Genomic DNA, 60,208 nt, shown 5'->3' with positions numbered 1-60,208 from the left:
AATTATACTCCTTCATGAATTAGCCACTAAAATAGCTAGAATTGCAGGCCACAAGTGCTCACCAAGAATGGTATTTAAAGGTAGTCTGGTTCTCACTGTAATTGGAGGATTTCTATTTTTCAGTTTATATTCTCTTTCAGTGATCTTAGCCTGTAATCCTAGCCATTCAGGAGGCTGAGATCAGAGGATGTGTTCTCTCATTGTTTATTTGGTTTTGTAAAATCTATATTGAAAAGGTAATGAGTGTCGGGGTCTCTAGCACCCCCCCCCGCCCCCTCATGCTTCTTTGTTCATTTTCCTGTCATCAAAAGCTTAGTGTGAAATTGCTCCATCTTTTCGGGGATACCCTTACCTCGGGTCATCTAAAGCTTAAACCTACGCTTCCTTGTGCCCCACATTGGGCGCCATTGTCAGAGTCTCTAACAGCCCCTCCCCCTCCCCCCCCCCCCCCCCGTGCTCCCCGACCCACGGGAGAGACGGGGAAGGCATGCCCCGACTGGACGAGCCAAGAAAGGAAAGGGTCGGCAGACTGCCTGCACCCAGCCCTCCCTCACCGCAGGACAATCAGACGGCCTGGGAGTCAAGTCAGCGCAAGATCTCATTTACTGGAGAAGTACATGCCACTAATATAAGGCACAGGAGCCAATCAGGTCTAAGAACCGCAGGAAGGGGAGGGATGAGCTGTCCATCAAGGGTGGAAGAGCCGGGGGTGTAAAACCCCCAGAACCGCCTCTGGGTTATAACCAAAGACACTTGTAGCAGCTGTGCGTTCGTTGTTGTTAGGTGCTGCCATCTTAGCTACTCGTGGCCCCAAGACTGAGAAACAGGCAGGGCCAGCTAGTTGACTTCCAGGTGTGCCCCACAATGAGCAGGGAGGTTATAGTTACATAACTAAGGTAATGAGTACATTTGTTTTTAAACACTGTTACCTCATCCCTCATTTTCTCCCACTTACCCCTCTCTGCCTCATCCCTCCAAGTTGAAAGGTTCATTTCCAACCTAGTGTCAAGTGAATATCAATGTTACATTAGTAACATCATCCTTCATCCAGCTGTTTCTGTGATTTCCTTTCCCTTCCACAGAGTTGAATAAACTTATATACAAGATACAAGGTATAGAAAACTAAGATAAATGAATGAAAAAAAAACTACATAGAGGACATTTCTTAGCAATATATGTGACTATCAAGGATTGGCCATGAACAATGAACACAGTTCCCACTCTTATGAAAGCAATTATCTCTTTAGAAAACAAGGCATTGAACATATAGGATCAGAAATAACACATTGCTTCAGTAAGGTTTAGCATTTTGAAGGAAAAAGCACGATGAGTGGGTAATAAATGCCGAAGTGTCTCTTTGATCATGAACTTGAGGTAAAAATGGAAACTAGAGTATGATATAGGTAAGTAACTTAAAGGGATGAAATTCAAATAATGGAATAAATCCATTTGATCTGGAGTGAACCTAATGAAAACATGGAAGAAAACTGGGATATTGATTCAGATTGAGGCCAGAATATTCATGGCCAAGGAAGTCCTAGCAAGTCTTTTAATTAATTATTTTTGGAGATGTCACTTGTCTCCAGGTTGACCTTGAAGTTAAATTTCTGCTTCAGTTTCCCAAGTGCTGAGGGATTGCAGGCAAGCGTCACTGCATCACTACTACATCCAGATAAATATTTTTCTTTTTGGCCAGTCCTGGCTCTTGGACTCAGTGCCTGAGCACTATCCCTAGCTTCTTTTTGCTCAAGGCCAGCATTCTACCACTTGAGCCACAGTGCCACTTCTGGCTTTTTCTGTTTATGTGGTGCTGAGGAATCCATCCCAGGGTTTCATGCATGCAAGGCAAGCACTCTTACCACTAAGCCATATTACCAGCCCCAGATAAATCCTTTATTTCATTTTTCCCTGAATTTGAAACTTATTTCTCTAGGGTATAGGATAAAGCTCAGTGGTAGGTACTTGACTAGCATGCTGAAAGCACTTGGGTTGCATCAATAGCACATAATCTCCAAACACCGTTGGCCTTATTTCTTTCCTACAAGCTAACCTTATCTCCTAGAGATATTATTGGTTTCATTTTCTTCTTTTTTTAATAAAGTAATTGCTATTGTTATTATAATGGTGATGTGCAAAAAGGTTACAGTTACATAAGTCAGGTAAAGAATACTTTTTTTTTGCTGGTCTTGGAATTTGAACCCTAGGCCTGGGCACTGTCCCGAAGCTCCTTTTACTCAAGGCTAGTACTTTACCACTAGAACTACCACACCATTTCTCACTTTTTCTGTGATTAATTGGAGATAAAAATCTAATGAACATTCCTGCTAGGGCTGGCTTTGAACCATGATCCTCAGATCTCTCAGTCTCCTGAGTAGCCCTCACCTAGCTAAGAGTACATTTCTTTTTAAATGGTGTCATCCCTTCCTTTGCTCTCTCCCAGCTTTTTCCTACCACCCATTCATTTTCTTATTTTTAATGCTGAAGTTATGTTTTCTTTCCATCAGCATGCCTCTCACACATTGTTTTATACCTAGGACAACACAACAAAAATTGTAAAGCAGGTAACAGTGCATTCATTTTTTTGCTTGTATGGACATTCTTCTAATAATTTCTTCCTCCATTGTCCTTAGCTGTAACTTTTAGGGGTATGGCCATAGCCACCAGTGTCAGCCACTTCTAGATTTTGGGTTGTTAATTGAGATCTGACAAGGCTCAAAGCCAGCTTAGGCAGGAAAGCAGGTGAGGCTTTTTCTCTAATTAGCTCTCCAAAGCAGGTTGGAAGTGGATCTGTGGCTCAAGTGGTAGAACACTTTAAGTTTCAGTATCAACACAAAAAATAGGGAAGGGAAAGCAGAAAGGGAAGGGAAGACTGTGTCAAAATTTAGGAGCAGTGACATACACCAAGAGCACCCCAGGGGGGAAAGAGAGAAATTGGTTTATTCCTCAGAAATATGAAATGCCTTTGATGAGGTTTGTATGTAAGCTTTGTACTCTAATATATTGTTATGTGTTTGAAAGTAAGTCTGCTCCTTAGTTTGTATTTTTCTCTGGAAATTATAAAGAATTTATCTTTTTCCCCACTTTTTTATTAGCATCAATTAGTTATCCAAATGGATTTCATTTTGACATGTTCACATATGCATACAATGCTTTAATCAGTCATCCTCATCATCATTTTCCCTCATCTCCCTTCTTCTCAAACAAATCTCACCATGGTTCATTGTTCTACTTTCACATGTATACATAAAGTATACCATAACCACATTCACTTTCTCCACCCTCTCCATAGGGAGTCTTTTTTTATTTGTTTGTGCTGGTCCTGGCACTTGAACTCAGAGCTTGGGCACTGTCCCTGAGCTTTTTGGATCAAAGCTAGCACTCTACCACTTGAGCTACAGCACCAATTCCAGTTATTTACTAGATAATTGGAGATTACTGCCTTGTGGCTCTGTCTACCTGAGCAGCCATGATTGTAGGAATGAGCCACTAGCTCCCAGTGAACACTTCATTCTATATCCTACTCTTCTTGAATCGATGCTTTGGCCATTAAAGGACACAGGCTGTTGGCTCTGTGATACCTTTATTCTCATACTATAGTTGGCCTGAAGACCTGTATATAATATTGTTCCTCCCTCTAGAGGCAGCATGGTCCAGCACTAAAAAGATGCTGTTCACTTTGCTTCAAAGTGAACTCTACACTATATAAGGAACACCTGAGTGGTCTGAGTGGTAGTCAAAAAAAAGATGGGAAGTGGAAGGGAGCTTTAGCAAAGGGAGGGAGAAAGAGAGAGAGAGGAAACAGACATACAGATCTGAATATATATATACACATATATATTCACATGGCTATACACACATAAATGTATATATATATAGTGTGGATATGCATACATATGCATATGTGCTTATATGTATATATATATATGTATGTGTCCATGTAAATTCTTATATTTGTTGCAATGTTTGATTCAAGAAATCTAATTTCTCATTGAAATTACCTTTCATTTGACTATCTCCTTTGCTTACGTTGAGCTAATAGCATGTAAAGTCTAAGCCTCTTTTTCCACTATCACAAAAATGAGTTCATGTACAGAAAAATTATATCCCTGCTAGTTCAAATCCTAATGACAGGGACTTCAGTTATTCCTGTCTCTCTATTGCCAGCACAGTGCTGGTGTAAGGGTCATATTGACCTTTCAATGCACTCTCAAATTTCCTACTTGTAAACTTGGACAAGATGAAATCTGTGAGTTTCAGTTATGCAATGAAATTATTACCCTGCTCAACCTGTGAGACTAAAAATAGCCACCATAATGGGGCACCTCTGATTCATGTTTTTAATGCCAGCTACTCAAAAGTCTGAGATCTGAAGATAGAAGTTCAAAGACAGCCTGGAATATCTCTTGAGGCTCTGTCTTGAAACTCCTATCTACAATTAAACACCAAAGGTCCAGAAGTAGAAGTGTGGCTCATGTGGTAGGGTGCTATCCTTGAGCAAAAAAGCAGCTGAGTTCAAGCTCCAGAACTGACACATACAGAAAAATGCCATTGTGTGAGCATTCAAAACAATAAGGGAACACTAAATGCTAGCTGTTAATACTTAAAGTAACATAAAAATTGAGAATGAATTAAATAAACAAATGATACAATTACTTTTATTATAATGATAATTGTTCATTAAATTATGAAAATTAGCACATTAAGTGTAAATGTACTACTTAAGTTTTTTAACTATTTTTATTTTGGCCAGTCCTAGGGTTTGAACTCAGGGCCTTGGCACTGTCCCTGAGCTTCTTTTGCTTAAGACTAGCACTCTTCCTCTTGAGCCACAGTACATTTCTGGCTTTTTCTGTGTATGTGGTATTGAGGAATCGAACCCAGGGCCTCAAGCATGCTAAACTAGGCAAACACAGTACCACTAAGCCACCTTCCTAGCCCTAATTTCAATAGTTTCTAAAAAATGAAGTAGACACTATTTCTTGTGATCGTAATAGGCTTATATCTAATAATAAGAGAGTTAGTTAGCTGGGCACAAGTGCCTCCAATCTGTATGTAATACTAGTTATGAGAGAGGTTGAGATCCACAAAAGAATGGCTTAAGGTCAGCTAGGGCACACATGCAAGAAATTTTCTCTCTCAATTAATAACTAGTTATGGCAGCCCGTGTGTATCATACTGGCTACATCAGAAAGTATAAGTCCACGCAGAAGCCCAGGCAAAAAGAGGGACTTCAAAATAAACAGAGGGAAAAACAATAGGAGTAGTGTGGCTCAGTGCAAGGTGCTGAGTTCAAAAGTCAGTAACAGCCTGGAGCCAGTAGCTCACTCCTATAATCCTGGCTACTCAAGAGGCTGAGATCTGAGGATGGCAGTTCTAAGCCAGCAAAGACAGAAAGTCTTATCTTCAATTAACCACCAGAAAGCTAGAAGTGTTACTGTGTGGCTCAGGTGGTAGAGTGTTAGCCTTGAACACAAAAGCTCAGGAATTGTCTCTAGTCCCTTATTTCAAGCCCCTGACCTGGCTGTCAGACCTGGCTCAAAGAAGTCCAATACCAACAAGAAAAAAAATATATTGTTTGTTCTTACCTGGTAACTGTTTATAATTTACCAGGCACCCTACTTACATTAATAAATTATATCACTTCAATATTAATAATAATTTTGTTTTGTTCTTTTTTTTGCCAGTCCTAGGACTTGAACTCGGGGCCTGAGCAATGTCCCTGGCTTCTTTTTGCTCAAGGCTAGCACTCTACCACTTGAGCCATAGCGCCACTTCTGGCTTTTTCTATATATGTGGTGCTGAGGAATCGAACCCAGGGCTTCTGTATACAAGGCAAGCACTTTACCACTAGGCCATATTCCTAGCCCAATATTGATAATAATTTTGTAAGCACATTGTTACAACCCCTGAACTGAAAACTAATTGCAATTATATACCTCAATTTTTCAACTGTTTTAATGAACATAAAGATTATTACCATTTTTCCATTGGAACTAGTCACCTGAAATGGAGTTTGATGAGCATTAACAGAATAATATTATAGGATTTAACAAATGTGACAATTATGTATGTTATTATTTCCTGATTTGCATATGATTTAACAATAGCAGTGAGTTTCATTTAAAAATTATATGTACTAGGGGATGCACATATTTTCATGATAATATAACTGTCAATTTTGTAGGGTTGTTTCAAGAATAAAAATTGTAAGTAATTCTTTTTTATAAGCATGTTGTATTCCAGGTAATCAGTTATTGTTGTTGTTGACTCATCTCTGAATCATTTTGAATTATCCATTTAAAGTAAAAATGTGGCCAAGCTCCATTGGCTCATGTCTATAATTCTAGCAGCAACTCAGAAGACTGAGATCTGAGAATTTCAGGAAAAATCCATGAGGCTCTTATTTCCAGCTAGCCACAAAAATGCCAGAAGTGGGGCTGGGGATATAGCCTAGTGGCAAGAGTGCCTGCCTCGGATACACGAGGCCCTAGGTTCGATTCCCCAGCACCACATATACCACATATACAGAAAACGGCCAGAAGCGGCGCTGTGGCTCAAGTGGCAGAGTGCTAGCCTTGAGTGGGAAGAAGCCAGGGACAGTGCTCAGGCCCTGAGTCCAAGGCCCAGGACTGGCCAAAAAAAAAAAAAAAATGCCAGAAGTGGAACTGTTGTCCAAGTGTTAGTACAGTGCCAGCCAAAGTGAAAGAGCTAAGGAACAGCAGCCAGGCCCCAAGTCTAAGCCCCAACACTACCTCCCACCCCAAATAAAGTGAAAACGTGTATGTCCACAAGTATTTCATATTCCAATCTTTGACAGTTATTGAGTTTGGAAAGTCAGTTGACAAGTGCCCTGTTCAAATAACCAAATTAGGTCTGTACAGCCCAGCATTATAGAGTGGTTTTTTTCCTCTTGCATATTACTTGTGCATCTAAAATGGAGCAAATTATTTTATCAACAGGCACTTTATCTATGCTCTGAGTAGCCACAACAAGTATGCAGAAGAGTCATTCTCAGAAATTATGATGCACTGTTTGATATTAAAAGCCAAGCAGGTCCTTCCATGGCCTCAAGAGAAGTGAAGAGGCAGATCACAGCCTTCATGGTGCAGACAGCAGGGACTCGGAGACAAGTAGCTTGAGAGGATTTTTAGAGAATCCCCTATAGTGACTTAGGATGGCATAATAAATGGATGTGATGATAAACTAAAAATGAAAGCTGGAACTTAAGTGTATATATATATATGTATTTATGTACATGTATGTTTATGTTTTATATACATATATATATATATATATGTCCTTCTCGATGGTTTCTAAAAGAAAAATGGAAAATTTGTATTCCATAATTGTAGGATATTATTCCAACCTTGACATTTTGAATTCAGCATTAATACTAAGGACAATAGTTTGATATACTAAAACTTACTTGGTATTGCCATGGAACTCAGTGGAGAGAATGTACACAGCTGTTCCTCCCAGAGGCCTGTGGCCTTCCTGGACAAACTAGGCTAAGAGGGCCACTTCTTGCCATACTTGTTTGGAAATTCTGATCTCATCATGGCAATTGTAAAATCTTAGTCTCCTGAGTTGTTAGGATTACAGACATGTTTCTAACAGATGTCATGGCTCCAAGGTTGTTATGCCTTTATTATGTGTGTGATGGTACTGGAACTTGAATATGGAGCCTCATGCTCTTTCTTGGCTTTGCTTTCCAGGCTGGAGCTCTGCCAATTGAGGCCCACGTGTACTTAGGGATTTTTGCTGGTTCATTGCAGATAAGAGTCTGGAATTTCTGCCCAGGCTGACTTCAAACTACTATTCTTAGTTCTCAGCCTCCTCAGTAGCTAGAATTACATTTATGAGCCACTAGTCCTCAGTGGATAGCTACTCTTTTAAGCTAAGAAACATCTCATGTATGTATGTATGTGTGCATATATATGTATATGTAAATGAAATTATATGATATTTATATATCTGTATGTGTGTATATGTATATGTATATATATAATTAGACTATTATAAGCCTGATAACCACATTAAAGAAGGACCATTTCCATTAGTTTGCACCCCACTTATGAAGAATAGACAATGAAGACTAAGTTTAGAGCAGAGATTCAAAGACTGGGAAATTACACACACAACAAAATTCACATCATTTTTTACTGGAGTCCATTGAGAGGTTATATATTGTCGAGGTCCCCCTCTAGAGGGGGCTTGGACTCAGGGCCTGAGCACTGTCTCTGGCTTGTTTTTGCTCAAGGCTAGCACTCTGCCACTTGAGCCACAGTGCCACTTCTGACCTTTTCTATGTATGTGGTGATGGGAAATCGAACCCAGGGCTTCATGTATATGAGGCAAGCACTCTTACCACTAGGCCATATTCCCAGCCCCAAGTCTTCTGTCTTAACTACAGCAGTGTCATGGACACTGATTCTCAGAAATCGTAAGTCCCCCTCCACCTATCATAGATGTTAGCTTATGTCTTTTCTCTCCTTGAAAGGTAAATTAATGGTTTCAGAAGAACCTGTCTATAAATGTATATTGCTGAAATGCATATTGAACCCTCCATCCTTTAAAACCAGGCTACAGTAAAGCAACCAACACAATTGTGTTCATAGCAGTGCTATTTACTATAGCCAAGGTATGAAATCAGCCCAGATGCCCCTCGGTGGATGACTAGATCAAGACAATGTGGTATATATACACAATGGAATTTTACTTATCAGTTAGAAAGAATATTGTATCATTAGTATAGAAGTGGAAAGACAGGCCCCGAATGACAAAGATTGTATGTTCTTTCACATATATGGAAGCTAAAGTCAGCTTATAAACTTATAAATACACTTAGCATATTTATATACTTATAAACCTAATGTATTTATAAGTTTATACAAGTGTATACAAATATATTAACTGAATATGGTAGATTCAAGGGAAAACTTCAACTAGTGTTATCCCTTAGAAAGGCAAAGACAGTCTCTGATCATGTAATATTTATTGAAATAAACTCCAAGAGGTAAACAAGATGTTTTTTATTTGTTGCTATTTTTGTTTACTTTTTCATTTTGTCTTGTTTGTTCATTTATCTTTCTTTAAGTGGGTAAAGGGGCAGAGCTGGGAATGTGGCTTAGCAGTAGAGTACTTGTGTTGCATGCATGGAGCCCTGGATTTGATTCCTCAGCACCACAAAAACAGAAAAAGCTGGAAGTGGCACTGTGGCTCAAGTGATCGAGTACCAGCCTTGAGCACAGTGGGCTCAGGGTTGGAGCCCAGGCCCTGAGTTCAAGCCCCAGGGGCTGCCAAAAAGAAGAAGAGAAAGAGGAGAAGGAAGAAGAGGAGGAGGAGGGAGAGGAAGAGGAGGAGGAGGAAGAAGAAGAAGAAGAAGAAGAAGAAGAAGAAGAAGAAGAGGAGGAGGAAGGAAGGAGGAGGAGGAGGAGGAGGAGGAGGAGGAGGAGGAGGAGGAGGAGGAGGAGGAGGAGGAGGAGGAGGAGGAGGAGGAGGAGGACGAGCATAAGGGGACACAGAAATGAAGGAACAAGGAATGACAATGCAGCAGTGATACTTACTAGACATTATGTTGAAAATGAACTACACAACTCATGGGTGAGAATGGAAGGGAAAAACTGGGAATGAGGAAAAGGGTGACACTGTCTCCAAAGAAATATTCTCTTTACTTGACTTACATAACTGTAATCTCTGTCACATTTATATTAATAAAAATGATTTTTAAAAATGAACTAGGTTCAGGCCCTGAGTCCAAGCCCAGGACTGGCCAAAAAAAAAAAAAAAAAGATACATTAAAAATGAACTAGGGCTGGGAATATGGCCTAGTGGTAAAGTGTTTGACTTGTATACATGGAGCCCTGGGTTCAATTCCTCAGCACCACATAAACAGAAAAGGCCAGAAGTGGCATCATGGCTCAAATGGTAGAGTGCTAGCCTTGAGCAAAAAGAAGCCAAAGACAGTGCTCAGGCCCTGAGTTCAAGCCCCAGGTCTGGCAAAAACCAAACCAAAACCAAAAAAAAATGTACTATACAATTTGTGGGTAGGAGTAGGAGAGGAAAACTGGGAGAGAAGGGAAGGGGTGACATTATCTAAAAAGAATGTACTTGTTACCTGACTTATGTAACTAATCCCTCTGTACATCACCTTTATAATAATAGTATAAAAGCAAATGAGATGCGAAGACAAAGTTAAAAAATGTTAAATGGACTAAGATCCATTGTCTTCATGAAGTGTCTGTTAAATGGTGACTTTTGTACAACTACTTAAAGATAATTTAAAAGAATGAATCAATAAATAAAATAGGAACAAAATTTTAGACCAAAAATAAATCTAAGCCAGGTGCTGGTGGCAAACATCTGTAATCCTAGCTCCTCTGGAGGCTGAGATCTGAAAATCTCAACTTAAAGCCAGCCCATGCAGGAAAGTCCTTGAGATTCTTATCTCCAACAAACTACTCTAAAAAAATCAGAAGTAGCACTGGGGCTTGTAATGGGGTCCCCCCAAGGGAGGGGATCACAATGTAATGGGGTTCAAGAAGGGGGGGAATCCCCCATCCTTCCAAGAGTCCACCACTCAGAGATAGTCTCAAGTAAAAAGATGGATTTATTGAGGAAGTAAAAAGTATACTGACCAGCCAGGGTCACAGCCCAGACTCAGGAGCTGGGACTGCGCAACCCGGGCCAAGCTTGGGGTCGGGTTATAAAGGCAAACACCACTTGGTCAAGCTTGCCAACACAGGTGGCCAATGAGGTTGCAACACTTACAGAGCATGCCAGGTCACACGCAGGTGGCCAATGGAGTTACAGTCTGCCTCATAGCAACTATCAACTGTTTGAACCAACCTATCATTTTAGTTAGACTTGGCGCACGGATTTGGTGGAGCTCACGTGATGCAGGTGGATATGCCTACTCATAGGAGAGCATAGGTTTAACTTTGAACCTTCCACAACTCAGGTGGCCAAACAGTTTACACAATCATATCACAGTGAAAAGGAACTTACCTGGATAGGGTGGGGGAGAGCTTGGTGAAGATGGAGTCAGCTTCTGCTCTCTTTAACTGAGATGGAGTCAATCTGACACCCCTAAACAGCCAATGATGGCGCTGGCCAGATCTGACCTCCATATTACAGGGCTCAACTGGTAGAGTGCTAACCTTGAGCCCAAAGAATCTCAGGAACATCACACACATTGTGAGTTCAAGCCCCAGGCCCATGATAAATAAATAAACAAACAAATAAATAAGTCAATTACACTTTTTCTATGCCTTACACAGCTGTGCCTCATGGGCCAAAGCACTAGTTCAAGTTAGTAGCTGCTGTAAGGTTTTCAGAATTGGATAAATATACTGATGCTTTTCTTATACATCCACTGATTTCTACCATCTGAATAACCTCTTTTTCTCATCACTGACATTTAGGTATGCCCTGTGATCATGCACTGATCACTAAGGTTAATGGCGATATCCAAACTGGTATCACTTATCTTGCCGGCTTTATGCATGTCCCTAGCATGCATGGACAAGAGATAATGTCTGATAAATGACATGAAGAGTCACTGTTCATATTACTACATCTGAGTTGCACAAAGCTAGAAAGATCTTTGAGGGAATGAAGGAATCCTCAAATCATTTACTACCTTGGTCCCCTCAACAAGCTAAATTGGAGACTGGCAAGGTTAATAGTTTCTTCAAGGTTAACGTAGGCAAACTTTGTATGCGCATGCTGCAGGCACCCACATAGAAAGTGATGGTAGCAGAGACAGTCAGTCACCTGCTGAAAGATGTCACCAGACACTCCCACCTTTTTGTTATTTCCCAAGACAACAAGCTATGAAGGACTCCACCCAAGGGAGAGAAGCCACCTCACCATTAGTAAAGAGAGACTAGAGTCCAAATAACAGAAGGAGGAGATGGTATCTAGGCGATATGTCTGAGGAGAGCAACTACCTCACCATTAATAAGGACTGGAGTCCAAATAACCGAGGAGAGATGGTATACAGGTAATATGTTGTAGCAGTTTTTATATTAATTAAATAGAACACATGCCAGCCTCTGATGGTTCACAACTGTCATCCTAGCTACTCAGAAGCATAAGATCTGAGGATCATGGTTTGAGGCCAGGTTGGGCAGGAAAGTCTTTGAGACTTTAATCTCCAGTTAATGACCAAAAAAGTCAGAAGTAGAGCTGTGGCTCAGGTGGTGGAACACCAACTTTTACAAAAAAGCTCAAAGCCAGCACCTAGGATCAACACCATAGATAGACAAAGTTATATATAGTGATATATAGTTATATAACAGCATAATTGCCATAAAGAAAAAAATATATATACTAAATAGGAGAAATTCAAATGCTTATGACTCCAAAACCAAAGCAAAAATGTATGTTTTCACTTCCGTGTGTGTGTATGAGAGAGAGAAAGAGAGAGAGAGAAGAGGAGGAAGAGGAGGAGGAGGAGGAGGAGGAGGAGGAGGAGGAGGAGGAGGAGGAGGAGGTAGGGGGGCGGAGGGGGCAGGAGAGGGAGAGATTGAGGCTATGTAACAAAGGTTTTGAAATCACATGGCTTCTGCTAAAGGGTTAAATACTACCACTCTGTAATGCAGGGTGAGGGTGGTATTGTCACAACAGGGCAAAACTTAAGGAAAAGCAGAAGTCATTCACTATATAGCTACCCAGATACACACGAGAAACCTGGTTTGTGCAGCAGAGCAAGTAAGAACTAACCAGACCAATACAATTATTGTGTGTGTGTGCGTGTGTGTGTGTGTTTGTGCACGCACGTGCATCCTGGAGCTTGAGCTTTTTTGCTCAAGGCTAGCATTCTACCACTTGAGTTCCAGCACCACTTCTGGCTTTTTCTGGGTAGCTTATTAAAGATAAGGGTCTCATGGACTTTCCTGCCAGGGCTGGCTTTGAACCACCATCTTCAGATCTCAGCTTCCTGAATAGCTAGGATTACAGGTATGAGCCACCAGTGCCCAGCTTCATTTAATGTTTTAATGTGGAGTATAATAGCTAGATACATAAAATAGCAAGTATAGGTTTAAAAGGCAGAATGAGTTATCACTGCTTCCCTTTGTTTCAATGATAAAGACATACCTTAGCATGCTCTAAAGCCTGTACCCACCTTAAGGTTTACCACCACCAGGCTATACTCTTCCTCCTACCACACAGCTAGAAAAGCCTTTGGATGCAGCGGCTCCTATGGGGTCACTGCCCCTGTCACCCTCACCCAGGAGAATGGAGACAGTTTCCTGCCATGCCAGTGGTGACACTCACACCAACATCAATGTTCTAGATTCTGTCCCGAGGCACTGCATACCCTCATGTCTACTTTAGCAGCCCTTTCTGCTCTTTTATTGCACTCATCACAGTTCTAACTGTATACTTTTTATTTTTATGTTTTGGTGTTTCTGGCCAAACTTATTCCATAGAGTATATGTTCTAGCCGAGCTAGGACTGGTTTACTACACCATTATTGTATTGCCAATTCCTTTGACAGTAAGTATTTATTGGAAGGTAAAGAAAAAAATGGAATGGAAATGTAAATCAGACATTTCAAATTTTACTGGTTAAAAAAAGAATAACAAGCTAGGTTTGTTGATAAGTTTAGCTCTGGGAAGTTGGAGGCAGGAAGATCACAAGTGTGTTGAAGAAAGCTTAGGCCTCAGAAATACATCTTCTTTAAACACAATGAAATAATAAAATTAAGCGAAGAAATTGAAAGAAAAAACACACAATTGTAGCCAACTGTTGGTGGCTCATACCTGTCATCTTAATTACTGGGGAGGCTGAGATCCAAGGATTGAAATTTGAAGCTAGCCTATACCGGAAAGTCTGCTTGACTCTTACCCCCAATGAGCCAGCACAAAGTGGAGCTGTGGCTCAAGTGGTACATTGCCAGAAATGAAAAAGCTAGGGACAGCACCTAAGCCCTGCGTTCAAGCTCCAGATAATAATAATGATAATAGTAGTAGTCCTTTTAATTAAAAATAAAAACGTGAGATCATTGCTTACACAATAAATTTAGTGAATAATTCTTTCAATTAAATAGCTTTCAGGCCCTCAACTAATTAAGCGACACTTCTACTCTGAGTTTTGTTTTTTATTTTAGATGTAGAACCTCACGACTTTTCCACGGCTTTTAAACTGTGATCTTGGGGGTCTCCGCCTCCTGAGTAGGTAAGATTACAAGTCTGATTCATTGGTGAGAAGAGTATAATGACTTTAAAAAAATATTTTTCTCCTTTTTAAAAATTGCTTCTTTTCTTGGTGTGTGTCCTGGGACTTGAACTCAAGATTGGTAATCTACCACTGCAGTGAGCCACAGCTCCTCTTCTGGCTCGCTGGTGGTTAATTGGAGGTAAGAGTCTCATAGATCTTCCTGCATGGGCAGACTTTGAACTGAGTCAGCCTCCCAAGAAGTCAGGGCTCTCGCCCCGCCCCTCTTTCCCCTCCCCCCTTCCCCCCTCCCCCGCCCCCGGCCCTGCCCTTCTCCCGGCCCCACCCCGTGTCGCCCACGCCCGCCCCTTACTTGATCTTTCTTCTGTCTGTGCTAGCCCTCAGGGCCTGGGCGCTGTCCCCGAGCTGTTGGGTTCAGGTTAGTGCGCTGCCCTACTTCTGTCTTTGGGAAGAGGCGGAGTTTCATTGGAGGTAGAGCCTCACGGGAGTTTCCTGCTCCGACTGGCTTCGAACCAAGATCCTCCGAGCTCAGCTTCGGAGCAGCTGGGGTGGCAGGTGGGAGCCATCCTTAAAGTGACTTCTGAGCCGCCTTCCCTGTCTCCTCCAAGTTCTCTACTTCCCCCTGGGACCGTGCTCTGTCCTTCCCATTGGCCACGTGCACGGCCTTCGGTGTGCGCAGCCGGGCGTGTGCGGCCCGCTGAGGACGTGATTCTGTGGGAGCCGCTGCTGCGGGCGCCCGCCCTGCCTAGCTTCGCCCGCCCGCCCGCCTGCCTCGCTCTCCGCTCTCCCTGCGCCCCGGCCCGGCTGTGTGCACGGTGCGTGGAACCTCAGCGCGTGTCAAGCACGGTTTCCATTCTCTGGATTTTCTCTACAGGTTTTGAACGATCTACTTCTGTAGCTTTCTAAAATTAACTATGAAGCTCCTAAAGCGGTGGTGTTCTGAAGGTGCTAGTCTATACATCAGTGCAGACGCTTAATATGTAGATTTTTATGAAAATCTTTTATGTGACAGCCCTGTTGCTGTCTTTTACAAATTAGTATTCAGACAGATTAGAAAAACTTTGAAGAAGTGTGTGAAGTGTTTGATCCATAAGGTAAGTTGATCATAATTCCATTCATTGTAGCTCTGAATTCTCCACTGTAAAACGGAAAGCCCCAACTTTATTTCTTTTGCTTTAAATACCAAAGATGAATTGTTGCTTATTATTACTATCGCATGAGGATCCATCACTTAAAAATATGAAATTACCTTGGAGACTTGAAGTGATTAAGAAAAACATTTTCATGAATAAAAAAAAATTTTATTTTGTTCTTTTTTTTGTGATAGGTGGGCTCAAAATGAAAGTGTCCTTATGCTAGGCCAGTGTCTATCATTGGACCTTTCACTTTTGGAAAGGGCTTTTGCAGTTAAAGTTATGAACATGATTTCTATTCTCTTTCCATCATTTTCTTTCCTTGATTTTTTTTTTCTTTTTCTTTTTGGCTGGTCCTGGGCCTTCAACTCAGGGTCTGCACACTATCTTTGAGCTTCATTTTGCTCAAGACTTGCACTCTACCATTAGTTCCACTTTTGGCTTTTTGGTAGTTTATCAGAGCTAAGAGCCTCATGAACTCTCCTGCCTGGATTGGATGGTTTTGAACCCTGATCCTCAGATCTCAGCCTCCTGAGTATAGGCGTGCATTTGCAGCATCTGCCTCAATTTCTGTTTTTTATAATATTAGGCATTGAAAGATCAACAGTGGTCAAATTAAGTCATCATGGATTAAAACGAACCAATTTTAACAGACATTCGAAAAATGCAGGTGTGAGTTAGGAGGAAGAGAGCATAGACATTTGCATGGAGACTAAATAAAGGTGTGTTGTAACCATGAAGTCATGGAATGAGAGAGAAGAAACAGAAAAAGGGAACTTTTCTATTTACAAAGGGCTTTTGGAACAATTACCTTATACCAGTCAGTTCATCCTAACATCCTCCAATGTTTCCAGATGCAGCTGCATGTGTGATGGAGGTAAATGAACACACCCTTCTGCTTTGAAGTTTCTGTTTCACTTAAGTTGTCAGAGGCTGAAGACGTTTGCAAATAGTTGCACTCTCCCTGTTTAGTGAAAATCATGTAATTATTTTCAGTTTACTCTTGAGTTATAAAATTTTAATTTCTGTCATTAGTTTCTGGTTTTTTTCAGTTGTGTATTTTTTTGTATAATTTTTAAAAGTTATCTTTAGCTGTACAAGGGAGTTGTCATTTAAAAAAGCAGTTATAGATACAACACAACTTGATCAATGTCAACCCTTTTAACATTCTCACCCACCCTTCCTCTCCCTACCCATTCTTAACTTTGTAGATATACATTCTTTTTTTTTTTTTTTTTTTTGGCCAGTCCTGGGCCTTGGACTCAGGGCCTAAGCACTGTCCCTGGCTTCTTCCCACTCAAGGCTAGCACTCTGCCACTTGAGCCACAGCGCCGCTTCTGGCCGTTTTCTGTATATGTGGTGCTGGGGAATCGAACCTAGGGCCTCGTGTATCCGAGGCAGGCACTCTTGCCACTAGGCTATATCCCCAGCCCACATTTTTTTTTTAATTTGTTTTTTGTAGTTTATGATTTAAATCTTTTTTTTTCTTTTGCCAGTTCTGGGGGTTGGACTTGGGGCCTGAGCACTGTCCCTGTCTTCTTTTTGCTCAAGGCTAGTACTCTACCACTTGAGCCACAGCACCACTTCCAGCTTTTTCTGTTTATGTGGTGCTAAGGAATCAAACCCAGGGCTTTGTGCATGTTAGGCAAGCACTCTACTGCTAAGCCACATTTCCAGCCCCAGTGAATACATCTTTGATTCCTTTTTTTTTTTTTTTGCCAGTCCTGGGGCTTGGAATCAGAGCCTGAGAATTGTTTCTTGCTTCTTTTTGCTCAAGGCTAATACGACTTGAGCCACAGTGCCACTTCCAGCTTTTTGTTTATGTGGTACTGAGGAATGGAACTCAGGGCTTCATGCATGCAAGGCAAGCACTCTACTGCTAAGCCACATTCCGAGCCCACATTCTTGATTGCATTCTCCCCTTCTTGTTCATTTGTCTACACCTTTCCCTTTGACCCCACCCCTACAAAGTACCTGCTTCTTACTGTTTGTTTTGTTAAACTGACTTTACCTTTCTAAGGAATTACACTATTTGAGTTCTCCCATTAATCTACCATATTTCAATTTGAACATTTTTAACAGTTTGTCCCTTGTATATCTGAATTGTGAATTTATGGATGTTAGTCTTAATGCCATTTATTATTTCAGATATGGACTTTAACTTAATTTGATGATAATGATTTTGCAAATGCACCCTATATTGGGACTTGAGGCTCCAGCATTGATCTTTAAAGCACTGAATACTAATCCAGAATCCAGTGATAAAGCCTGGGAAACATGACATTGGTGAACTCATTTGTATGCCAGAAATCAGAGGGAAAGTTTTGCGTTCACTTTGGTCCAGAAATGGAAATTTCAGGTACAGGCAAGCATTTAGCAGAAAAGCCTAATGAACTAGATGGTTTTGTTGTTGTTTGATTTTTGTCCTGGCGCTTCTTGAACTCAGGGCCTGGGCACTGTCCCTGAGCTTCTTTGTGCTCAAGACTATCACTCTACCACTTGAGCAACAGTGCCACTTCTAACTTTTCCTGAGTAGTTTATTGGAGGTAACAGGCTCACAGACTTTCCTGCCTGGGCTAACTTTGAATGATGATCCTCAAATTTCATCCTCCTGAGTACCTAGGATTACAGACCTGAGCCACAGGCGCCTGGCTTCAGATTTTTTTTCTTAGTTTTATAACTTTCTCTTTTTGAGTTACTATGAATCTTATTTTATTTTTACTATTATCATTTAAAAAATAGAGATTGAGGAAAGTAACTTTTACTCTTGAACAATTTTTGAATAGTGACTGTAAACACCAAGCATTCCATTTTCTACTGTTGTATGTGGATATTATTTCTATCTTAGTTGTTCTCTGTGATCTTCATTTTTCTAAGGCCACAGATGAAATAGTGTTCCTTCTGAGTTTTTAAATAAAAACCTCAATACATTTAAACTGACTCACAGATACTTGTAATCTTACCTGCTCATGAAGTTAAAATGTGAGGATTGTGGTTGAAGCCAGTCTAGACCAAAAAGTCCCTAAGATTCTTAATTCCAATTTGCCTCCTAAAAGTCAGAAATGGAGTTGTGGCTCAAATAGTAAAGCATCAGCCTCCAGTGAAAAAGCCAAGCAAGAGCACTAAACAACGAGTTCAAGCCCATTTCTTTATATAGTTCTTGAAATAATTATTTATACTTTATTGTTTCCCCAAACTATCTTTTTTTTTTTTTTTTTTTTTTGCCAGTCCTGGGCCTTGGACTCAGGGCCTGAGCACTGTCCCTGGCTTCTTCCCGCTCAAGGCTAGCACTCTGCCACTTGAGCCACAGCGCCGCTTCTGGCCGTTTTCTGTATATGTGGTGCTGGGGAATCGAACCTAGGGCCTCGTGTATCCGAGGCAGGCACTCTTGCCGCTAGGCTATATCCCCAGCCCCCCAAACTATCTTTTTTATTTTTGTAATTTATTTATTAATTAAACAAAAATTTTTTGACAAGGTGTTGTGCAAAAAGGATACAGTTACATAGTAGGGCAGTGTGTACATTTCTTGTGATATCTTACACCCTGTTTTTCTTTCCCTTCCCTAGGTCAGGTAGACATATATACAATACACAATGTACCAAGAACATATACAGTAGCCACGTGGACTGCGCCAAAGAAAATTCACCTAGGGCTTTAAATGTACTGTTGACATTAGACAGTATGTCAACAATAGTCTTATATGAACGTACATACATAGCTTTTGAGCTGTTGTATTCTACTGAGAGGTCAATTTTTTTTATTTTTTTTATTTTTTTTTTTGGCCAGTCCTGGGCCTTGGACTCAGGGCCCGAGCACCGTCCCTGGCTTCTTCCCGCTCAAGGCTAGCACTCTGCCACTTGAGCCACAGCGCCGCTTCTGGCCGTTTTCTGTATATGTGGTGCTGGGGAATCGAACCTAGGGCCTCGTGTATCCGAGGCAGGCACTCTTGCCACTAGGCTATATCCCCAGCCCCGAGAGGTCAATTTTTGACCTTTATATGTTGAGTAGTTGTTTGGTTTTAGTTACATAATGTTGGGTCGCTGACCCACTCCTGTGGGAAATACCACTTGACAAGAAGTTTTTGGTTTCACAGACCTGGAATCTACTGTCTCCCCGTCACCCCATCTGAACAGTCATATATCAGGGAGATCATGGTCCTTTGTTTTCTGTGTTCTAGGCTTGTCTCGCTCAACATTATTTGTCCAAAATCTGACCATTTCCCTGTGAATAACAATATTTCACCATTCCTAATCGCTATTTAGTATTCCATTGTGTATAGGTACCATATTTTTTTGATCCATTCATCTGTGGAGGGGCATCTGGGTTGATTTCATATTTTAGCTATTGTGAATTGTGCAGCGATAAACATGGAAGCACAAATGTCTTTTTGATATCTTGGGACCTGCTATTCAGGATAGATGCCTAGAAGTGGTATGGCTGGGTCATAGGGTAGGTCTATATTGAGCTTTGACGAACCTCCATACTGTTCTCCAAAGTGGTTGTACTAATTTGCACTCCCACCAACAATGGAGAAGGGTTCCTCTTTCCCTGTACCCCCTCCAGCATTTGTTGTTGCCTGAGTTCAGAATATAGGCCATTATAACTGGAGTGAGGTGGTATCTCAGGGTTGTTTTTATTTGCATTTCCTTTACTACCAGGGATGTTGAACATTTCCTCATATGTTTCTTTGCCATTTTTACCTCTTCTCTTGTGAAGTCTCTCTTTAGCTCCTTTGCCCATTTCCTAATTGGTTTACTGGGCTTGGAGGGGCATAGTTCTATGAGTTCTCTGTAGATGACAGATGTTAGGCCTTAGTCTGTTGCTGTGCTGGTAAAGATCCTTTCCCATATGGTTGGCTGTCTTTCTATTTTGGTGGCTATGTCCTTAGCTGTGCAGAAACTTTTTAATTTGTAGTAGTCCCATTTGTCGAGTCTCTCCCCTATTTGTTGTGCCCCTGGGACTATATTCAGGAAGTTCCTTCCTGTGCTTATAAGTTCTAGTGTCTTTCCTACTCTGTCCTTCAGTAGTTTCAAGGATTCAGGTCTGATATTGAGGTCCTTGATCCATTTTGAGTTGATCTTGGTGCATGGTGATAGGCTTGGGTCTACTTTGAGTTCTCTGCATATGGCTGCCCAGTTCTCCCAGCACCAGTAGTTGAAGAGGCTCTGTTTATTCCATTGTATGTCTTTAGCTCCTTTGTTGAATATCAGCTGACTGTAAGAGTGCGGTTTTATTTCTGGGTCTTCAATTCTATTCCATTGGTCTTCAGGTCTGTTTTTATACCAATACCAGCCTGTTTTTGTTATGATGGCTCTATAGTAGAGCTTCAAGTCTGGTATTGTGATACGTCCTGCACTGTTTTTTTTGCCTAGAATTGCTTTGGCTATTCTAGGTCTTTTGCTGTTCCATATGAATTTATGGGTTGCTTTCTCTATTTCAGTGAAGAATGTAACTGGGATTTTGATAGGGATTGCATTGAATTTGTATAACAATTTGGGCAATATGGCCATTTTCACTGTATTGATTCTGCCTACCCATGAGCATGGGAGGTCTTTCCATCTCCTTGTGTCCTCTTTGATTTCCCTTATTAGATTTTTATAGTTCTCATTAAATAGGCCCCTCGCGTCTTTGGTTAGGTTGATCCCTAGGTACTTTTTTTTTTTGGCTACTGTAAATGGAATTGTTTCCATAAGTTTCCTTAATTTCCTTTTCTGCTTGTACATTGCTGGTGTACAGAAAAGTTGCTGACTTTTGTGGATTGATTTTTGTATCCTGCTACTTTGCCAAAATGGTTTATTAGGTGTAGGAGTTTGGAGACTGAGTTTTTTGGGTTCTTCAGATATAAGATCATGTCGTCTGTGAATAGGGATAACTTGATTTCTTCCTTGCCGATGTGGATCCCTTTGATGTCCTACTCTTGCCTTATTGCTATGGCTAGGGATTCCAGCACTGTGTTGAAAAGAAGTGGGAGAGTGGGCATCCTTGTCTTGTTCCTGAGTTTAGGGGGAATGATTTTAGTTTCTCTCCATTTAATACTATGTTAGCAGTTGGTCTGTTGTATATGGCTTTTATTGTTTTGAGGAATGTTCCATCTATTCCTGTTCTCTCCAAAGCTTTTAATAGGTATGGATGTTGTATTTTGTCAAAGGCTTTTTGGGCATTGACTGAGATAACAATGTGATTATTTTAGTTCTGTTTATGTGGTGAATTACATTGATTGATTTACGGATGTTGAACCATCCTTGTGACTATGGGATGAAGCCTACTTGGTCATGGTGTATAATTTTCTTGATCAGTTTCTGGATTCTGTTAGCTAATATTTTATTGAGGAGCTTTGCGTCTGTGTTCATTAGTGATATTGGTCTGTAGTTCTCTTTTTTTGTTGGGTCTTTGCCTGGTTTGGTAATGAGGATATTAGCTTCATAGAATGAGTTTGGGATTTCTCCCTCTGTTTCTATTTTGCGGAAGAGTTTGAGGAGTATTGGTATTAGCTCCTCACTAAAGGTTTTATAGAATTCGTTGGTGAATCCATCTGGGCCTGGGCTTTTCTTTGTTGGGAGGTTCTTGATTACCCTCTGTATCTCGCTGTAAGTTATTGGTTTATTTAGTTGATTTATTTCTTCTTGGTTCAGTTTGGGCAGTTTATACTTCTGTAAGAATTGATCCATTTCTGTAAAATTATTGTTTTTTAATGAGTAGAGGTTCTGGAAATAGTTCCTTATGATTGTTTGAATATCGTGTGTACTTGTAATTTTTCCAGTGGAATTCCTGATTTTACGTATATGAGTCTCTTCTCTCCTTTTTTTTTTTTGTAAGTCTTGCAAGGGGTCTGCAAATTTTATTTATTTTCACAAAGAACCAGCTTTTAGTCTTATTTGTTGAAGGGTCTTTCTATTTTCAATCAGATTTATCTCTTCTTTAATCTTTGTGATCTCTCGCCTCCTAGTCATTTTAGATTCGATCATTTCTTGTTTCTCCAGTTATTTTAGTTTCATCGTGAGGTTATTCACCTGCTCTGCTTCCATTCTTTTAATGAGTGCTGAGGGCAATGATCTTGCCCCTCAGTACTGCCTTAGCTATGTCCCATAGGTTTCTTTGTGATGTATTTTCATTGTCATTGTGGCTTATGAATTCGTTGATTTCATCTTTAATTTGGTCTGTGGCCCAAGTGTTGGATAACAGTGTGGGGTTTAGCCTCCAAGAATGTGTATAGCCCCTGTGGTAACCGTTGTTATTGAGGGTTACCTTTAATCCACTGTGGTCAGATATAATACATGGGATGACGTCAATACTTTTGTATTTGCTGAGGGTCTTTGTGTGGGCTATGACATGGTCTATTTTGGAGTATGATCCATGGGCTGCTGAGAAGAAGGTGTATTGGGTCTCTATAGGGTGGAAGATTCTGTATAGATCTGTCAGATCCATTTGGGATATGGTGTTACTTAGGTCCTCAGCTCCCTTGCTAATCCTCTGGGTGTTGGATCTATCTCTTGGAGAGAGTGGGTATTAAAGTCACCCACTATGATTGTGTTTGTGTCTATCTTGTTCTGTAGTTCTGTGAGAATTTGCTTGACATATGTAGGGCCTCTTTTGTTTGGTGAGTATACATTTATCAATGTGATTTCTTGATTCTGGATTTTTCCTTGTATTAAAATGTAGCGACCTTCTTTGTCTTTTTGAGTTGATTTTTAATGAGAAGTCCAGCTTGTCTGAGATCAGGATGGCTACACCTGCCGTTTTGGTAGGTGCGTTTGCTTGGAAGATCTTGCTCTATCCTTTCATTCGGAGTCTGTTTTTGTCCCTTGCTGTAAGGTGGGTCTCTTGTAGACAACAGATGCCAACTTTTTGCGGATCCATTCTTCTGGTCTGCTGCTCTTTATCAGAGAGTTATACCGTTTATATTCACAGACATCAAGGATAAGAGTGTTTTTTCTCCTTCCATTTTCTTGTTAGGCTGTTTTTCCTCTTTTTTTTTTTTTTTTTTGTCTTTAGTGAGCTGCTCTTTCTGTTGGGCTATGGCTGTTGTAATTTCTTTCTGTTTCTGTCTGTGTGTCATGTATGATTTCTGTTGGTTGGGGTTCCCCTCTTAGACTTCTCTGTAGGGCTGGTTTTTTATTCACATACTCCTTTAGATCCTCTTTGCTATGGAAAGATCTGGTTTTCCCCTTGAATATGAACTCCAGCTTCGCTGGATATTTTATTCTAGGTTGGCAGTTGTTGGCCTGTAGGACTTGGATGGTGTTCTTCCATTCTCTTCGCGCGTGGTAGGTTTGTTTGGAGAGGTCTACTGTTATTCGGATCCTCTTCCCATTGTAATAATTTTCTTTCTTCAATTTGGCTGCATTCAGAATTTGCTCTTTATTCTTGAGATCTGAAGTCTTGATTATTATGTGCCTGGGCGTGGCTTTTCTAGGGTCTGGTCTGCCAGGTGTTCTATAGGCTTGGGTTACCTGGATGAGGTCCCTTGTGAGATTGGAGAAGTTTTCTGCATTTACTTTATTGAAAATATGTTGAAGCCCTCTGCTCTAGTATTCGGCTCCTTCTTCTATTCCAATTATGCGCAGATTATATCTCTTGTCTTTGTCCACTAGCCCCTGGATTATTCTGCCTTGGAGCTTTACCATTTCTTGGATTGTGGTAATTTTCTGGTCCTTATCAGCTGCATCATCGTCCAAGAGAGAGATTCTGGCTTCAATATGGTCAATTCTTTGTGCTGTGGAATCAAGTGTGGAGTTTATGCATGTCAGGGAGCTATTTATGGTTGCCAGATCAGTTCTGATCGTGGAAATTTCTTCCTTTAAAGTGTTGTATTTTACATCTATTTTTTCATGCATTTCACTTCTCAGGATGTTAAGGTCTTCTTTAACGGAGGTTTGCACTGTATCCATTTTTCCTTCCATTTCTTTCTTGGCTTCCTGGATGTCCTTTGAGACTGCCACTCTAAACTCCTGGAATTGTTTTCTGATTTCGTCTGAGGCTTTCCATAATTTCTGCTATCATAGTCTGTTGTTTTTTGATTCTCCATCTCCTCTTCAGTCGTACTGCTTTTTGGAGCTGACGAATTGGCTTGCCCTTTGATGAAATTTGTTATATTTCTTTGTGATTTGTGCATCTGGATATCTGTGGGTGGCTTCCCTGGTTTGGCTTTGTGCTGATTCCCGCTGGTCCATCAGTGGCAGACTTGTTTGTGTCCTGGCTCTGGTTTGAGTTTGGCTGTTGAACCTTACTGCCCAATAGGTGAGCGTGACCGTCTCGGTTGTTGCCGAGGTGGTCACCCTCACTGCACTTGGGGGTGGGTAGGTTCTGTGTCTTTCTCTGCGGGATAGTGTCCTGACCTTAGCATGCCCCTAGTGGGGGTTTGCTGGTCGCTGATTCAGCATGGCGTGGAGGCTTTTCTCTTCTTTGGTTCTTTTTTCCACTTGGTATCTTGGTCAGAGGAGCTCACCTCTCAGGCGGTTCGCCCACCTGTGTGGATTGCTCCGGGGCTGGTGTTGTTGAGTGGCAGCCCACCCGCTTGTGCGAAATGCGCCAATCTGGGTGGGTGCTGCCGTTGGGGGGCTCTGCCCTCCTGTGCGGGTGCACCTATCAGAGTGGGCGCTGCTGCTGGGGGGCCCTGCCCACCTGTACGGCGTACGCCTACCAGAGCAGGCCCCGGGTTGTTGAGGTATGCTTTTGCCCGCCCGCGAGTTTGCTGTGGGGGGCGGTATATGTGGGCCCCAATAGGACAAGTGTCCGGGCGCGGGTTGGTGCCCTCAGACTGCGCCTCCACTGTGAGGGGGGCGTGTGATCGGGTCCAGGTGTCCCTGCTGGGCTGGTATTGCCCCCCAACGAGCCTGTGACTTGTGTTCAAAAAGTCTGCGAGGACAAGGTGCCTCAGGTTGGGCTTCCAATGCCTGCAGGTCCCCGGGCCCCTGGTGGGAAGGGGGCGTGGCCAGTGTGGCCGGTTCAGGTTCCTTTGCTGCCTTGGCGCTGCTCCGCCCCTGCTAGCTCCTGTGTCCTCCCAGAGTCTGAAGGGACCTTTTGTCGCCTGATTTGGGGGTTCTTTGTTCCCTCAGGGTGGGGAGGGAGAGGGAGGGAGCTCTAGCTTCTTTGTAGGGTTTGGGTCTCTGATAGCTGGTCTCCCGTTGGGGAAGGGAGTAATGGGGACCTTACTGGTCCTGGATTGTGTGTGTGTGCCGCGCTGTTGTTGGCCCTTTGGGGCTGTGGTGCTGGGGTGCAACAATTGGTCATTTGGTGGTGGCGGCCCCGGCTCTCCCCTTCTGCATTACCTGGTTCCCCCGCCGCTCATGTCTGATCCCGGCCATGCGGTCCCGCACTCCCGTCCGCCGCCAACTGTCTCGATTGGTTTGCGCACCCCCTGGGGTCCGTGGAGTCCTGCTGTCTGGACTCTGCGCTCCTAGCGTGACTTTTCGGCAGTCGGTTTGTTGGCGCTGGGTCCCCTTTCCCAGCCTGGCCCTGTTTGGGCCAGGGTTGGCCGGTGGGGGGAGGGTGCCCCGGAGATTTTCCAGCTCCGTGCAGGTTATAGGCTCTTCTTTTTTAATTTTTTTTTTTCGTTTCCTGCATTTCTCTGTTGCTTCTGGCTGCTGGGTTTGCTGGGTTCTTCTCGATGGGGTGTTGGGTGCTGGAGTTCCCAGCTCACTATTCAGTTGGAGCGAGTTGGGGTGCCTCCCTACTGTGGCGGCGCCATCTTCCTCCCCAAACTATCTTTTATAGTATGGAGTTTATTAGTATTCATTCACTCTTGGAGTAAAATATGACTTAAGGTTTTACATTTTTAGGATACTTCATTATATAATGATGCAGTGAATATTTTTCTGACATATATAATTATTAAAGTCTTTTTGGAGATAGAATTTGATGATAGAGGACTTGCCTAGTACACATGAGACAATGGGTTCCAGACACCCTTAAAATGTGTCTCTAGTCCAGCATTTGGAAGCAGATGCAGAATTTGTGCTTGAAGCATATGTGCTCATGTGCAGGATCCTGAAGAATATAGAAATCCATCATTTATTAGAGCTTCACACTGCAGTGATAGAACAGAATAGAGCTGTAGTCCAGTCTGGATAGCATTGGCATGTCTCCTGCCTCCTTGGTCCTGTGTTTATAATGTATTTATGTATTTACTTGTATGTATGCTGAAATACATTTGGGCTCCACTTAGACTGTGGCCACACTAGGGCTTCACTTTCTGTTTGTTTGTTTTCATGCTGGGACTGGGGCTTGAAGCAAGGCCCTGGGTTCTCTCTTTTAGCTTTTATTCTTCAAGGCTGGTGCTCTACCACATGAGACATAGCTCCACTTCCGGCCTTTTTCCAGTTAATTGGAGAGAAAGATCTTAAGAACTGTTCTTCCTGGGATGGCTTTGCACTATGATCCTCAGATTTCAGCCTCCTGTGTAGTGTAGATTACAGGCATGAATCACGGGCACCTGGCTGGAAGTGTCCACTTTAGTCACTTCTTTTTTTAATCCTATTTAGTCTCTGTCCCCAGGGATATGTGTGTGTGTGTGTGTGTGTGTGTGTGTGTGTGTGTGTGTGTGTGTGTTTTGGTCCTGGGGCTTGAACTCCGGGCCTAGGCACTGTTCCTTAGCTGTTTTTGCTCAACTAACACTCTACTTGAGCCACAGCTCTATTTCTGGCTCTTTGCTGCTTAATTGAAGATAAGAATCTCACAGACTCTCAAGAAGAGTCTCACAGACTTTCTTACCCAGGCTAGCATAGAACCATATTCCTCAGATTTCAGCCTCCTGAGTATATAGCATCACAGCCATGAGCCTTGGGCACCCTGGCCCAGGGACTTTTATTTGTTGTAAAATTTGAGTGAGAGGCTGACAGGGTATTAGTTCTACTTAAGGTAGGTTCTTCTGAGATTTTTATGGAAGGAGCCTACAGTGGGGTTACGAAGAGGTGGAATATTATAGTTACAGAATATAAAAAGCAAGCTGTGGTATGTAAACTAGGTCAGGTATTTGTTCATTTACAGGATTAAGATTATATAAGGGGGGAGCTGGGAATGTGGCTTAGTGGTAGAGGACTTCCCTAGCATGCACAAAGCCCTGGGTTCAATTCCTCAGTATTATATAAGCAGGAAAAAAAAAAGGAAGTTTTGCTGTGGCTCAAGAGGTAGAGTGCTACTATTGAGCAAAAATAAGCCAGGGACAGTGCTAAGACCCTGAGTTCAAGTGCCAGAACTGCCCCCCCCCCAAAAAAAAAGGATAAAAGATTATATAAGGGACATATTGTAAGAGATAGGATTTTTTCCTATTATACCAATGAAGGTAAGTAACTTTCTCTTTCTCCTCAGATACACAGGACTTGACTAAACAAGTCTTCTCTTCAGTACAGAGAGTGAAGAAGTTTGAGGGCCTCTTGAAATAGTCACATAGCTAAGAGATCATCAGTGAGTCAGCACTCAACCTGGAAATGGCGTCATTTCATGGCCAATGCTACTGGTCCAAAAAAGACATCTTGATGCTGCTGGACCATATGGAGAAGAACCTCCCATTTGACGACAACCTAACTTTCAAAAAAGCCCAGACATGTCTGGACTGGGGGAAAGTAGCTTTTAAACATTTTTCTGGAGAAATGTGCAAAGTCAAATGGTTGGAGATTTCCAACAAGTTGAGGAAGTACCGCACACTGTCAGATTTAGTCCAAGAGGCCAAAGAACGTATTAAAAATCCCAACAGAAACAAAGAATACGAAAAACATCCAGATTTCCCCAAAAGGCCACTGACTGCTTACATCCGATTTTACAAAGAGAAGTGGGCCAAATACTCCCAAAAGTACCCTAAGATGAGTAACCAGGAGCTGGCCAAGGTCCTGTCCAAGAAATACAAGCAGCTTCCAGAGCACATAAAGCAGTCATACATTCGGGACTTCCAGAAGGAGAAACAGGAGTTTAAGGAAAAGCTGGTTCGATTCAGGGAAGACCACCCTGATCTAGTACAGGTTTACAAGACATCAGGTGTTTCCAAGATTGTCAGGCTTCCTCCAAAAACAGAGGAATTCTCTATGGAGGTGAAATTTCATGGAGAGCCCAAGAAACCCCCCATGAATGCATATCACAAATTTCACCAAGATTCCTGGTCCAGTCAGGAGCTTCAGCACCTGCCTCTGAGAGAGCGCATGGTGGAGATCAGCCGGCGCTGGCAGCGAGTTCCACAGAGTCTGAAGGAACATTATAAGAACCTAGCTGAGATGCTGCAGAAACAATACAGGGTGGACTTGGATCTCTGGCTCAAGACATTGTCACCTAAAGAATATGCAGCTTACAGAGAGGCAGTGGCCACCTATGGCAAGAGAAAGAACTTGAGTCTGACAGGAGGCTCGAACCCCAAGCTCACACGATCAGATGTGCAGTCCACACCAGGCAAATATCCCAGTGATTCACCTGAAGATGATTATGTATCACGGGCTCCAAGACTGGACTGGTCAGAGACTGTGAAGATCAACTATGGTGGCTCACAGGAATCAAAACAGAACATGAAGGAGGAAATTGAAGAGGCTGAAGGGAGCAGCAGCTCAGATTCCACCAATGGAGACGATGATGCATTTTCAGGGAAATCCTCAAGCTTAGACTCTATCTGAACCTTGTGATGATACTAAATGGTTGACAATTGTTAACATGTTTTCTTTCTACTTCCAAAGCTTTTGTGTACAATAGTAAGAATAGTGTTGTGATGGGAAGGATTTTTTATATTAACCACGAAAATGTGCTGTCACATACATTTTAAATAGTTATTAAAATGTCTGTTTTGTTATGTTATTTCTTATGTTGTGTTTTCTGCATGTATGTGGGCCTGTGTGTTTTTGTGTCAGTGTTAGGGCTGTAACTCTGAGTATTGGTCTCTTGCTTTGATTTTTCACTAATATGACACTCTACCATTAGAGCCACAGCTCTCCTCCTCCTTCTCCCCCTCCCCCTCCCCCTCCCCCTTCCCCTTCCCCTTAAGGCCATTTGTACCTTGCTATTGAAAGTTTTCTGAAAAAAAAAAACAAAACTTTTCTATCAAATACAAGGTCCTGAGTTCCAAACCCCATACTACCAAAAGATAAAAAGCAAACCAGGTTCATGAAAGCCTATTTCAAAGTGCTAATTTGCCAAATAGCAAAGGTTTGTTATACCTGTTAATCCTAGCCACTAGGAAGTTGAGGTCAAAAGTTCAGAGCCAACCTGGGCAGGAAAGTCCATGAGATAAGATAAGCATATCACTAATTAACCAACAAAAAACAAGAAGTAGAGTTCTTAAGAGTTTATGAAAAATAATCCTTTTCTACAATCTGGTAACTCACTGTAATTTCAATCTGAACTCTATTTTTGTAATAATTTTTACAATTTTTACAATCATTTCAGTATGTAGGCAGTACATGTTTGATGTTGAAAAACTTAGCACTCTACTGCTAAGCCACATTCCCAGCCCCTGTGAGTACATTTTGTTTCAAACTTATTACCTTCTCCCTCATTTTTCTTCCACCTTCCACCCTCTCCAATTCCCTCCCCTCCCCTTCCTGCCCCAAGTTTTACCGTTGATTTACAGCATATTGAGAAATGAAAATCACAACAACATTGAAATTCTACCTCACCCCAGTAAGAAGGCCATTATCAAGAAAACTAATAATAACAGATGCTGGTGAGGATGTGGCCAAAAGAGAGCCCTAGTGCTCACTTCAGCAGCACATATGCCAAAAGAGAACCCTACTACACTGTTGCTGGGAGTGTATACTTGTTCAGCCACTCTGGAAAGCAGTGTGGAGGTCCTCAAAAGGCTCTCCTATAACCCAGCAGCATCACTTTTGGGCATCTACCCAAAGAATTACAAGCAAGACCACACTAAAGCTACCAGTACAACTATGTTCATTGCAGCACAATTTACCATCGCTAAATTATGGAAGCAACCCAGATGCCCCTTAGTAGATGAATGGATTAAGAAAACGTGGTACATATACACAATGGAATTCTATGCTTCTATCAGAAAGAATGACATTACCCCATTCATAAGGAAAATGAAAGACTAGGGAAAAAATCATATTCAGTGAAGTGAGCCAGATTCAACGAATAGATTCTATGGTTTCCCTCATTGGTAATAATTAGTACACATATAGGACAGTACTAGGAGAAGATCACAATAGCTCAGTAACTATGTACATATGATCACATAAGATGATGCTAAGCAAAATCAACTCCAAATTATGACTTAGAAAAATAATCCTATTCCAGCCTCCTAGTCATACTGGGCTTTGCACGAGGCACTTATCTCCAATTAGCCACCCCACAATATATTTTAAAAGGCTGGAAGTTGAACTGTGGCTCGAGTGGAAGACCTGGGCAAACACTTTCTGGGACATACCCAGATCCTGAGTTCAAGCCTCAGTACCAGCATAGAAGAAATAAAATAATGAAAAAAAGAAGGGTAGAAGAAGAGAAGGAAGATCCAGTGACAGAGGTTTTAATTGAGTCAAGGATTGGTGGCTCACACATTATATCAGCTATTCCAGAGGATGAAGTCTGAGGATCATAGTTCAAGGCCAGTCCAGACAGAAGAGTCCATAAGACTTTTATGCCTTATTTACCACCTAAAAAAAAATAAACATAACCTGAGATTTGGCTCATGTTGTAGAGTGCTAGTCTTAGACAGAAAGCTCTGGGACAGCACCTAGCCCAAGAGTTGAAACCTCAGGTCCATCATAAAAATTTACAATAAATAAATAAATAAATAAAGCACAAATTTTAAAAGATGGGAGAAAGAGCCAAATGAGTCACAGGTTATTGATATGTGCAATCCTAGCTATTTAGAAGGCCGAAATCTGAGGATCATTTTTGTTTTGTTTTGTTTCATTTTAATTAAACTTTTTTCTTTATTGTCAAAGTGTGGTACAGAGGGGTTACAGATTCATATGTAAGGGGCTGGGAATATGGCCTAGTGGTAAAGTGTAAGCCTTGCATACATGAAGCCTTGGGTTAGATTCCTCAGCACCATATATATAGAAAAAAGCCGGAAGGGATGGGAATATGGCATAGGGGCAAGAGTGCTTGCCTCATATACCTGAAGCTCTGGGTTTGATTCCCCAGCACCACATATAGAGAAAATGGCCAGAAGTGGCACTGTGGCTCAAGTGGCAGAGTGCTAGCCTTGAGCAAAAAGAAGCCAGGGACAGCAAAACAAATAAACAGATTCATATGTAAGGCAGTGAATACATTTCTCTTTTTTTGTTTGTTTGTTTTTTGTTTTTGTTTTTTTCTTTGCCAGTCCTGGGCCTTGGAATCAGGGCCTGAGCACTGTCCCTGGCTTCCTTTTGCTCAAGGCTAGCACTCTACCACTTGAGCCACAGCGCCACTTCTGGCCGTTTTCTGTATATGTGGTGCTGGGGAATCGAACCCAGGGCCTCATGTATACAAGGCAAGCTCTCTTGCCACTAAGGCCATATCCCCAGCCCCGTGAATACATTTCTCGTTCAACTTGTTACCTCCTCCCTCATTCCCCCCTCCCCCTCCCACTTATCGTCTCCCCCCAAGTTGTGCAGTTTATTTACACCAAATGTTTTTGTAGGTATTGCTTTTGGAATGGTTTGTCTTTTTGTCCTTTGTCTCTCAATTTTGGTATCCCCTTTCCCTTCCCCAGTTCGAATACCCATATAAACAGAATCCAGGGTATTCAGATGAGATACAGTGGTAGCGGGGGTACAACCACAGGAAGGGAATACAAGAGAAACAAAACTGAACAAAACGATCAAACAAACAGACAAGAAAAAAATAATAAAAAAATAAAAAAGTTACGGTTTCACATGGGATGATGATAATAGTTAACAACAGTGATATAACTCTTGTCTCCATAATGTGGAGTTCATTTGAGTTGGCATTATCTTATGTGATCATATGGGTGCAGCTATTGGGGTATTTTGATCTTCTACCATGACTGTCCTAATCTTGTACTAGCTATTCCCCATGAGGGACACCATAGGGTTTATGTTTCTTTGGGTCTGGGTTACTTCACTTAATATAATTTTTTCCAAGTCCTTCCATTTCCTTACAAATGAGGCAGTGTCATTCCTTCTGGTGTATTCCTTCTGTGTATTCCATTGTGTATATGTACCATGTTTTCCTGATACAATCGTCTATTGAGGGGCATCTAGGTTGGTTCCATGATTTAGCAATGACAAATTGTGCTGCAATGAACATAGTTGTGCTGGTGGTTTTAGTGTGGTCTTGCATGTAGTCTCTTGGGTAGATGCCCAAAAGTGGGGCTGCTGGGTCATAGGGAAGTTCTATGTTTAGCCTTCTTAGGAACCTTCACACTGCTTTGCATGATAATCTTATACTTTTATCTCCAATTAACCACCAAAAAGAAAAAAGGAAAAGAAAAGAGGAGGATGGAACTAGGATATAGTTCATTGGTAAAGCGCTTGCCTAGCAAGTGCAATGTCCTGGGTTCGATCCCCAGTACCAAAAAAGAAAAGACAAAAAAACAGTTTAAAAAAAAAAAAGAGCAAGAGGTTGAGTTGTGGCTCCAATGGCAGAAATGACAAAAACTATTTCTGGGCCAGCACCCAGACCTTGAGATCAAGCTCTTGGATCAGCATACAGAAAAAGAATAGAATAAATAAAAGGGTGGGAAAAGAATTAAAAAAAAAAAGAGCCAATAACAGAAGTATCCAAGGATAGGTGGTATGCACCTTAGATCATAGCCATAAGGGAGGCTCAAATCTGAGGATCACAGTTGATGGCCACCCCAGGCAGAAGAGTCCATGGACTCATCTCTGATTAGCCACCAGAAAAAAACAAGTCACAAGTTATGCTCATGGGGTAAAGTGCTAGTCTTGAATAAAAAGCTTGGGACAGCATTTAGGTTCTCATATTTAGTCCTAGAACCAGTATACACAAGGAAATAAAAAAAAGTAGAAATTGAGAAAAAGTGCAAGAAAATCCAATTAAAGTTTCAAAATGAACCTCAAGTTTTTGGTTCACGTGAGTAATCCTAGCTACTCAGAAGGCTGAAATCTGAGGATTGTGGTTTGAAACCAAGATTGGGCTTATAAATGCATGAGACTCTCATCTCCAACTAACCAGAAAAAAAAGTCAGAAATGAAGCTCTGGTTAAAGTTGTAAAGCATCAGCCTTCAATGAGGAAGCTATGAAGAGTGCCCTTGGTTAGACATGCAGCCTCAGGCCCGCCGGCTCCCCCTCCCCCCAAAAAAGTTGGAATTAGAAAACCCTGTGCTTGGTTGTTGCTCTTGCCTGTAATTCTAGTAACCTAAGAGGCAGAAATATGAGGAAGTAGTATAAAGGCCATCCCATGTAGGAAAGTCAAGGAGATTTGGGGGGTGTAGGATCCTGGGGTTAGCTTTTAGGTGATTATATATAATTGTCTCACAGACTAGCTCCAGCACCAGCATACACCAAAATAATGAAATAAATAAATGAAAAGAAGGGTAGAAGAAGAGAAGAAAGCATCCATAACAGAACCATTGGTGACTCACATCTGTAGTCCTAGGTACTTGGGGGCTGAATTCTGAGGATACTATTTAAAGGCTACCCAAGGAGGAAAGTCCATAAGACGTGTATGTGTGTGTATGCGCACTTGTGAGCACGCACGTACGCACACCAGTCCACCAGTCCTGGTGCTTCAACTTGCAGTGTTTTGCTCAAGGATAAAGCTCTCCTACTCTCCAATTTCTGGTGGTTAGCTAGAGATAAGAGTATATGGACTTTGCTGCCCAGGCTAGCTTCAAACCTTCATTCTTAGATTTCAGCTTTTCAGAGTTGCATTGGGCTCTGCATGATACTCTTTAACCACCAAGAATAAAGAATAAAGCTGGAAGTTGAGCTATGGTTCAAGTGGCAGAACTGAGCACAAATTCTCTGGGGCAAGATCTGAAACCAAACTGGACAACCACACACACACACACACACACACACACACACATACAGAGAGAGAGAGAGAGAGAGAGAGAGAGAGAGAGAATAAAGTAAATACATGCAAAGAAAGGTAGAAGAAGAATGAGCCTGGGAGAGAGTATTAAATGAGTCAATCATTGATGTCTCACACATGTTTTACTAGCTACTCAGGAGGCCGGTATCTGAGGCTCATGGTTCAAGGCTAACCTAGGCAGAAACATCCATGGGACTCTTATCTCTAATAGACCACACATATGAAAAAAAAAAGCACTAAATGTGGAGGTGTGTCTCATGTAATAGAGCACTAGTGTTGAACAAAAATCTCTGGAGCAACACTTGAAGCCCAGTTTGTAGCCCCTGAACCAGCACACATTGAAAAAGCAAAAAAAAAAAAAAAAAAAAAAAAAGTGAGCAATGGAAGGTTGAAAGAAGCACATATTACAATTTTTAAGTGAGCCAAGGATTTTTGGTGGTGTGTGTAATCCCAGCTACACAAGAGTCTAACATCTGAGGATTGCTGTGTGAAGTCAGCCAGGACAAGGAAAGTGCTTGAGATTCTTATCTCCAGCTACCCAGCACAAGGCTGGAAGTGGAGCTGTGGGTGAAGTGGTAAAGTACCAGTCTTGAGTAAAAAAGCTAAGAAACAGCTCCCTGAGTAAGAGGTCAAGCCACAGGAACACTAAAAACTACAAATAGAAAACAATAAAGAAATATGAAGGTTAAAAAAAAAAAGGGGGGGCTGGGGATATGGCCTAGTGGCAAGAGTGCCTGCCTCGTATACATGAGGCCCTGGGTTCGATTCCCCAGCACCACATATACAGAAAACGGCCAGAAGTGGCGCTGTGGCTCAAGTGGCAGAGTGCTAGCCTTGAGCAAAAAGAAGCCAGGGACAGTGCTCAGGCCCTGAGTCCAAGGCCCAGGAGTGGCCAAAAAAAAAAAAAAGAAATACGAAGGTGAGTGGAAGAAGAGAGGCTGAAAGATGAGGATCATGATTCAAAACCAGCCCAAGCAAGAAAGTATGTGTGTGTGAGTGTTTGGCATCCTGGGGCTTGAACTTGTGCTATTTTGTTCAAGCATAGAGCTCTAGCACTCCAGCTTTTCAGTGGTCAATTGGAGATAAGAGTCTCAAGGACTTGTCGCCTGGCAGATTTCTAAAGGTGATCCTCAGATTTTAGCTTCCTGGGTCATGCTTGGATTTGCATGAGACTTATCTCCAATTATCTCCAGTTAACCACCAGAACAAACCCACTGGAAGTTAAGTTGGAAATGGCAGAACTGGGCAAACACTTTCTGTGAAAGTGACAGCACCCAGTCCCAGAGTTCAAGCCCAAGGACAAGCACAACCAAAAACAATGAAATAACATCTGAAAAAAAAAAAAAAAGGATAGGAGAAAAGAAAACCCAGTGATAGTGGATTAAAGGAAACAAGTATTGATGGCTCACACCTGTAATCCTAATCTGAGGATACTTTTAAAGGCCAACCCAAGGAGGAAAGTGTGTGTGTGTGTGTGTGTGTGTGTGTGTGTGTGTGTGTGTGTGTGTGTAAACCCATTCCTGGTGCTTCAACTTTTGCTGTTTAACTCAAGGCTAACATTTTCACTCTCAGCTGTATGGTGGTTAGTTGGAGATGAGTCTTTTGGACTTTCCTGTCCTGACTAGCGTTGAACCAGGAAGTTCAGATTTCAGCTTCCCAAGTTGTGCTGTCATTTGCAGGATACTCTAATCTCCAATTAACCACCAAAACCAAAAAGAGGTGGAATTTTTGCTGTGGGTCGAGTGGCAGAAATGAGCTAAGATATCTCTGGGACAGTGCCTAGACCCCGAGTTCAAGCCCCAGGTCCTGTTCTCTTTCTCTCTCTGTGCTCTGTGTGCTCTCTCTATATGCTCTCTGCAGTCTCTCTCTCTCTCTCTCTCTCTCACACACACACTAAATAAACAAATAAATGAGCAATAAATAAACTAAAAAGGATAAAAAGAAAAAGTCAACAACACAGTGTTCAGTGAGTCATGAATTTGGTGGCTCACACATTTTATACTATGTACTCAGGAGGCTGAAATATTATCACAGTTCAAGGTCAGCTTAAGCTGGAGAGTCCAAGAAAGTCATTTCTAAACCACTACCAAAAAAATAAAAGCTACAATTTTAAACATGGGTCCTGTGATACAGCACTAGTCTTGAACAAAAAGCTCTGGCACTGTATCCCCCAGGATACAGCCCCAGGACTAGCACATACATAAAAATAAGAGAAGCAAAAAATTAAAAAGAAAAATGTGGAAAAAAGAACATATTCAAGTTTTTAAATGAGCAATGTGTTTTTGGTTCATGTATATAATCCTAGCTACTCAGGAAGCTGGAATCTGAGGATCATGGTTTGAAGACAGACTGCCCAGAAAAGAACTTGAGACTCTTATGTCCAATGAACCAGAAAAAAAGCTAGAAGTAGAGCTGTAGTTAAAGCCATAAAACATCATCCTTAATAAAAAAAAAATTTAAAATAAAACCTATAAAACAGTACCCCGGCCAAGCAGAGATTGTGGCCCATGGGGGAAAAAAAGCAATGTGGAAGAAGACAAGAAAGAGCTAATTAAAAATATTAAAATAAGCCAGAGGCTGGTGGCTCATGCCTGTAAATCCTAGCTACCCAGGCGGCGAAAATCGGAGGACCATGGTTCAAAGCCAGCCCAAGCAGGAATGTCCAGGAGACTTGTGTGTGTATGTAGCCAGCCTGGGGCTTGAACTTGTCCTGTTCTGCTCAGTGCTAGAGCTCTACCACTCCTAGCCTTTTGGTGATGAATTGGGAGATAATAGTCTCACGAACTTTCCTGCTCAGGCTAGCTATAAACCGAGATCCTCAGATTTCAGCCCCCCTAGTCCTGTGGGGCTTTGCTTGAGACTCTTCAATTAACCACCAAAAAGAAGAGAGAAGCTAGAAGTTGAGCTGTGGCTCAAGTGGCAGAACTGAATAAATCCTCTGAGACAGTGGTCAGGCCACATCATTAGAAAAAAAAAATCCCACAAAAAACTTTTAAAAACAGAAGTTGTAGTACAGAAAAAAATAAACATGTTTAGAATGATACAAGGGTGTTTTTTTTAATTAGCAAAGAAAACCACAGTACTGAGTTATAAAAGGGTATACTAAAAGAATAAATAAGGAAAAGTAATCCACATAAATACTAAATCCAAGCTGACATGACCAAAATCTTCTAGTAGATGAGGAACGTTTTGCGAGCATCCGGTAATATCCAGTAATCTAAAGAGACATGAAACTGTCAACCTCTGTTGTGATGGGCCTTCATCCTGTGACCCCTTGGGCTGTGCAGCCTTGGGAGAACTGATAGGTTGTGCACTGACTTTTTCTTTTTCCCTTGTGTTACGAGCCTAGTGAACAGGGGAGAACTTTGTGGGCACAGCCAGTAGTAGTCACTCTTGAAGAGCATGCACACAGGAGGGCTGCACATAATACAAGACCTTCTCTTCATCAGTAGTAATTTATGCTGGTTTAATTCTCTCTCTCCCTCTCCCTCTTCCTCTTCCTCTCTCCCTTCTTCCCTCCCTTCTTCCTCTCATCCTCTCTCCTCTTTCTCTCTTGCATATAAAGGATTTGAGGGGAATATTTTTCCTCTTTTGTATTTGGAGGACATTGACCTTTTTTTAAAAAAAAGTCAACGATATTTGAGTGCTTTCAGAAACTACAATTTGTGACAAACAGAACAATCTTCTAGTAGATCTAGTAATGTTCAGAGTTTCACACTTATATTCTTTTGCATATTTCTGTTGTTATATACTATCTGGCTGGGGATTTTTTGCTGTATTCAAATAGGTAGGTGAGGAGAATCACCTTCAACATTTTTAGGGCCTTGGAAGGGATTTGAAACCCTTAACAACAGTATAAGCACCTGGACAGTAGCAAGTGATGCCTTCTTTTTTTTTTTTTTTGGCCAGTCCTGGGGCTTGGACTCAGGGCCTGAGCACTGTCCCTGGCTTCTTTTTGCTCAAGGCTAGCACTCTGCCACTTGAGCCACAGCGCCACTTCTGGCCATTTTCTGTATATGTGGTGTTGGGGAATCGAACCCAGGGCCTCATGTATATGAGGCAGGCACTCTTGCCACTAGGCCATATCCCCAGCCCAAGTGATGCCTTCTTATCTCAGTCCTTGTAGGCCTGAGGCACCAGGATCCTTATTTCCCCCAAAACAAGTGTTACAGTTCCTACATCTCTGGTACTGAGATTCACAGTGCTTGGCATATAGCATTGTGCTGCAACGACCCCATTTGAGGGTTTAGGGCTCGGATACTTGGTAGCTTCAGTGTGGCAAGAGTCCCTCCAGGGTTTCAAACAGGGTACTTTCTCAGTGGAGGCTAAGTGGTAGAAGTCCTGTGCCCTTTGGGGTCGGGACTGGGGTTTTTCACAGCACTGGACATGCATATAGGACAGCTCTCTTCTCACGATTAGGGCCTACAATTTATATCTCTCTGGCTTTTCAGAGTATTTTTTTTAGCCTCAGCAGTTTGCCCCATCTTATTTCTCTCTGTTGTCCCAGATTGTATGCATCACTTTTTGTTGCATTTACTTTGGTCATTGTGACCACTACAACTCCGGAAGGTTGGGTAGTGTCATCCCCAGTACTATTTCTATTGCTGGCTCAGATAAGCAACTGACAGCTCTGTGCCTTCTGGAAAGTTCTGGCTACCCCATCACTACTTTTGCATCTGCCACTGCTTGTCTCTTTTCTTCCTGTTACTCACTTAGCTTCAGTACTGATTAAAATCAAAAGAAGGTTAAAAAAAACAAAAGGCCACTTGAGGTCTGGGGATATAGCCTAGTGGCAAGAGTGCCTGCCTCGAATACACGAGGCCCTAGGTTCGATTCCCCAGCACCACATATACAGAAAACGGCCAGAAGCGGCGCTGTGGCTCAAGTGGCAGAGTGCTAGCCTTGAGCGGGAAGAAGCCAGGGACAGTGCTCAGGCCTGAGTCCAAGGCCCAGGACTGGCCAAAAAAAAAAAAAAAAAAGGCCACTTGAGAGAAGCATTTTAGGTGACCTAAGGTTGCAACACCAAGGGGCAGCACTGAAGACTATCTCCTACCTGGCTTGAAAGTTGAGATGAATAGCTTGCTCATACAGCCACATAAGGGTTGTGTCAGTCTCTTCTAAAAATAAAGGACTTGGCTTGCACAAGTCACAGACATCCTGAAGGGCCAGAGCATCTAGAGTTCACTGAGGGTGGTGATGGCAAAATGTCTGGTGCAATCTGACTTCAGTATCTTCAGGAGCTGGGTTCATGCTTTGGAAGCAAACATCAGCAGTTGTCATGTTCCTTCCTCTAAGTGTCCATGGAGCATTCCCAGCAGCTTTTGCTGTAGCACCAGTGCAGTTGGCTGCTAGCTGCTAGTTCAGTATTCAAGGCAGCCAGGACCCTAGAGAATGACCTCACAGCTGTCAATTAGGTGGTCAAATCACCACAGGCCCCAACATCTTAGCATATTTTAGGAATGAAAAGTATAAGAAATTCTTGCCATAACAGCCTATAATTTTAAAAAGTAAAGAGTATTCACCAAGTTCTAGCAATGCTTCATCCCTGCCTTAGTGCCTGAGGTTGAGATGTGTGCCTGTTGTTTGTGTTCTGCTATGTGTCTGTTCTGGGGCAGGTTGTTCTGCCACAGATTTGGTTTCTAGTGCATTCCCTGACTTCTGCTCAGGGGGTGGGGAAATGCACCTCTCCACACTGAAGGAGACCTGCAACAGATCCCACTTATATCTCATGTGATCTGAAACCTATCTCCCACTTGTAATTGCTTGCAGCCATTTGTTCCTCTGGTTTTGGTAGCCAGCACGGGGATCAAGACATGATCTCCCTATGTAGCTTGGAATGCATAGAGCTATTCCTGCTTTGGCATCCTGAGTTAGAACTGCAGGCATTGCCCTTCATTATAATATACAAGATTTCCTTTACTCAACAGCAGATATTCAAATAATGGATTAGAAGTAAAAGCACCTGAGATCCGCAAAGCACCCAGCATTTTCTGTTTTCTCTGAGGTATACAATCAGAACAGTAGGTACCATTCAAGGTGGGTGACAGAGGGAAGATTTCACAATTTTCGGATGTGCTTAGGGATTGAACTCAGGGCCTCATGCTTTCTAGGCAGGTATATGAATTAGTGACATTAATTATACCCACACTGCTTTGCAATCATTACCCCTATATTCCAACCTCTTTTCAATACTAACAGAATACATTCAATAATCATTGAATAATAATCACCCCCACGGGCCTGTCCCAGAAACTTTTAACCTACCTTTTGCTCTCATGAAATTGTTTATTCAATATATTTCACATAAATAGCATACCATTCTCTTTTTGTGTCTACCCATGACAGAGGACATATGAGTTGCAGCATTTTTGTGAATGAGTCATAATCCATTTTATACATACCTCATATATTATAAACCTATTCATCTGATGGATACTCCATTTCTTTCCAATTCTTGACCCTTGTGAACATTGCTGATGTTATCACTGGCATACAAGTATGTCAGTTTTTGTTTTCAGTTCTTTTGGGTATTTAACAAGCAATAAAATTGCCCGGTCATATGGTAATGCTATTTTATGTTAGAAGAAGGTGACAGATTCCATCAGCACCAGACATGCAGGAATGGTCAATATCTGTACAAGAGTGTCCTAACTCTTCCACACCTGAGCTGTAATGGATCATTTTTTACTTTTATTTGTTTTCATTTAACTCACACATGCCTGGGACTATATTGTTCTGGATAGAGGTGAAGTCATGTCAACAGTGTGTGCCACCACCCCAGCCTCCAAACACTTTTATTCTCATAATGTTTTTTTTCCTCTTAGAGATATTAGTAAATATATACATTTTAATTTTTTTAAATAAGATTTACCTCTTTACCTGCCTCATGTAGCTTTAACCCATCTGTATACCATCTTTGTAATAACAAGAAAAATTATACTTACCAAAAATAAATATTAAAAAATCATAATAAAATAAGGTTTTAAATCATTCAAGACAAATGTCAGCTTCCCAACAGGCAAATACACAAGAATCACAATGCGAGGCTAGATGAAACAAAATAAAAAAGGAAGAATTTGAAGTTTTAGACCTTAAGGAAAAGTGCAAGTAATAGTATAATGGCCCACATGGAGGTGCACACCTGCAATCCCAACACTTGGGAGATTACATAGTAGAATTATGATGTTAGGATCATCCTTGGCTACATAATAAGACTCTTGCAGAATAATAAAGATTAGAATAAAATAAATCAAATTATATTTTTAAAGACTAGGGTGCAGGGGCTGGGGATATGGCCTAGTGGCAAGAGTGCTTGCCTTGTATACATGAAGCCCTGGGTTCAATTCTCCAGCACCACATATACAAAAAACAACCAGAAGTGGCGCTGTGCCTCAAGTGGCAGAGTGCTAGCCTTGAGCAAAAGAAGCCAGGGACAGTGCTCAGGCCCTGAGTCCAAGCCCCAGGACTGGCCAAAAAATAAAATAAAAATAAATATTAAAAAAATAAAAATAAAGTAATAGTGAAATTGCCTTGCAGATGCAAGGCTCTGGGGCAATGAACCAGAAATTACATGCTTTAATAACTGCAAATTCAGTTTAATCAGTGCAGTACTAGGTGCCCCTTGTCTGGATTCCTCTTGGGGAAACCTAAGGCAGTTGACACAGCTCCCTTCTGTGCTGGACTGATAGCATTGTTGGGCACACAGCATTCGAATCTCCATGCATGGGTTCCTCCTACAATTCTTTGTTGAGTATACTCCTTGTAAATCTTTCACATCCCAATAACAGGTCCTCTGGCTCTCCATTGCTATTATCTTTGATACCGTTTAGGGCTTTCACTAGAACTGTTCTGCTCCTGGGCCTGCATTCAGCAGCATATTCTGAGAAGAGTGGTAGCTACCTTGCTAGCCACCCCTATGCTGCCCCATCGCCTCCTCAAAATAGACTTTGGTCCAATTATGAGGCTTCCAAGAGGGAAGGGCATTTTCCTCCAGTGGGCATGCCTCTATTTTACCACTATCTAGAAAGAAAGAGGAGCCAGATGCTTCTGATGGATGTGCAGAGAACATGCAGTATAAACTTACTGCATAATTCCTCTTGCAGCTGTTTACACCCACATTAGCAAATCTCCCACAGCCCAGTACAGGCTTCATCCAGTTCTTGTCTCTTGTTACCTACAAAGAACCAGGAAATTCACCTAAAAATTCAAATATTCCTCCCATCATCCTTCCTTTCCTTAAATGCTAAGTGGGTTGCAATCTCAATCTCATTTGGTAGTCAGAGAAGGTAAATCTTTGAGCATAAATGTTACACTACTGCTTTGAGTAAAACTAAGACCCATCCTAGGACCCTTGACTCCTGGATTTAGGGCAATACTCACTAAACTCACTGTTCGTGCTTGAGAACTCAGAAAAATGATTAGGGGTTGTTAGGTGAAGTGGTGTCATGTGTAAGTAAGGCTTCAAGCTGAAATCCCCAGTTCAGAAGGTACAGGCAGCTTCAGGCCACCTTTCAGCTCACCTTTTAACTCTGAAAAACCAGCTCAGTGTCAGATGTCCTTCGGATGGAATTTCACCCAGAGAAACCCATAGCACTTGGCACACCACCTGGCTGCACTAGACTGAGGCCTCTGCAGTGCGCACAGCAGTGTGAACTTCCTGCACGACTCCCTCCTGTAGCTCTTTGTATCCACACCTCTGCCTCTCTGATCTTCCACACCAATGAGAGTCTGCAAGAAGCCCCGAGTCCTATAGCTTTCAGTAGTTCTCTGCAACAACTTTGTTCCTGAGCTGTGGACATTATTTTTGGGCCCGCACACAGGAGCACATTCTGCGAAAAGTATTGGCTATCCTGCTAGCCAATCTCCTCCAGCCCCGTCTCTTAATCAATTTACAGTTTGTGGTCTCATCTTGTGGCTGCTCAGAGGAAAATCTTTCACTGCTACTTAAAAAGATGGAGCAGCCAAGGGAAACCATAGAATCCTTGCCTGGAACTATGCTGGGACCGGGGGTCCTCTCTAGGAAGCAGAGTGGAATGGCAGGTAGAGTGGTACTTAGGCCTCTTTTCAGAGGTAACTGCTTGTTATCAAAAAACAATTGAAATTCAGATGACAAGGTGTAAGTGTTAAGCTGGGCAGGTAAACTGGCTGTCCTTCCTTTAAGGAGAGGGAAGTTGGAAAGATCTGCAGGAGTTGGGCACGGTGGCACAGTTGAAGGCACTCTTTTCACTTCAACACTACTAGCAGTCTGTTTTATGCTTTCTTTAATTAAAAGGTATGTGCCCATGGCCTCATTGAATGTTCTGTTCCGTATAGATCTCTGGATCTCATGTAGGTGGTACCCCATGACACACATTATTTTAAGAATGAGGGGGTCCAGCTTGTTTGGCAGTGGCTCATCAGGGCACAGGGAACATTCCTCGACCTGTTTGAGCCATGGGTGCTCCATTATTTGTTCAGTATTGGGCCTCTGGTTTGGGTCCACATTTAACAGTTGGATTATTACATTTTGTCCTTTTGCAGACAGGTGATATGGAACAATATACTTGGCCTTCCGGACTAGTGACCGTACCTGGATAGCATCTCTCCCCTCAAAGGGAAATCTTCCTGTTATAATAAAGTATAAAAGGATGCCTAAGCTCCAGATGTCCACCTTGCAGGCATCGTATCTTTCTTGCAGGAACATCTCGGGGGATCGGAATAGCACAGCACCACACACAGTCGTGTGCAACTGCCCCGGGGTGAACCAGGTGCTCAAACCAAAGTCACTGACCTTAGCATTGCCTTTATCGTCCATCAGGATGTTGTTGGGCTTAAGGTCTCGGTGTGCAATTCTGTTCTGGTGTAGATAGTGCACAGCGCTTACAATTTGTTTGAAGATCCTCCTGCCCTCATCTTCATATAGGCGGCGCGATTTTCGGATCCATCCCAGGAGGTTTCCCCTAGTAGCCAGTTCCATGACGAGATATACACACTTTCCCTTATCTATCACCTGGTACAACCTGATGATGTGCTTGTGGCGTACAGTCTTTAAAATGCCCACCTCATTCTCTATCTGACGACTGGAGGACTCTGCCTTCCGGAGTATTTTAACGGCCACCTCGACGTCTGTGAGTCGGTGACGAGCCAACTTCACTTGTCCGTAGGTACCATGACCGATTAGCTCTTTGAGTTGGTACTGTTCGATGATGTCCTTCAAGGAGCGTGAGGATGATTCGTTGTAATTTGCCATCCTTCTGCTACGATGGCAGGTAGCAAGTCTAAAATTAACTAAATAAAATAATGGAAAACCCAGAATAAGCAAAAAGAAATACTAAAGTCCAAACAACCCCCCCCCCCACCAAAAAAAATCATCAGTCTAGCTTTCAGTTAGTCCAGTGTGTCACCACGCAAGAGCTCCCAGCACTGCTAACTGACAAAGGGTGGAGCCCACCGGCTTCCTATATACCCTTTGGGAACCTCTCACAACGGACCAATCACAGCCGGGCCTAGTAACATCATGGAGGAAGTGGACCAGTCACAGTCAGCGCACGGACCAATCTCAGCCTGGCACAGACCCGCTGACATTCTAGCTCTTAGGCCTCGAAGACTGTTGCTAAGGATGCCTGGTGGGCTTGAGGTTGCTATGGTCACTATCATGGCGGCATTTCGAAAACCGATAGTGATCAATGTCCTCTGACCTTCTAGAGGACTTTTCTGTCCCTTACGAATTGCTTCTGTGGCGACACTGCCCAACAGCTTCCATTCTTGGTGGCCTCCATATCCTATGTCTTGTTCCAGCAATGGCATGGCACAAAGGCCTCCATCCTTCTCAAGGACAGCTGTGTCCTAAAACTTGCTCCTGAGAGGACAAGGTCCAGTCTGGCTTTGAACCACAATTCTCACAATTCAGCTTCTGAGGAGCCAGATTTAGAGGCCTGAACCATTGGTATTCAGCTCATCTCTCCCTTTTGAAGGAAGAAAAATCTTGTTTCATTTTAGAATTTTTTTAAGATATGTCCTTTTCTTTAACACTTTAAATTTGTTGCCCTGGCTGTCTTATAGCTTTTTTGTTCCTGAAGAGAAATCGGTCATAATATTGAGGATCACTTGTGTGTAATGAATTTGTGTCTCTGTGATTTTGGAGGTTCTCTGTCTTTAATTAGAATGTGTTTTCATGTGGACCTCTGAGATTATCCTATTTGAATTTCGTTGAACTGCTAAATTCTTGGACATAAGAGTTCATGTCCGAAATCAAAATTGGGAAGATTTTGGTCATTATTCCTTCAAATATCATGTATTTCTTTTTTCTCTTTTTCAGGGACTTCCATGTGCATTTATTAGCCTGTGTGTGTGTGTGTGTGTGTGTGTGTGTGTGTGTGTGTGTGTAGAATTATACACATATGACACTGTATATGTGAATGTAGTCATATAAGCACATACCATGTATATATACATATATGTATGTGTGCATATATACACACATATACCTTTACACACATATATTTATTTTTTACACAAAGCTCCACTTCTGTGGTTGTGTTTATGATGGGAAGTCTAGATTGGTACTAGCAATCCCATCAGAGTTAGAGGCAGAGGTTTTCCTCTTCATTTTTTTGTGTGAAAATAGGCATGTGTTGTCAAGGATATTGAAGTCGTTGCAAGGTAGAGCTAGCTGCATTGTCTCTTCCTCTCTCAGTGTCCTGCCTCTGTCAGGTCTCTGAGCACAGGGCCATTGCTGGTCAGGTTCTTCCAGTGTGTGCTGTGATATTCTGCAGTGTCAGGTCCCGCTCCCATGACCACCAGGTCTGCACCCAGAAGAGGAGCTGCTCCAATGTCAGCCTGCAAGGGTGCACCTGCCTCTATCTTGATGCTGGGGACCCCTCAGGTGCTGGAGTGGCCTAAGCAGATGCCCCTGTACCAGGACTGCTGACTACTGACTGAGGGCGGCACAGGCACAGCTGCTTCTTCTTCTTCTTCTTCTTTTTTTTAACCTGAATCAGAGGTCTGCAGTGAAGCCTAGGGTGCTGCACTGCTGGTGGCTGTGCTAGGAGCGAGGCTGGGGCGAAGAGGCCTCACTGTGGCCTGACCTCTGGGGCACAGCAGATGCCGAGGGCCCGATGAGTTCTTTCTAGAAGACATGGGCAGGTGGGGGAGCAGATGCCGGGCCCAGGAGGCCCCTAAGCACAGGGTGGGGGGGGGGAAACGGAGCTGGGCGGCAGATGTCCAGGTTGGCAGGGGGGCAGGCGATGAGTCTGTATGAGTGGTCTGCTGGCTTCCAAATGAAAAGCTAGATTTGCTGCCACCCAGAAGTGCCCCCCCCAAAAAAAACTGGTTTTGTCCCAGAGGGTCCTGGGATGGTGAGGGGCAGACTGCCAAAGACCAAAGTGGAGGGATCAGCAGAGCCGGTGCTGGCATGGGCAATGTGGTGTCAGCAACTGTGGACAGGGGCATCTCAGCAGAATTTGCTGGTTTCCTAGCACTGCAGAGCCAGTGAAGCTGGAACACAAGGAGATGCCAGGCTCTGCCTGTTCAGCACTAGACAGGCTGGCAGACCAATCCTTGCTGGATGGTTTTGCAGAGTCCTTGGCCCATCCCACCACAGGCAGAAGCTGCCTAGTGTCTCCCCAGCCAGGGTAGGGCAGATCTCCCAACTTGGACAGAGTGTCCAGCTGGCTAGAGGGTACTGTGGCCAGTGAGGGTCCTGGAGGGGCAGCTAACCTGCTGCTGAAGGGAGCAAATGCCCCTTCTAAGGCTCCTTAAGGAGGGGAGCGCTCTGTAATGAACTCATGGAAAGTTTGGCCTCTGCTGCCCAATGAAAGCCTTGAGTTGATTTGTTATATAGGTAAATCATCCAAGAAGCCACATATTGAAGGATGGGATGGACTCTTGGAGTCTTTATTAGAGCATTAGCAGTCTGCATACAGCCAGTTGCTACAAAGGCCTGCAGCCCACAAATACACTTAACACTAGCAAGAAACAGGCCAGAGAGGGAAGAAAAAACAAAAACTTGGGATGCCATGGTGACTGGAGATGAGCCAGGAGACAGGACATGAACACAGAGACACGTGGCATGGTGTACTGGTGCCTGAGCTGACCTGGCCTGACCCTAAATAAGGTCAAGCCAGGGGGGCTGGGTCACAGGAAGCTCCGAGCACTTGACAGACAGGTTCAGTAACCTATAGGCCATGTGCCCACCCCTGTCTCTTGGGATTCAGGAACACCTATCACCTGGGGATGGACTTCCCTTCCTCTAGGAATCCAGTCACATCCATCAAGACAAGAAGCCAGATAGTACAACTTGCCATATGGCCAATGATGGCACTGGCCAGATCTGACTTTCAAATTACAATTTGACTCCTTCCTGGTGGGTATTGCCCCTTGGGTGGCAGTGGTAGTAGGATACATGTTGGTGAGATTATCCTGAAGTCAAAGTCAGCCTCTGAGGGAGCAAAAGAGAAAGGCTGGCTGAACTGTCCCATGGCAGATGGCATTGAGGTCATGGCTCTTCTCTCTTGGCTGGCTCTGAGGCTCTGTCACCAGATGTCAAGTAACTGGATGCTGTCATGGAGCTGATAGTGTTCAGTTTTAAGGAATTTAGTAGACAACCCTACTGTGGGGACTGTGGCTTGGTGTTTGTAAAAGGCTCGGCACAGCAAATGACATAGCTAACAAGATAAACACAAAGCCCTCAGACTGGGAGAAGATCTTTACTGTCCATACAACAGATAAATCTTTAGCCCATTTATTGAAGGGGTAGTTGTTTCTTTCAGGATTTGTTTTGAAGGACCTTGTTCTTTTGGGTTCTAAGTATATTTTCGATATGAGGCCCTTATCTCTGAAGAGGAAATGGGAATGACCCTATTAATAGGCACATGAAGAAGTGTTCGGCATCATTGGCCATAAAAGATATTCAAATCAAAAACAACATTGAGGGAACAGGGGAGAGGGGAAGGTGGGAGAAAAATGGAGGAGGTAACAAGTTGGATAAGAAATGTACTCACCAGGGCTGGGGCTATAGCCTAGTGGCAAGAGTGCCTGCCTCGGATACACGAGGCCCTAGGTTCGATTCCCCAGCACCACATATACAGAAAACGGCCAGAAGCGGCGCTGTGGCTCAAGTGGCAGAGTGCTAGCCTTGAGCGGGAAGAAGCCAGGGACAGTGCTCAGGCCCTGAGTCCAAGGCCCAGGACTAGCCAAAAAAAAAAAAAAAAAAAGAAATGTACTCACCAGGTTGTTACCTCTTCAGCCCACACGGGAGGCAGGGTCTAGTGAAAGAAGCAGCTGTGGGATAATCAGCAGCTGACTTTTTTTTTTTTTTTTTGGCCAGTGCTGGGGCTTGGACTCAGGGCCTGAGCACTGTCCCTGGCTTCTTTTTGCTCAAGGCTAGCACTCTGCCACTTGAGCCACAGCGCCACTTCTGGCCATTTTCTGTATATATGGTGCTGGGGAATTGAACCCAGGGCCTCATGTATACGAGGCAAGCACTCTTGCCACTAGGCCATATCCCCAGCCCCAGCAGCTGACTTTTGAAGTCTTACTACTTCTTATCAGAATTTTAGTCTACATTGAGAATAGGAAGAGAAAAAGAAGCCTAGTCTGTCGAGGGACGATTGGATGAACAAAATGTGCAGTGTCCACACAATGGAATATAACATAAAATAAAGCATTGATGGGTACAACATGATGAACATTAAAAATACTAAACTAAGATGGGCACTGTAATCCTAGCTATGTGGGAGGCTGAGATCTGTGGATCACTGTTCAAAGCCAGAACGGTGAGAAAAGTCCAAGAGATTCTTATATTCTGCTAAACAGAGAAAAGCCAGAATGAGTGGTGTGACTCTTTTGAATTAAATGTTTTGTCTTTGTGTGGGCAGATAAATTATTTTTGATACATTTCATGATTCAATAGAGAGCTGAACATCAAACTTTCCCAGAAAGATGTATTATACACAGAGTGCTGCGGCTTTCTTCAGGATACTCTTCCACTTGAGGCCTGGAAAGAATTCCTCAGAATTCTACCAATTACAGAACCAGACATCAAAGGGATCAACCTTCCATCTCCTCCTAAATTGCAGGTTAAGTGGCAAAATAGACCTAGTGTCCAGTGATTTTTTTCCCCCCAAGGGGTGTGTGTGTGTGTGTGTGTGTGTGTGTGTGTGTGTGTATTTGACTCTAGACCAAGCTCAAACCCAGAGAAACTATAAAGTTCAAAGTTAAGAGACTGTCTAGTGTGAATATTTCCAATATCACATAAGGGAAAATTATTATGAAACAGAGATGACAAAAATAATATATGTACTCTTCATTCTGACATCCAAGAGAGAAGAATTTCTTCAAGCCAATTCAGCCCAGCTCCTGAGCTGCCCTTCAGTATAGACATCATATACAGGATAAAAGGAAGAATTGAGAAAAATTATGTAAGTGAATATCAAGATGTCATTTTTTAGGGCTAGGAAATGAAAATAGAAGACAAAGATTTTGGTGGGCAGGGGGACATCTGCTACCTTAGGGAAAAAAACATTAAAAGGAGGAATAATGGAAAAATGTATTTTCAAGACTGCAGTTGTGTTAAAAAAAAAAAAGTACTAATTACTTTTCCTTTTCAACAAAAAAATCAAGTAAAGGATTAAAATATCTTAATACCCTCTTGGTAACTTTATTCGACATGACTAGTATTCCATAATGGAACTACCATTGTATGTATCTTATTTTGAGTTTTAGCAATACTGCAGGACAGAACGATGAGAAGAGCCTTGGTTTTAGAGTTGGGGCTCTGGAACAGCATGCAGATCCTTCTCAGTCCATGCTTTCTCATCTGATGGGATCACCACTCCTGTCTGTATTAGTCAGAGCTCTTAAGAGAAATATAACCAATAAGGAAGATACTGTGAGAACAAATTATTTTCATGAAATGGCTTGTGGGATTGTGGAGGTGGCAAGCCTAGCACTTATGGGGCATGCTGATGGGCTGGAAATGCAGTTGGTGATGCAGTCTGAGAACAAATGTGCAAGGCAGTGTTCTGGAACCTTGAGCATGAATAGTTTCTCCATTGCAGCCTTGGGAAGAGTCCTTCTAAAGGGAACTTTAGTCTTTGTTCACAGGGCCTTTGGGCCTTCTACTGATTGTATGAGGCCCGCATCTGATGGGTAATGTGCTTTATTGAAAGTCAATTGATTGTAAACATTAACCACAAATTAAAAATGCCTTTCCAACAACAACTAGATAACTGTTTGACTAAACAACTGGCCACCATAGTCTAGCCACATTGGTCACATTGACATAAAAAATTTTCCACCACCTGCTTTTCCTGCTTCATGAAATGCTAGGAAGGCTTTGTTGTTACACCTGTTGACTACCTGATCCCTAACATGTATCTTGTATCTACAAAAAATAGGCATAAGATATTTTGTGAATTATGATGTAGTAGCACTTTGAACCTATGAACTAGTCTAGACTACTGTGGCTTCTGAGAATATTCATATTTTAGAAAAATTTTAAATTCACCATTAAATCATACACTAGCAATTCTACTTCTATAAATTATTTCCCCAGATGTACTCCCTCACACACATGTGAAATGACTCAGACAAAGCCATCGTTGAACATGGTTTGCAAAAGCCAAGATTGGAAACAAATGTCTGTCAGTAGGGAATTTGGCTAAATGAACTCAATGGAATTTAAAAGAATGATCCAAGTGCACTATGAGAATAGAACAGTGAACCCAATTAAAATTGAAAAAAAGTAGGAGGAAGGAATTTCAGTGTCTTAAAATTCTTTTGTATCTTATTTATGAAAAATATTTAGTTTTGGTTCTCCTTAGATATTTTTGACGAGTTTCCTGCTGTTAATGGATGCATGTTCAGGAGAGAAAACTAGTTTTGCTAAGTAACATGCTAAGAAAAATAAAATCATAAGGTAGGAGTAAGGCTTAGGTAGTAGAGACCTTACCCATCAAGCACAAGGCCCCGATCTCAAACCCCAGTACCACCAAATCAAGTGGGAAAACATTTTTTTCTGTAAAATCTGTGAAGTATTTATCAAAGTATAGTAGAATTTTTTTTAAAGATCTTGAGAGAAAATGATTGAGGATATTTGTGATTTTGAGTTATCTATATTGTTTTCTTATAGTAGTGCCAATAGAATTGATTAAATGTGATAATATTTTTATTTAAAAAATTAAAAGAGAGCTGGGCACACTGGTGGTCATGCCTGTTATCCTACCTACTCAGTAGGCTGAGATCTGAGGATTGCAGTTTAAAGCTAGACCAGGCAGGAAAGTACATGAGACTCTTATCTCCAATTAATCACCAGAAAGTGGTATAGCCTTGAGCTAAAGAGTTCATGGACAGCACCCAGGCCCAGATTTCAAGCCCCATGACTGACATGCATACATACATACATACATACATACATACGAATAAGGAAATTTATGCTATACTAATATGAAAAGGTAAACAAGGTATAGAAAAGTTAGGAGCATAGAAACAATGATTAAATGACACTTGTTGTATAGAAGACAGAAAGGGGGTATACAAAAAGTTATAATACATCCTTATGCACCAATATGTCATGCATAGCACATATCTTTAAAGGTCTATAAATAATCATACTGGAGAGGGGCAGTGGCTAGTTAAAAGATAGGGGTATGAATTTGTAGACCTTTAACTATATACTCACTATATTTTTTTGTAATTTTGAACAATGTCAGTATATTACAGAGACAAAAAATTAAGTTTAGATTAGTTTGATACATGGGAGGCAGAGATCCAGAGGATTCCAGTTCAAGGTTAGCCTGGCCAAAAAGGTTATGAGACTCCTCCCCCCTTACCTCGATCAATAGTTGAGTCTGGTTTGATCCCCCTGTCATCCTTGCTATGCGGGAGGCTGAGATTCGAGACTGGGATCAGGAAGAACAGAGTTCGAAGCCAGCTCGGGTAAAAAAGTTTGAAAGACCCCAATTTAACAGAAAAATCTTGATATAGTAGAACATATCTGTCATCCCAGGTACAGTGAGGTACACAGATGGGAGAGGATTGAGGTACAAGCAAGTCTGGGCAAAGGCAAGACCTTATCTCAAGAACAATGGGGGCAAACAAGGCTGGAGCTGTGCCCCCAAATGATGGAGTACCTACTTACTAAGTGCAGAGTTTTGTGTTCAAACCTAAGTCAGCTGCCAGGCTTCTGTAGCTCATGCCTGTCATCCTAGATACTCAGGAGATGGAGATCTAAAGATCTCAGTTTGAAACCAGTGGCAGGAAAGTCTGTGAGACTCATCATCAGTTAACCACCAAAAAGTTGGAAGTGATGGTTCAAGTGGTAGAATAGTAGCCTTGAGAAAAAATATTTTTTAATTGTCTCAGGGACAGTGCCCAGACCCTGAGTTAAAGTTCCATGACTGTTACAAGAAAATTCAACAAATAAATTGTTTGCCTCTAACAACTTTTCTAAAACTTTGCTATACTACTTTTTTTTTTTTTTTTTTTTTTTTGCCAGTCCTAGGCCTTGGACTCAGGGCCTGAGCACTGTCCCTGGCTTCCTTTTTGCTCAAGGCTAGCACTCTGCCACTTGAGCCACAGCACCACTTCTGGCCATTTTCTATATATGTGGTGCTGGGGAATCGAACCCAGGGCTTCATGTATACGAGGCAAGCACTCATGCCTCTAGGCCATATTCCCAGCCCCTATACTACTTATTTTTGAACTCCAATCATCTATTCTGGAGCTTCAAAATAGATGGCTCTTGGAATAAGAGGTACTAAGAAACCCAGTGCAGGCTCAATTTCGATAGAAGTCAATCAGGGAAACTTAAGTTTTTGATTTGGGATCAATGTTTCACTTGTCATCAAGCTTTCTCTTGAAGAAAGAACGAAAGATGAGAGCAAAAGAACTAGTTCAGGGGAGTCTGGGGGAAGATGGCGGAGGAGCAGCAGAGCCCTAGCTGAGCTCCCTCCAACATCGCAGTTTTCCCACCCCAGAGAAACTTTTACCCCTAGTAAGACAGCAAAAGTAAGTTATAACAGTACAGGGATTCTGGCCAGGAAGGAAAACTCGACTTTGCAGGCCTGAAAACACAGATTTGAGCTCTGGGCGGCGACCTGCCACCACACCAGTGCCGGCACCCACACAGCGCCCCACACTCCCCGCAGCTAAAGCACTCAAGGGAGACCGGGGAGAAATCCTCCAGACGGGTGCGTACAGACAGATCGCAGGCTGAGCACGGATGGGCCAAAATCGCAGAGAAAGCGTGAGTACCCACACGAAAGACACTCTCACTCGCACCCACAGAGCAGCTCCTTTCCCTACTGCCAGAGCAAAGCACCATCTTTGACACTGGCATAGGGCCAGACCAGACTGGAACTAAAGTAGGCCTGGGGAAAGCAAGGACAAAGTGGCCATCTTTGAAAAGGGCAAGAGGGACCAATCAGTGAGAGCCAAGCCAGCTCCGCCCAGGAGAACGCCCCCTGCCCTGGTGGGAGGCTTGTTCTGGGCTATGGCTCACACAATCGGAGTCGCCAGCCCTCCCCGCCAGAATTTCTAAACTAAAACCGAAAACGGTGAGCAGAAGCACAGAACAGCCAGATGGGAGAACCAACAGTTCCCGAGACAGATAATCGGTCATCGCGTCACAGGGGAAGCCCAACTCCCAGCCCGAAACGGAGCTGAAATCCATAGCCAGCTCTGCCAGGTGGCCGGAACCTTCCCCAGGCAAGTGTCTCTCAGCCAGGTAAATAAGGCCAGAGGCACCCCGCCCTGCTGAGTCCACAGCCTATTCATAGCCAGGTGTTAAAGGCAGCAGCCCCACAGCAGACGGAAGGAGCCATGGTTCCCAAGTCTGCTCACATCCCCATCTACAGAGAACGCCCAAGGCCTACCTGCAAGCTGTGGGAACCACAGAGACCCAGGATTTCACTAAAAGGGGAGGAAGGTCAGAACAGATCCACCCCCTGCAAACTGAAAGCAAGTCAAACCAGGCAAGCAGCAAAGTAGACCGCAGACCATCGCAAGAAAACCAAAAACTGGAGAAAGCCCACCCAAACAAGGAAGACTCCATTTTTTTTCCAAAACATTTTTTAAGCTTTATTTCTTTTTTTTTCCTTCCTTTTTTTCTTTTTTTTCTCATTTCTGAAACATCATTGGTTTTTGGTTCTCCATTTATACCTGTTTGTTTTATGAAGTTGTTTGTTTTTTCTTTGTTGTTGTTTTTTGTGTTTTTTTTGTTTTGGTTGTTCATTTTACCATTTTTTTTCTCGTTTTTTTCAAATAACTTTTCTCTGTTTTGTGAATTTGTCTTCCAGTATTTTTTCTTTATTTCTCTCTTCTCATTCTTTTTCTTTAAAAATTTATTTCACTATGAATAACTCCTCTACTCTTTTCTGCTAACACTCCATTGACTATCATTGTAACCTTGTTCTTTCTACTGATTCTACTCTTCTCCACATTTCCATAATACTGAAACTAAACCAAATCATCACCCCCCCCCATACACTTGACTCGATTCTCTTTATTATATCTAACTTACCCTCCTGACTTACTTCCAGGACCTCCAGATTCCATTGACCCCTGGTTATTGGATAGAGGGTATCTCTGCTCAAAAGGAGTGAATCAAAGGGGTTCAAAGACAAAACCATACAGTCCAAAAAGAACTTAATATAAGAACAAAAATTGCCCATAGGGGTGTAACAGTAAATAAATAACTACTGAATACAGGGCTCAGGAGTGGTTGTTATATCAAAATTGTATTCTTTAGGAACACAAATCTAACTTTATATACAAGTATACAAGGTATCTGTATATAATTGTGAACTTCTAAGATTCTCACAACAGTGCTCAGTAAGGTCTGCTTTGGGTCTTAAACGGTGCTCACGAGTGCTTGTAGATTGGTATTCCCAATCCAAATGGGCAGAAGAAACACAAGAAAGATGGCAAACAATGAAGGCTCATCTCCCACTCAAAACAAGCAGCAAGCAGAGCAGTCAATCAAAGACATAGAAGACAACCCTCAAAATGCTCTACAAAGTCTACTGATAAGAATGTTGAATGAAAAGTTTGAATCTCTTCAGTCAACTATTCTACAGCATGAGGAGGCAAACCAAAAATTAATGGAGAATTTCATGGCCTCCACAAAAAGAAAGATAATTGAACTTCAAGAGTCAAATGAAGAGATAGCTACCCAGCTAAAAGATTTGAGACACAACACTGAAAACCAAATCAATGAAGTAAATGAAGTAAAGAAGTTCATGCAGGACCTAACAGATAAGTATAGCAAGGACATGGAGATCATCAGGAAAGTCCAGTCAGAAGGAAAAGAGATTCGGAATCAAGTAGCTAGCCTACAGTCCTGACTAACTGAAGCAGAGGATAGAATCTCAGGAGCTGAAGATTCCCTAGAATCTATGGAGAAAGATAAAAAATCAATACAAAACCAATCCAATCGACAAAACAGATCGCTCCAGGAGATTCAAGATACAATCAGGAAGCCGAATTTAAGGATAATAGGTATTGAGGAAAACCTGGAGAAGGAAGTTAATGGAATTGGCAGCCTATTTAACAGAGTATTAGCCGAGAACTTCCCAAATATCCAGAAGGATAGGCCTATACAGATACAAGAATCATTTAGAACCCCAAACCGACCAGACCAGAATAGGACATCCCACCGACACATTGTGATCAAAACAGGATCAGTAGAGTCCAAGGAAAGAATCCTTAAAGCTATTAGGGAGAGGAAAACAATCACATATAAAGGAAAAGCAATCAGAATTACCCCAGACTTCTCAGCAGAGACCATGAAAGCAAGGAGAGCCTGGAATGAGGTATGCCAAACCCTAAATAAAAATAACTACCAACCAAGAATAGTGTACCCAGCTAAGCTCTCATTCATAGCCGAAGGTCAGATAAAAGTCTTCCACAGTAAGGGAAAACTGAAACAATATATCTCCACCAAACCAGCTTTACAAAAAATCCTCAAAGATGTACTATACAGGGAAAATAATCAAGATCCCAATGCAGACAGAGAAATGAACCCTAAATAGTAAACCAGAATATCAGATCGACAAATGGGAAGACTCATCCTTTAACAAGATAGGGATAATGAAAGGAACAAATGGTCATCTCTCAATCCTAACTCTCAACATTAATGGACTTAATTCTCCAATCAAATGACATAGGCTCATAAGTTGGATCAAAAATCAAGATCCATCTTTCTGCTGCCTCCAAGAGACACATCTATCCAGCAAAAATAAACATCTTCTAAAACTGAAAAGCTGGAATCAAATCTATCAAGCAAATGGCCCCCATAAGCAGGCTGGAGTTGCAATCCTAGTATCAGACAAAATTGACTTCAAATTAAAAAAGGTAAGAAGAGACAAAGCAGGTTACTACATACTAGTAAAGGGATCTCTCCTACAGGAAGATATAACCATCCTAAATATCTACACACCAAATACAGGAACACCCAACTTCATCAAACAAACACTACTGACTCTAAAAACACGCATAGACCCAAACACATTGATAGTTGGGGACTTTAACACTCCACTATCACCTCTGGACAGATCAACACGCCAAAAACTGAACAAAGAGACCACAGAACTAAACAATTGCATAGACCAACTAGACTTAACCGACATCTACAGAATATTCCACCCTGCAACAACAGAATACACATTCTTCTCAGCGGCACATGGAACATTCTCCAAAATAGATCACATCTTAGGGCACAAAGAAAATCTGTACAAATTCAGAAGTATCAAAACCATTCCCTGCATTCTCTCAGACCACAATGGAATAGTTAGAGCTCAACTCAAACAGCCACCACAGAAAATCCTACAGTTCATGGAGACTAAACAACACACTGATGAACCATCAGTGGGTCATTGAAGAAATTAAAATGGTAATTCAAATGTTTATGGAATTCAACCAAAATGAGGACACAAAGTACCAGCTCCTTTGGGACACAGCAAAGGCAGTACTCGGAGGAAAATTTATATCTCTGAATGCATAAACCAACAAACTAGAGAAACAGCCACTCAATCACTTAAGGAAGCACCTTAATTTCCTTGAAAGAGAACAAGCCAAACCCCAAGTAAATAGACGGAAGCAAATAAAATAAAATCAGAATTAAATCAATTAGCGATGAAAGAAAAAACCATCAAAAGAATCAACAAAGCAAAGAGTTGGTTCTTTGAAAAAATCAACAAGATAGACAGACCCCTAGCAAACCTGACCAAAAAACGAAGGCAGCACATTCAAATAAACAAGATAAGAGATGAAACAGGTAACATCACGACAGAAACAACCAAAATTCAGACCATAATAAGGTACTATTTTGCAAACCTTTATGCCAACAAATTCGAGAACCTGGAAAAAATGGATAATTTCCTAGTTAAAGTTCATATCCCCCAACTCAACCATGAAGATTTAAACCTCCTAAATAGACCCATATCCAGTATTGACATAGAAACAGCAATAAGTAATCTCCCATCCAAGAAAAGCCCAGGTCCAGATGGATTCACAGCAGAATTCTACAAGGCCTTCAAAACAGAACTCACACCAATATTTCTCAATGAAATTGAAAGAGAACGTTCACTACCATACACATTCTATGAAGCCAGTATAACCCTCATCCCAAAACCAGGCAGGGACTCATCATGGAAAGAGGACATTAAACCGATTTCCCTGATGAACACAGACGCAAAAATTCTCAACAAAATTCTGCCCAATCGACTTCAACAGGTCATCAAAAAAATCATACACCATGATCAAACTGGATTCATCCCATGGATGCAAAGTTGGTTCAATATACACAGTCAATTAATATAATCCACCACATCAACCGGAGCAAGGTAAAGAACCACATGTTTATATCTCTGGATGCGGAAAAGGCGTTCAATAAAATCCAGCACTCATTTATGCTAAAAGCCCTGGAAAAACTGGGATTCCATGGAACATCCCTGAATATAATCAAGGCAGTTTATGACAAACCAACAGCAAGCATAACTCTAAATGGTGAAAAACTAAAGCCATTCCCTTTAAAAACAGGAACAAGACAGGGATGTCCACTCTCTCCCCTGCTCTTCACCATAATACTAGAATTCCTAGCCTGAGCAATTAGGCAAGAAGAAAATATAAAGGGGATCCAAATAGGAAAAGATGAAGTTAAACTTTCTCTCTTTGCAGATGACATGATCCTATACCTAAAGAACCCCATAGACTCTACCCCCAAGTCACTAGAGCTGATCCAAAACTTTGGCAAAGTTGCAGGATATAAAATAAACCCTCAAAAATCAACGGCCTTTCTCTATGCTAACGACCGAAAGACCGAGGCTGAAATCAGGAAAGTAACTCTTTTTGCAATATCCTCAAAAAGCATAAAATACCTAGGAATAACCTTAACCAAAGAAACCTGTATGATGAGAACTTGAAAAACATGAAAAACGAAATTAAGGCAGAACTAAGGAAATGGAAAAACCTCTCATGCTCCTGAATTGGGAGGATTAATATAATCAAAATGGCAATATTGCCAAAGGCTATCTACAAATTCAATGCAATACCCATTAATATCGCAACATCGTTTTTTAATGAAATAAAGGAAGCAATCCAGAAATTCATATAGAACAATAAAAGACCCAGAATAGCAAAAAAAAAAATCCTAAGCAGAAAGAACATTGCTGGAGGAATTACAATACCCAACTTCAAGCTGTATTATAAAGCTATAGTAATAAAAACAGCTTGGTATTGGCACTGGAACAGGCCTGAAGACCAATGGAACAGAATTGAAGATCCAGAAATGAACCCACATAACTATGCCTACTTAATCTTTGATAAAGGAGCCAAAACAATAGTTTGGAAGAAAGATAGCCTCTTTAACAAATGGTGCTGGCAAAACTGGTTCAACACATGCAACAAACTAAAACTAGATCCTTATATATAACCCTGTGCCAAAATCAATTCCAAATGGAATAAAGACCTCGAAATCAAATCAGACACCCTGAAAACACTAAAGGAAGGAGTAGGAGAAACACTTGGATGGAACTTCCTTAACAAAGGCTACAAATCAAAGAAAGAATGGACAAATGGGACTGCATCAAACTGCAGAGCTTCTGCAGGGCAAAGGACATAGCCTGCAAGATAAACAGAAAGCCCACAGATTGGGAGAAGATCTTTACTGGCCATTCAAAGTACAACGGCCTCATATCTAAAATATATGCAGAACTAAAAAAATTACCTTCCTCCAAAACAAAGCTGCAAAGAACCAATAGCCCCCTCATCAAGTGGGCTAAAGACTTAAAAAGAGACTTCTCTATGAGGAAATGAGAATGACCAAGAGACATATGAAAAAGTACTCTACATCACTGGCCATAAAAGAAATGCAAATCAAAACAACATTGAGATTCCATCTCACCCCAGTAAGAATGTCATATATCAAGAAAACTAACAATAACAATTGTTGGAGGTGGGGCTGGGAATATGGCCTAGTGGCAAGAGAGCTCGCCTCATATGCATGAAGCCCTGGTTTCGATTATCCAGCACCACATATATAGAAAATGGCCAGAAATGGCTCTGTGGCTCAAGTGGCAGAGTGCTAGCCTTGAGCAAAAAGGAAGCCAGAGGCAGTGCTCAGGCCCTGAGTCCAAGCCCCAGCACTGGCCAAAAAAAACCCCAAAAACAATTGTTGGAGGGGATGTGGCCAAAAGGGAACCCTACTTCATTGCTGGTGAGAATGTAAACTGGTTCAGCCACTCTGGCAAGCGGTATGGAGATTCCTCAGAAGGCTAAACATAGAACTCCCCTATGACTCAGCAGCCCCATTTTTGGGTATCTATCCAAAAGACCACAAACAAAATCACACTAAAACCACCAGCACAGCAATGTTCATCGCAGCACAATTTGTAATAGCTAGAATCTGGAACCAACCCAGATGACCCTCAGTAGACAAATGGATCAGGAAAATGTGGTACATATACACAATGGAATTCTATGC

General features: G+C 42.1%; 2 protein-coding genes and 1 long non-coding RNA gene across 3 annotated transcripts; 2 read left to right on the top strand and 1 right to left on the bottom strand.

Moving 5' to 3' along the window:
- Window positions 1-27,697: 27,697 nt before the first annotated feature.
- LOC125350045 (upstream-binding factor 1-like protein 1) lies at window positions 27,698-28,954 on the top strand. Its single transcript, XM_048344301.1, has one exon. It carries the CDS (start codon window positions 27,743-27,745, stop codon window positions 28,907-28,909), a length of 1,167 nt encoding a protein of 388 aa, XP_048200258.1. The 5' UTR covers window positions 27,698-27,742; the 3' UTR covers window positions 28,910-28,954.
- Window positions 28,955-42,880: 13,926 nt separating this feature from the next.
- Window positions 42,881-45,565, bottom strand: LOC125350762 (sperm motility kinase 2B-like). The gene has a single exon (XM_048345613.1). The coding sequence runs from the start codon at window positions 44,474-44,476 to the stop codon at window positions 43,046-43,048; it is 1,431 nt and encodes a 476-aa protein (XP_048201570.1). The 5' UTR covers window positions 44,477-45,565; the 3' UTR covers window positions 42,881-43,045.
- Window positions 45,566-49,983: 4,418 nt separating this feature from the next.
- LOC125350763 lies at window positions 49,984-50,458 on the top strand. Its single transcript, XR_007210812.1, has 2 exons — window positions 49,984-50,161; window positions 50,246-50,458. It is a non-coding gene; the product is annotated as an uncharacterized LOC125350763 (long non-coding RNA).
- The last annotated feature ends 9,750 nt before the right edge of the window (window positions 50,459-60,208 follow it).

The sequence above is a fragment of the Perognathus longimembris genome, chromosome 4 (genome assembly GCF_023159225.1).
Source record: "Perognathus longimembris pacificus isolate PPM17 chromosome 4, ASM2315922v1, whole genome shotgun sequence".
NCBI classification, from domain to species: domain Eukaryota; kingdom Metazoa; phylum Chordata; class Mammalia; order Rodentia; family Heteromyidae; genus Perognathus; species Perognathus longimembris.
The sequence above is the reverse complement of the archived record's forward strand: the minus strand, read 5'-3'. Positions and strand labels throughout refer to the sequence as shown.

Bases quoted from the DNA above. Each gene is read 5' to 3' on its own strand.
- LOC125350045 (XM_048344301.1), top strand. From the start codon at position 27,743: ATGGCGTCATTTCATGGCCAATGCTACTGGTCCAAAAAAGACATCTTG.
- LOC125350762 (XM_048345613.1), bottom strand. From the start codon at position 44,476: ATGGCAAATTACAACGAATCATCCTCACGCTCCTTGAAGGACATCATC.